General features: G+C 41.1%; 1 protein-coding gene across 1 annotated transcript; it reads left to right on the top strand.

Annotated features, from left to right (window-relative positions):
• The first annotated feature begins 25,272 nt into the window (after positions 1-25,272).
• On the top strand, positions 25,273-69,041 carry LOC137281094 (mucin-16-like). Its single transcript, XM_067812228.1, has 34 exons — positions 25,273-25,391; positions 26,712-26,782; positions 27,819-28,093; positions 28,643-28,755; positions 29,689-29,756; positions 30,060-30,403; positions 31,082-31,194; positions 31,506-31,573; positions 31,874-32,178; positions 32,755-32,867; positions 34,006-34,073; positions 35,398-35,705; positions 37,354-37,466; positions 38,110-38,177; positions 42,531-42,844; positions 43,592-43,704; positions 44,218-44,285; positions 45,323-45,633; positions 47,030-47,145; positions 48,125-48,192; positions 50,024-50,334; positions 50,956-51,068; positions 51,325-51,392; positions 52,420-52,709; positions 53,678-53,790; positions 54,860-54,930; positions 55,803-56,032; positions 60,876-60,988; positions 62,109-62,176; positions 62,678-62,910; positions 63,998-64,113; positions 64,756-64,823; positions 65,388-65,659; positions 66,914-69,041. The coding sequence occupies exons 1-34, from the start codon at positions 25,284-25,286 to the stop codon at positions 67,093-67,095; spliced, it is 5,373 nt and encodes a 1,790-aa protein (XP_067668329.1). The 5' UTR covers positions 25,273-25,283; the 3' UTR covers positions 67,096-69,041.
• The last annotated feature ends 293 nt before the right edge of the window (positions 69,042-69,334 follow it).

Genomic DNA, 69,334 nt, shown 5'->3' with positions numbered 1-69,334 from the left:
TATAAGCAATACAGGCTGTTTATATTCACAGACAGTCGCTATAAGCAACACAGGCTGTTTATATTCACAGACAGTCGACTCAGATGACGTAGGTGGTTTTATTCACAGGCAGTTGGTATAAGTAATGACGACTGCTTATACTAAGAGACAGTCAATACAGATATTAAAAGCTGTTTTATTCACAAACAGTCGGTACAGATGATGTAGAGGGTTCTATATTCACAGATAGTCGGTACAGATGATGTAGAGGGTTTTATATTCACAGATAGTCGGTACAGATGATGTAGAGGGTTTTATATTCACAGATAGTCGGTACAAATGATGTAGAGGGTTTCATATTCACAGATAGTCGGTACAGATGATGTAGAGGGTTTTATATTCACAGATAGTCGGTACAGATGATGTAGAGGGTTTTATATTCACAGATAGTCGGTACAGATGATGTAGAGGGTTTTATATTCACAGATAGTCGGTACAAATGATGTAGAGGGTTTCATATTCACAGATAGTCGGTACAGATGATGTAGAGGGTTTTATATTCACAGATAGTCGACTCAGATGATGTAGATGGTTTTATATTCACAGATAGTCGGTACAGATGATGTAGAGGGTTTTATATTCACAGATAGTCGGTACAGATGCTGTAGAGGGTTTTATATTCACAGATAGTCGGTACAGATGATGTAGAGGGTTATCGGTACAGATGCTGTAGAGGGTTTTATATTCACAGATAGTCGGTACAGATGCTGTAGAGGGTTTTATATTCACAGATAGTCGGTACAGATGATGTAGAGGGTTATCGGTACAGATGATGTAGAGGGTTTTATATTCACAGATAGTCGGTACAGATGATGTAGAGGGTTTTATATTCACAGATAGTCGGTACAGATGATGTAGAGGGTTTCATATTCACAGATAGTCGGTACAGATGATGTAGAGGGTTTTATATTCACAGATAGTCGGTACAGATGATGTAGAGGGTTATCGGTACAGATGCTGTAGAGGGTTTTATATTCACAGATAGTCGGTACAGATGATGTAGAGGGTTTTATATTCACAGATAGTCGGTACAGATGATGTAGAGGGTTATCAGTACAGATGCTGTAGAGGGTTTTATATTCACAGATAGTCGGTACAGATGATGTAGAGGGTTTTATATTCACAGATAGTCGGTACAGATGATGTAGAGGGTTATCGGTACAGATGATGTAGAGGGTTTTATATTCACAGATAGTCGGTACAGATGATGTAGAGGGTTTTGTTCACGGTAGACGTGACCTAGGGAGTTTTACTCACAGACAGTCGCTATAAGTAACGCAGGATGTTCATATTCAGAGACAGTCGGTACGAATAATGTGAGCTGTTTTATAGTCAGAGACTGTTCATGCACGTGGACTGTCTATATTCCCAGACCTCGGTACAAACACTTTGACATGTTTATGTTCACAGTGTGTCGGTACAAACTGTTTGACATGTTTATGTTCACAGTGTGTCGGTACAAACTGTTTGAGATGTTTATGCTCACAGTGAGTCGGTACAAACTGTTTGAGATGTTTATGTTCACAGTGAGTCGGTACAAACTGTTTGAGATGTTTATGTTCACAGTGTGTCGGTACAAACTGTTTGAGATGTTTATGTTCGCAGTGTGTCGGTACAAACTGTTTGAGATGTTTATGTTCACAGTGAGTCGGTACAAACTGTTTGAGATGTTTATGTTCACAGTGTGTCGGTACAAACAGTTTGAGTTGTTTATGTTCACAGTGTGTCGGTACAAACAGTTTGAGTTGTTTATGTTCACAGTGTGTCGGTACAAACTGTTTGAGATGTTTATGTTCACAGTGTGTCGGTACAAACAGTTTGAGTTGTTTATGTTCACAGTGTGTCGGTACAAACTGTTTGAGATGTTTATGTTCACAGTGTGTCGGTACAAACAATGAAAGCTTATCCCATACAGTCGGTAGAGATAACATGGGCCGTTTATATTCACTCTCGGTCGGGACAGACAATTTAAACTGATTCCGTTCACAGTAAAAATACACCAAAAGCTTAGAGTAGAGTTGTGATTTTCTATACCTATCTGAGCTTCAAGAAGCATCCTTGATTTTACGTCACTTTTAACAATAGTCCAGCGATATCACGACTGGGGACACAACAAATGGGCTTCATTTCATCCACGTTGGGAATCGAACCCAGGTCCTCAGTGTGAGGAAAAAACGCTTTAACCACTGGGTTACCTCACCGCACCATAACAAATAAACAAAACGGAGATGCTCTTTTTCACATAAAGTAATTTAAAAATCAACGTTGCCAATAGCATGACTTTACTGAGATCTTGTTTTACACAAAGCCTCTACCCCTAACACGCGGCATCAACACTATGGTTGCCAGGCAACAATTCCTTTCCATCACTTCATCCTGATATGTTTGGGTGCAGCACACATGTGACCCCCAGTATAGTACGACCAGCTTCATTCGGAGTTAATCGGAAACTCGCGTCAGCATGTTGGTTTCGTTATTAGTAATTACTGCTGGCTCTTGGTTAACCTGACTTGAATTCTTATTACAGGAAGCCCCTGTCGAACCGAACCATATATCCTTTCTAGATTGGCTTCTAGGTAAAGCTTCAAAAGAAAATTCTGACGTATGTCAAATGATGCACATTTGGTGCTGGGAATGGATTAAATGTAAACTGACATTAAAAATACCATTGTCTTAACTAAGGACAAAATCAATTAATCGCAAGAAATCCGTGCTGAGTTAGGAAATACTGTGTTGTAAAATCAGAGGTATATAATGAAATATTAGCTTTATTTATTCAAAACAGAAGGAAAATCAGAAATGTATAAAGTGATTATATGCCTTTAAATGACTTTAATTAACCAATCACAGTCCAGTAATCATAGTATCACAAGACCACACTGTAATCATTTGCAAATCGCGAACGAATTAAGTCCTTCAAAAACATGCTAAAGCACAGAAACTGTATTTAACATATAATCTTCAAAGTCAACACTATGAGGTCTTCTTTGTGGTAATTGTTGTGCCAAATATATGTATGTCATGTATCGTAACTAGGCTGACCAATTTAGAAATACATTGTTCTTAATAACAAGTCGATCCTATTCGTTCTATGTTGTTCTTTAGGAATGAAAAAGTAATTTCCTAAACATGATCACGTTACTATTTGTTGAGATTCTGAAAAGACTAAGTCTGTCTTGATAAAAATATGAAACATATTATGTTCATTACTCTTTTAAAACGAACACTTGTATTTAATGACCATGGCTCACATCCACATCAAATCTCCGGTAAACCTTATCAGAAGGATATATTAAGTGTCTAGGAAACTAATAAATCATAAAGAAAATCAATTTATAAGGTTTGCGACATCGCAAGCATATATAATATATCGAAACGCCCAATGTTTGTCGTGGGGCGGTTCAAGCGTTTTCTCGTTACGCCAAAGACACAAGTTCGATTCCCCACATGCGTACATTGTGTGATGTCTCCCATCATGATACTGCTGGAATATTGCTAAAAGCGGCGCAAAACTAAACTCATTCACTCATTCACTCAATCCACATTGGTCGGTATGCAGGGTTTCCGATATTGGGGAATTCGCTGCACGAACAAAAACAAACAGGTTTGTATTTTCTTTTGTACGTCAGTTTATAACAATGTGTGTACCCTTTCACTAACATCTCGAAATGGAGGCCTGATTAATATCCAAAGTTTTCGCCTTGAAACACCCTAGCCCAAGAGTGTATGATGCGTAATTACTGACATATTATGTGGACTGTGAGAATGTGAACTTGGTTTACTCGCTGACGTAGCTGACACAGGTCATCGTATCCCGATGCGTAAATCGGTGCTCATGATATCAATCACTGGTGCACTCGATTATTTACATACTAGAGTCATACAGCTTGAATAAGACTGCAAATCTTACTCTATATTTAGGCGAGAATTTAATACTTCGTACGTCTTGTAGGTTCTTAACGATAAACCACTATAGAGTAGACACTTTCTGTCAGGCAGACCCTCCCCTCTAGGACACACCCCTTGCCTTGGGAGATAATTGATTAATGAGGCGCGAAAGAGTCACATCAGATCGTGTTTGTTCCGGGTCAAGGATGGCTATATTTCTGGTCGTTCATCACGGTCAAATTGTTCCACACGAAGCCTCTAATCCCAGGCATTTAATCCGCAGCCGAGACGTTGTAATTAACTTCATCTATCAGCTCTATCTGAAACATAATTGTATTAACACAGTGACAATGCTAAAGGTGATCTATAGTGTAGTTCCTACCTCCACGGCGTGACTCAGTGTAATGGACTTTTACTGGAAACGGAAGGAAAACTGCACATGCAGCTGTTTGCCTCTAGATAGCCGATGTGGTAATACAGACTCCTTGTGACAACAGTCGTATAAATTGACGTATTGTTATAATATATCATTTATTAGCTTATTAAATATTCATAATAAATATTTTATTATTGCATTATCATATGGTTCCTACTGAGAATTATTAATAAATACTTGGTAGCTTAGTGGGTGAAGCGTTCGCTTGTCGCACCAACAACCCGGGTTCGATTCATCATTCATTAGTACAATATGTGAAGCCCATTTCTGGTTACATTGCTCCGATATTGAGATAATGCCACGTAAAGCCCAATTTAAAGGGATAGTGAGTGAGTTTAGTTTTAGGCCGCTCTCTGGAGTGTTAATCCAGTGATTAACGGCATGAGCATCGATATGCGCAAGTTGGAACCGATGACGTGTGTCAACCAAGTAAGCGAGACTGACCACTCGATCCCGTTAGTCGCCTCTTAGATAAACATATATTACTGAAGATAAATTCTAAACCGGATCATCCGACAAGCATAGTCGGCTTTTATGGCAAGCGTGGGTTGCTGAAGGCATATTCTATCCCGGGCCTAAATGGGTCGCATAAACTATAAACAGATAACAATAATGATATAAAAAAAAATACAATAAATATGAAAAAACTCAAATGGGACTGGGGCTGTGTGTACTAATAGAAACTCCCGGTCAGCACCTTAATATTATGGACATAACTCTCAAAAGCGTTATATGCTGATATTGAAACAAGCTGTCCTTGCCTGTGGGTAGCCTAACGGTTAAAGCGTTCGATCGTCACACTGAAAACCCGGGTTTGATTCTCTACACGGGTAGCATGTGTGATGCCCATTTCTGGTGTCCCACGCCATGATATTGCTGGAATATAAAAGTGACGTAAGATCAAGCTCACTCACTCACCATATACCGTAGCTGCTCGATTAAACATTCATTTTATGTCTCTGTTACGGCTGTGATAAAAAACCTCTATGACTTTTATATAAGGGATTTAGCCTATGATAATGACTGCATTACAATCGAACATCGGAATACGTCATCGCCAAACAGACTAATAACATTTTAACAACGCACCTAAGAACCAAAACACTGACATCACAAAACCCGGTCTCGATAGAGCCCCGGGGAAAATATATTGCCAGATGTTAAATCGCGGAGATTTGTTAGAGTACTTGTAGACACCCATTAGATAAACTAGGTATTATTATGTTGGCATTTCACCGCATAATGATAAATTAATCTACTTGTGTTTGTGGCATACGCATGACAAATTTGACGGCCGGGGGTATTTCTTGTAACGCGAGACACTAAGCATGAGATATGACACGCTAGGACAGGGCTAATGACTCGACTTGTTTAAAGGTCATCGTGATGTGAGATGGTCTGTGTTTTTTCATTACGCTATAACATTTCGAGATTGGAAGACAGAGGAAACGAGAGAGGGGGGTGTGGGGGTGTGGAAGATTTGGAAGAGATGAGAGATGCGGAGAGAGAGGGAAAATAGAAAGAAGGGGGAGAGAGGAGACGAGAGAGGAAGGGAAAGATTGGGAGGGGAGAGATGAGAGAGAGACCGGAGTGAGATAGGAGAGAGAAGAGAGATGCGGAGAGAGAGGGAAGGGAGAAACAGGGAGGGAGAGAGGAGACGAGAGAAGAAGGGAAAGATTGGGAGGGGAGAGATGAGAGAGAGACCGGAGTAAGATAGGAGAGAGAAGAGAGATGCGGAGAGAGAGGGAAGGGAGAAACAGGGAGGGAGAGAGGAGACGAGAGAGGAGGTGAAAGATTGGGAGGGGAGAGATGAGAGAGAGACCGGAGTAAGATAGGAGAGAGAAGAGAGATGCGGAGAGAGAGGGAAGGGAGAAACAGGGAGGGAGAGAGGAGACGAGAGAGGAGGTGAAAGATTGGGAGGGGAGAGTTGAGAGAGAGACCGGAGTGAGATAGGAGAGAGAAGAGAGATGCGGAGAGGGGGGGGAGAGAGAAACAGGGAGGAAGAGAGGAGGTAAAAATGAGAGAGAGGATGTGAAATGTGATAGAAAAATAAGAGAGATCGAGAGAGGAGAAAAGTCTCTCTCACAGGAGGTCGGGGAGCCTCGTGTTTAAAGCGTTTAAGCGTTTTCTCGTCATGCTGAAGATCCAAGTTCGATTCCTCACACGGAGCAATGTATGAAGCCCAAATCTGGCTTCCCTAACGCGATATTTCTGAAATATTGCTAAGAGCAGCGGAAGCGGTCTGTAAGTAATCCAGTCTGGACCACACGATCCAGTGCTTAACTTCATGAGAATCGACGGGTGAGTGGGTCAATCAGTCAGTGTGGTTTTCCGCTGCTTTTAGCAAGATTCCAGCAATATCACTGCGGGGGACAAAAGGAATGCGCTTCACACAATGGGGAATCGAACGCGGGTCATCAGGATGACGGGCGAATTCTTTAAACACTATGCTACCCCACATCTCCCATGGCCCACAAGTTCCTCTGACAGGAAACGTGATCTACTCCGTTGTGCCCTTCTATGTGTCATAAATCAGCTCCATTAAGCATTTTCCAGGAATGCTGAATTTGTACGCATTTTCAGTGACGTCAAAGATGTTGAATACATTAATGACTATTACAACCAAACAATCTTTGTTGCCTTTCAGTGCGCTTCGCTGTCGGGGAAACACTGGAACATCCTCCTGTGTCATGGGTCATTTAACTGATAATTCTTGCCCATACACTGAATGCCAAGCCATATCTTTGTTATCACTCATCCTCGATCTTTTCCTGGCTCAAACAAATATTACAATCTCAATGATGTCTGTAGTCCTATTTTAGGAGTTGCTCATCTTGATAGGTGGTTTTACGATCGTAGGTTCGAATCTCAAGTAACGTTGTGATCCAGGGTTTGTTGGGATAATATTCGTAGCTTTAATAATCACAGCTTGTGTTACTTCAAGCTTTATCTCCCCAAAGAAGGCAGGATTGCAGGCTTTCATTAAACTTCATACGTTCCCAAACCTTTTTTTTCAACTCTGTTTGACAGCTGATTCGTGAAGATCCGGTTTAGAATTTGACTTCAGCCTGGTTCCCTGGGTCTGATGCGCCTGCAACCACTGCCTCATTCATATCAATCTAAGCGCTTTACCTTGTAATTTCACAGGGCCGTCGAAAAATATATCCGCTAAACCTACCCTGACGCGATGGATGACACGGGACGTAATGGGCGAGATGTTCGTCATCAAATGTGTTAAAATGAAGAGGCTAACTATTTCCGATCACTGTGGTCGTTCAGATCTATGTTTTATGTGTACGATTTCGTGGTAATAGCGAGCTGACACGAAATATCAAAGCACATGTCGGTGATGCAAGTAGGAGGTGTGTCATTGTTTACATATCGCCTATGTAACGACGATTTTCGTGTCTCGAAACTGCTTAAATAACGTTTTCCAACACTGAAAGTAACGATGGCCGTTGATCTGGTGGCACACACTTTGCCACTGTATCGATGCTATGAAAAACTTCTAACCACCCGTCCTCGGATTTTTCTATAGTAAATGCATGGCGCGTCTCCCTGCAGTGAACGCCGCTATGCGGCAGTGGTTGCCTGGGTCAGTGTTGGAGCGTTAGTGCAGGCGCATCAGACCCAGGGAACAAGGCTGAATTTGACATCAGCAACACATTCTGGTCGGGAGAGACGACTAACGGGATCAGGTGGTCAGACTGGCTGACTTGGTTTGACACATGTCATCCGATCCCGATTGTGTAGATCGATGCTCATGATACTGACCACTGGATTGTCTGGCCCAGACTCGTTTATTTACAGTCTATATAGCTGGAACATAGCTGACTAAAACGAAACTCACGAACTCACTCATGATATTGACCACATGACTGTCTGGTCAAGTTTCGATTATGTACACACCGCCATCATGTAACTTGTTGGAGATTTTGGTTCCCTACGTTTAATAGTTCAACAGTTCACTTCTAACTACATTTTGTTGTATATTGTTATGCATGGGGTAACGAAGGTCCACCTTAACTTTCAAACACGTACGTTTACGAGAACTTTCTTAGTCTCGTTTTTGTTATCTTGTTTCAGTTCAGGGTCAGTAGAAGTGATATATGAGCTGGCGTTTCTAGGGAAACACGGGGACACACTGTCAAACCGGATACCCGCCATCATCGAGAACCACAGCACCAAGGAACAGAGGGATGACGCCCTGCACGTGCTCATCAAGAATTTCCTGGTAGACATCCGAGTCCACTGGAAACAACCGTACAGTAAGTCGTCACTGACGTCAAAGTGGCCCCCAGTTTCTTTCATATGTCCCTGATATCATATAATTTAAGAGGTGGGGTAGCCTAATTGTTAATGTGTCCGCTCGTCACGCTGAAGACAAGGGTTCAAATCCCCACATGGGTGCAAACTGTGAACATGTGTCCTCCGTCATGAGTTTGCTGGGATATTGCTAAAAGTGGCGTAAAATCATACTCTTTCAGACTTGATTATCCAGGTTTGTATGTGGATAAAGGGTTCAACCTGATTGGGCCCTTAACCATCCTCCGTTAGACCGCTGTCCACATATCTCGCCTTCTCCATGAAGGCTCACTAACGGTTGGCCCAGCAGAGGTCTCCTCTGTGTCGCCTATTAGAGATACGCATCAGACCACTAATATACCCGCAGCTCCTAGAGGTATAACCTCAAACAGCCACGCATCTGAAACTAGACTACTCTACTGGCCAAGCGAAAGTTCCCATCCATGATCGTGGCGAAAACTGAAACATACAAAATTCATTTTGTGTGATGAATTTGATAGAGATTCATGAACACAACCAAGTACCGATCTGTTGGCGTTTAATGTGCCGAACGTCGAAAATTCGCCTGTCTCCAAATAAAAGGGACGGTGGGGTAGCCTAGTGCGTAAGGTGCTTGTTCATCACGCCGCAGACCCAGGTTTGATTTCCCACTGCACTGGGTGCAGTATGTGAAGCCCATTTCTGGTGTACCCCGCCGTGATATTGCTGTCATATCGCGAAAAGAGGCGTAAAACAAAAATCACTCACTCACTCACTCGAAGTAAATGTAGGGTCCCTTCGTATTCCTTACTTTATCACAAGTTTGATTATGTCGAACTTGGGATATGTTGAAATATTTACGAGGTCCCGTCATTGTCGACACGATGGTGTTTCATTGAAGTCAGAATTGAACAAGGGGTTCTACTTCCACCAGATATTTCATACGGGTACTCAATAGTTTTGTTGCGTTTATCTTTCAGACGCCGTCATGGCCGACGTGACGGTGCCGGTGTACAACCTCACCTACAGCAACAGCCTCGCTTACCACAACTCAACCGCCTTCCAATCACATGCTGTCCCCTTCTGTGCCGACGTAAGTCCTTTTGTCTGTTATCTGTTCATTCACAGCGTTCTCTCTCTCTCTCTGTCTCTCTCTCCCCCCCTCTCTCTCTCTCTCTGTGTGTCTCTCTCTCGCTCTCTGTTTCTCGTGTGTGCACCTTTGTTTCTCCCCCTCTTCACACAACACAGTCTGATACACAGGCACACACAAAGAGAGATGGAGACAGAAAACGATAAAAGATTCGCACAGACTCACACGCACGCACAAAGAGAGAAGGTGAGAGAAGGAAAAACATACGCAGACTCATACACAAGTACACAGAGAGAGAGAGGAGGGAGAAGAAGAACTAAAGAGATACACACAAAGAAACAGACATACACCTCCACCCACTTTCATCGCAACGAATATACCCCAACTCAAAAAACGTTATCGCTTTCTCAGATTGTGGAGCTAATGGTTTGTATTTCGATCGTGTGTTTTTTTCTCGAGACGTTTGACGTCTAAATGCGAGACGCTATTTACAGTCATTCCTGTTAAGCCTATTAGGAACACTCTATCCACGCACTGCAGATTTCATAAAGCGGTAACTGACGTGTAGGCGGTTGCTTTCAGTGCTTGTTTAGTGGTACCTTAAAAAAATGTTTAATGATTGATATGTGCCGAGATCAGCATAAAAAGCCATATATATATATATATATATATATATATATATATATAGAGAGAGAGAGAGAGAGAGAGAGAGAGAGAGAGAGAGAGAGGGGGGGGAGAGAGAGAGAGAGACAAGAAATCAAGTCGTCTTCTTTTTGTACATGCCATCAAATCAAACCTCAAACCACATATTATAAACGTCAAAGATATCAAAGTTGTGGATACGTACACAAAAAGCAGTGCAAATCAGTCTGAAAACCACGACTAGGTAGCTTAGTTTTCTCATCCCGATTTTCTCATTACACATGTAATATGTGTTTTTTACATCTCAGATGGTCTAAAAATGTCACAAGAAAACCACACCATGGTGGCAGAAACCTGTAGATACAAAAAAAAACTTTCCGTTTCGCAGTCCAAGTGCTAACCCTTTTCGGGAACATTTCGAAATTTTTACCTTTGGCTTTAAAGTCATGCCATTAGCGTTTGCTTATATTATGGCGTATGAACATGACGCCGGTCTCAAGCATCTTGACAGTCATGGTCTTAATACAGCAAGTAACGACGAATTCATCCCCTCAAGTGCAATATGGAGAGCTCGTTCCTCATGCCATTCAAGATTCGTTTAGAATTGGTCTTCAGGGACCATGCTTGTCGTGAAAGGCAACTAAGAGCTTTGATGGTTAGGCTCGCTGACTATGTTGACACATTTCCTGAATGCCTGAATGCTCACGATGTTGATCACTGGATTGTCTGATGTAGACTCAATTATTTACCAAAGCTGGAAAGTTTGGCGTTAAACGACAAACAAACAACGGTCGCCTGATCACAATGTTTGTCTGGACTGTCCCACAATGCAGCTGTATGGGGATTTATGCTAACTCTGACCCTACTAAACACACGTTTAAACATGTTTGTTTTTTTTTCAGATCGACGAATTTCTTCAAAACAGCTGGATGGGCTCACGATATCTGTCTTGTCAGGTGACAAATTTCGGGTAAGTCAGAATTAATTGGCACTAAAGGGCTGAGGACAACCGAGGGTTCAGAGTGTTCATTAGTCCTGATTGGAAACTTTACATGGATATAAAGCATAATCATGAAGCGCATTGTCTCCCGGGAGATTTATTGGAAAATATGAGGTTTAACCCTTCACGCACTCACTCACTCAAGATAGTGTAGAATCATGGCACATACGCTGCTGCGTCCAACTCTCAGTCGTATTTGAAATGACGCAAGTAACGCAAACATGTATTGTGAGTGAGTATCGTTTTATGCCGCTTTTATCACTAATCATGGCAGGGACACCAGAAATGGGCTGCACATATTACACCCATGTGAGGAATCAACCCCCTTCTTCGGGGTGACGACCCGTGAAGATCCCGTTAGAACTGGTCGAAAGAGGCGACTAACGGGATCGGGTGGCGAGGAACGATGCCTTAGTGGACACCTGTCATCGGTTCCCAGTTGAGCAGATCGATGCTCATACTGTTGATCCCTGGTCCAGACTCGATTAATTACAGACCGCCGTCGTGCAGCTGGAATATTGCTGAGTGCGGCGTAAAACTAAACTCACTCGCGGTGACGAGGAAATGCCTTGACCAACAAACCTACCCCGCCCCTGTCACATATGTTGCCATATGAATATGTCAGCAGATTTCTGTAACAGCATAAAATTATTTAATGTTAGTTCCTCTTGTAAGATTGCTTTACACATATCCAGCGTCGGGGGAGTAGACTGTTGAACAAAGCGTTCGCTTTCGATTCTCCCACATGGTTTGTTTGATTGGCAATATTAGAAGCTGGTGAGTACTACGAGGGTAATTCCCCCTTGGTTCATACCTACATGTTGTTATTGCTTTATCCCTGTTCATGTATAGAAGTCTGTTCTGTGGTGTCCATACCGTCGCATCATATGAAATAAAGACGTTGTTATCCATAAAGAATCTTAACCTCTTATCTCCCACGTGGGTACAGTGTACAACGCCCATTTCTTGTGAGTCACACTCAGATATCCAGCGTCCTCCTGTGTTCGTACAGACACCCATATATCTCACTTTCAACGTTTCATTGTGCAGCGAATCCTGTCAAATCCGGACAAAATCTTTTACAAAAAATCACATGAATTTTTAGTTTGTTGATGTACGAAATTAGTGTTTCACAACAAGTGCATTTAGTTATATTTTAGTACAATGATCGTTCTTAGACTAGATTGTCCGAACCACAAAGGTCCGGTCTAACGACATGCCAGTGCAAACTGGTTCCATCTTGTCATCACTATGTTCGTCTCAGCTCGTAACGCAGTAGACCCGGGTTCCATTCCCTACATGAGCACAATGTTGAAGGCCATATCAGGTGTCCCCAGTCGATATAAATAGGGGGTCTTATATGAGTGCTCATGTCATACTATGTTTTCGACACTTACACATTTCGACACATTACCGAAGTCAAAATGAGGAAAATTACCCCAAATCGACTTTCAAACACAGGTTGGCTGCTCGACGTCGAGGCCTGTAAAGCAACGTCAGAGAAGAAACGTGGCGTCATAGCATTGTCCATGACGTCACGTCAACATGACAAAGTGATATTTTGCCCTTCAGTATCCCATAAAGAATATGAAGCGAGATATTTGTCCTCGTAGGTCATAATGCGAGGATATTATATTCAAAAGCGGCGTAAAACCATTCTCACTCACGATGTTCATCAAACAGTTCCCTACAAACAGACTGTCCTCTCTTACCTGAAAGTAGTCACTTAAAAAACGAACATACGCTTGGAGACGACAGTACTCCAACACATGAACGATATTGTCCTGAGAGAAATTGTGCTTTATATTCGCCTTTGTCCTATTTTCGATCATAGCTATATGGTGTATAGTTACGGCATGTTATTCTATATTTAGAAACAACCCAACATCTGTCTCCGTTGACCTTAAATTCCGCGGTCACGACATCCGGGACATTCAGACTGGACTAATATACGTCATCATGAACTCAGCGCCAAATGTCACCGTCGGGTACCAGACACTGAAGATGATAGGGGACTTGTTGGTGGTTCCCTACAACATGGATCTATCACTGGAGGGCATACAACTGGTGACAACAACGAAAAGGCCCCCCACCACCACCACGATACCGACCACGACTCCGACCACGACCCCGACTAAATGGCCAGGTTGGGGTTTCAGGATTTTCTGTGGTGTTCAGATGATTGATGTCCAGATTAAACATTTATTTAACAGATTTTCAACATATTTAACACAAAACGCAGAGGAAGAAAATTTCAATTTCTTTCAAATGTGACAAATCTAACCTGTGCAACCGCACAACACATGTATACAAAGGATCGCTGCGCAAAACGAAACAGCGTTACACGTTTTAGGATCCGATATTTCCTCAGTGGAACTTAACATTTTAACAACGATGTTTTAGTAGACGTGTAAACACATCAAAAATAAAAAAGTATTATATTGCATGTGGTGTGTAAGATGTGGCGAATCTTTCTGGTACTATGCAGGCTGGCTGCATGGGTAGGAGAGTGATTCTGTCTCGTCTTGGCCTGTTTGTGTGAACTATGAAAGATAAGACATGCGGGTATTTCAAGGTTTTAAGTAAAACTGCCTTCATGAATGTTTTTGTACGTCACCAGGAGACGGCGTCTACGTGAGGAAGACGCTGCGTGTGTTGAACCTGACGTACACGGACGCCCTCAGCGACCCCACATCTCCGGACTTCCGGGACCTGTCACATCCTTTCTGTGCAGATGTAAGCTTACTTTCTACTCTGCGTTTGGGTTTTTTTTTCTAGTGCATTGACCATTACCGGTTCATGAAAATTATAGTGAGGAAGCCTATAAGTAGGAGGAAGGCGATGAATTATTGTTATTTTTAGCCATTAACGATTCCAACTAGAGCCCTGGCCAAAGAGAGTTTAGACTTTTGCAATAGTGCTAGCTTGGTGACTTGTGTTACACAGCAACAGTCTTCTGAACATAGGCTCTGGCTTTGGCACTGTTTGTTTGTTTGTCTGTTTGTTTACAGGCTCGCAGCAGGCCATAAGGTTGCAGACCATGTTATTTAAACAGTATTAAGGACTTGGCCAACCTTTGTAGCAACAATCATGTGTAAGCCCGGGCTTTTCAGTAATGGTAGTTTCGTTCCTGGGCCTAGATTTTCGAAGTTCTCTTAGCCCTAAGATAGTCGTAAGTGTCATTCCTTAACATTAACTTACGACTATCTTAAAGCTAAGAGAGCTTCGAAAATCTAGTACATAATCGAGTCCTAACCAGGCAATCAAGTGATTGATACCATGATGCTCGATCAGAATTAGCGGGACTTACAAGGTGAAAACCAGATCTGAGTCCGGATCTTCAAAGCGTTCGTAACGTCACGACCTGTCGGCTGTCGTACGTGTATGATAAACGTATAAATGTCGTTGCGCTACAAACACTTTGCGGGTCGGGGCCCTGGTACGGAGTACGTGTTGTATTTGGCGTCCATTTGACTTGATCTATCAGGTGTTTGTAGACAGACACACTTCCCTGTTGCACCGAAGAGACACAGTACACACGGGGACAGAAAATCTTGGAAGTTTACAAGACGTCGAAATATTTCACTCCTTCAGAACGTGGAGTAAGCGAGTTTAGTTTTACGCCGCTTGTAGCAACAGTCCAGCAATATGACGGCGGGGGACACCAGAAATACACTTCACACATTGTACCCATGTGGAGAATCGAACCCGGGTTTTCGTTGTGACGAACGAATGCTTTAACTACTCGGCTACCCCACCACCCTCACCCCTTCAGAAATGTCAAAACTAAGGCATAGATATAAGATGAGCCTAATGGTTAAAGCGTTCACTTATTACGACGTCAGCTTGGGTTTGATTCCGCAAACAGGTACCACAAGTGAAGCTCATTTCTGCTTAGAATTTGCCGTCGGTGGCTTAACACAACACTCATTATTTATCAGACCATCCCTCCATGTGGTGTTATTTTGATTGTGTATACCAATCCAATATTAACATGCTAATGTTTAATGAAACTTAGGTATTGTAAAGATATATTCAGCTATTAACGTTTATGCCTGAAACGATGCATCTAACTATCGACGTATTGCAATCATTGAGTCTCCGACAGCAATTAGTCGATAGTAGGACGAAACAGTATCGATGCATCTATAGTAATATTGACTATTGGTGGTTTATTGATTGAATCGGTGCATCTATTGTATATGTGAATATTGATGGTTTAGTATTTGAAGTGATAAATGCGCAAATTCGGTCACATTAATATGGCGCATTGTTCAATATCTGTCAACTTTATCTGGGTTTCAAATTATCAAACGAGTGACTTTTTCAACTTGTTTTTTCTTTCATATAAACTATTCATGCATTTGGGAAATGACTCCAAGGCGACAATTCAAAGAGGAACATACTATTGCAATGGTGTTGCAATAGCTGGTCGCAATAGACTAGTAGTGTAATGACAGTAATCTGCAATAGACTATCGATAGCGCAGTAGTTGTTTTCCGCAGTGGCCATCCCTATTAACGTTATCTCTTCCACTTCAGCTTGGGCGACTGTACGGACTGTCGCCATATGAAGGACGGTATCACAGCTGTAGGGTGTACAACTTCAAGTAAGTAGACGCACCACCAGTGCTCCGAAACAATGCTGAAGATAGTATTATGTTTCGTGAAGATATTGTAAGCCATCGCACATTAAAGGGTGATATTTGCGCTTCTGAATATACACTGATTAGTAACTTCTAAAAGCCATCGTACATTAAAGGGTGATATTTGTGTTTCTGAATATACACTGATTAGTAATTTCTAAAAGCGTCTCTGTGTGTTTCCTGCTGATAAACTGCATCAGATACATCGTGCATGTATGTGTACAAAATTGAACTGGTATGTTTCTGAGTATATACTGATACATTAGGTTATTCGAGATACGAAAGTACTACCATGAAGCACCAGAAGAGTTCGGAATTCGCAGCGGTGTACATTGAAAATAATACATCGCCTGTAAGCGGGGTACATTGAAAATAATAGAATAGTGCTTAGCCTATCGGAAAGCGACATTCATGTGTGAGGTAAGATAATAGGTTTTCTAAAACATCTGACTGTCGCTTTATCTATGTAAAGGGACTATATATTGTACTGTTCATCCATTGTCGTGTTTTGATAGATGATTTACCTTGGAACGGTACAATCTGGATTAACGAGTTTGATCAAAGCAGAATCCGCTTGTTAGTGCCTCCACAAAAACAGGTCACAAACATCCCGGTGTCTAATTTCATTGGTCTTCTTGATTAAGATCCCCGGTGCGACTGTAACAAACATTAGCTGACGACCTGTTGGCTGTCTGTCCTATGGAAACTAATATGTCGTGGTAATACTGAAATACTGTTTACATCTTCCTACACTGTTGTGTATCTTCATTGAAGACGTCAGTGGGGCTATATTGAGTGATACTGTGGTGCGTGGTGCTATTTGCCGTGATGAAACTGTTTAACCGGCAATAAGCACTGACTCACTCGATCCCTCACTCACGCTCTCACTCGATCACTGACTCACTCACGTACTCGCTGATTCACACGCTCACTGGGTCACTCAATCGATCTGTCGGTCGGTCACTCACTCTCACTTCTCACTCACCAATATCCACCCGCTGCCTCACTCTCACTAATTCACTCACTCACTCGCTCACCCACTCACTCACTCGTTCTCTCACTCACTCTCACTCACCCATTCACTGTGTCACGCAATCATTCTGTCGATCTTCCCCTCACTCTCACTTCTCACCTACCCATATCCATCCGCTGGCTCACTCTCACTCACTCACTCACTCACTCATTGGGTCACTCAATCATTCTGTCGGTCTTCCTCTCACTCTCACTTTTCACCCACCCATATCCATCCGTTGCCTCACTCTCACTCACTCACTCACTCTCGCTCGGTCGCTCGCTCACTCACTCACTCACTTCATTTTCGCCAGAGACCGACCCACATCTGTTGTCTTTACGGTGCTGTTCCGAGGAACTGACTGGCGCGGGATGGATAACTCTGTTGTGAGGGTGATTCGGACGCTGGCCCCACGGGTCGACGTCCAGGGTAAGGAGGCGTACCGGGTTGGAGACCTGCTGGTACTGCTCGGTGAGGGGGACCAGACGCTAGGCCCCACCTTCCTCCCGTCCCTCTTCACTACGGTCACGCCAACCGCCTCTGTTGTCATCATCCACGGTACGTAGAATTAGAGAACCCGTAAAGATCCGTTAGAGTTAGCCCTCACCATCCCATGCTTGTAGGAAAGAGCGGCATACGGGATCGGGTATCAGGCTCGCTGACTTGGTTGACACATGTCATCGTATTCTAGTTGTGTAGACCGATACTCATGCTGTTGATCACACAGATGCCTGATGCAGACTCGATAATTCACACATTGCCGCCATTTACCTAGGATATTGTGCGGCGTTAGACAGCAAACAAAGAGAAATCGGGAAGATCCATTTTAATAGTTTTTAAACCATATACGTGCATAAAAAATACATAGAATGTTACCCAAATGCGGATTAGTACATCTTTGTGAGATATGTTTATTATGATATGTATTCCAGGATTCATATTCTTACAGTTTTAAATATGTTTCCTGATTCAGCCAAGTCAGAATTACCGTACATAACGAACCAAAGAAACTGTGTAGAAATTAATTACGACTGTTCCACATTCAGACGCAGTTCGGCTTGATACCTATCTCAAGCTTTACAACTTGACCTACTCTGATGACCTTGGCGACCCGTCGTCCTTGACCTTCAAGAGACACGCTTCGCTATTCTGTGACGATGTGAGTTGCAAGGGACTGACGAATGTCACTTTTTATTGAATTTTGTTTAAGGCTTTGCCTCTCTTTATTACATTTGTGTCCCCTTACGATGCTACAGATGACAAAATAATGAATTTATCACCAGAAAACCGAGACGTTTAGGATTTTGCCCGTGCGACAGTTGCGCGCACGTCATTCTAATGTTACCATAGTAACTGTTTTTTGTTGCAGCTCCAACGGTTTTACAGTTTGAGTGAGTTTTCAGCACGATATGAAGACTGTGACGTCACGGCTATCAGGTAATTTTGTTGTTGATTCTTATTATAAACTTTAAACGACATAACTGGTTTTGTACATGAAAACCGTCAGCGATTCATTCTAGGCAATCTTATTCCTGTGGCCAGCACTAAGGTCGTAGTTCACCATGAAAGACATTACCCATTCATTTACAAATTTAGCCTTTGTGAGATTTATTCCGTTTTTCAAAATGCTTCATCTTAGGTTGACGATGATGTAATGACACATGGCTGTTTTCATGCTTTAAGTACTAGAACTGATCGATAATCGGAAATATCGTAGACAAGAAACATGATTACGCCAAAAAATTGATTCATCTGTAATATCGTACAGGAAGTAATGTGACTGAATGAAGTGCTAATTAACACACAATTCACAATATTACGTTTCTATGGTTTGCTTCTAAATTATATTCAGGATACTGTATTGTAAATAATCTGGCCCCGATTTCTCGAAACAAACTTAAGTCTGAGTTTTGACTTAAGTTCAAGTTTTTGCTCAAATTTGAACATGCATTTTCCAGAATGAAAGGAAATTGGTATCCAGCTCAAACATAGTAGACAATCTGAATTTGGTGGACAGATTCCTCTAGTTATTTGGACTTTTTTAGGATAAAAAAATGCAGTTGAGATAAAAATTCAGCTGTTTCAAATTGTCAAACTCATTTTGAGATTTGAGTTCAACTTAAGTGTGTTTCGAGAAATCGCGTCCTGGACATGAACATGTCATCAACAATGGTGTAAATATACTCTTCAAATAAAGTAACACAAAGCCAGATTTTCGTGGGATGTTTCAAAGACATTTACTACGTTTTTGAAATTCTGTGCAGAAAAAAACTAAGCCACTTACGAAACGGCATGACATACACGTGCGATAGGCACAACAAGCACAATACATTGCAGGGTACTCGATTTTGAGGGAGCTATAAGGTATCATTGTGACATTTATCTCATGCGATCGAATAACTGCTAATATTAGTTCTTTGTGCCTGACTTGATGCTGTAGTCTTCTTTGATTGGCATTCCAGAAGTTTGGTAAAGGAAGGATGAGGACTACTTTTATCAATATGCAACTTTGAAACGTCGCCTATACAGAATACAGAACTTCTATATCCGCAAATTAGCCCTCATCGTTAATGCTTGTCAAAACGACTGATTCTGTTTGATATATCTGTATATTTAACGTGAGCACATATATTTGACCCACGCTCACAAGAATCATCACAAATATATTTAAGAATTCATCTCCTGCTTTGTTGTCTCTTGAGGTATGTTTCACTCATGGTGTCCATCCTTGTGTTTTCTATCGTACCAAACGTCCAGAATGAAAATGATCATTTGTCAACCATTTTAATTTGTCTGAAATATAAATGTCGATATTTTAAAATTTCCTTTAACATTTCCTGTGTGCCAGATAGGGTCCTATAAAACGTTGTTTGTTTCACTAACAATTGAACCTAAATATGAACATGATGTTGAATGTATTTGAGTGAATATAGCAGATTATTCATGAATAGGCAATCATTTGTGATCAATGCTTCTTTCCAGCCCCAGCACTATGTTGTACTTCAACCTGCTCTTCAGGGGATCAGATTATGGGGGCCTACAGGACTCGGTGAACAGCGTTATCAGGAGGCACGCCAGGGTCGTGCAAATAGGTCGGAAACTCTTCTATAGAGTTGGTGATCTGCTAGTGCTGCCTAGTGACATATACGTGACATTGGTGCCAACAAATATCACCATGGCAACCACATCAGCACAGTGGGAAACGACGTCATCATTCGAAATGACGTCATCATTAGGTAGTATTGTTTGTTATTTCCAATGACAGTAAACATCAGCAACTGAATAATACCCGTTACGTCAATTTGCAGTTATGAAAGATGGAATACGGCTTATAACTATTCTTGTATGGAGTAATAAGTATAAATGAGAGCAAGTATATGTAAACGATTGCGGACGGATCATCGGATAAAAATTCGTGGTCATATTATAAACCTTTTTTCACCTAACCCAGACCCGATAACTTAATTATTGTTAGAATATTCCTGCCTGCCCCTATTAATTGATCTTTACATCTTCAATTTCAGTTGAATCTTCATCCGTATATGACGGTCGTAAGTATTAGCAGCATCCTGTGTCGACGTACTCACGTGACCTGATATCCGTATGGAGTAATTAAGTCACTCCAAACTACATGTACTCGTAAATCGGATTTGTGAGAATAAAGAGGAAGATTAACTTACTAATTATCTTCTTTCGAATTGAAAAAGCGCTTGCCTCTGAAGGCTGAGGGTTTTTTTTCGCTTAACGCTCTTGTATAACATGGGATACCGCTGGCTTGCATAAATCTGTATCGTGTTCCCGTTATCTAATTAGAAGGGAATATATTTAGTTCATATACTTGTTTTTAATGCCAGTTTAGGACGTACCACATAGTTAATAGTGCTCACGTTGCATAGTGAGATCTCGTTATCCTCAAAGATGTTTTCATGCTATTGTGGAAGTGGGGGGTGGGGGTGTTGTTGTTTTTTTCTTGTTTTTTTTGTTTGTTTGTTTGTTTCGGTGGGTTTTTTTCTTCCTTGGGTTTTTTTTTTTATTTCGTAATAGAGAACACAAACTGCTGAACACGGCTTTGAGACAACACTAATCCTTGTGTATCGACCATATACTGGAGATAAGATTGTGAAAGACAATTGCAGACATCCCAAAGAAAACTTCACACCTGTATCTTAATTTACGATTAGCCTTAGGTGGTAGGTTTGTGAAAGAAGGGATAATTTTAACATATATCCCTGTATTCTACCCATTATTGATAACTTTGTCCTCGTCAGCGCTGGCCACGGTGCCCCTGACCTACAGGCTACACCGCTTCACCCAAGCACCCAGTCTGAGGGACCCAGGATCAGACCTCTTCCGGAGTTACCAGGCAGCCCTCTGTCGTGAGGTACGTCATGTAGGGGGAGATAACTCTAAATGTAGTCATTTCGTGCCAGTCGATGATAAATTACTGGTCATAAGATATTTGTTTATGTTTGTATGCATATTGACAAACATTGGTGAATGGATCGATCGAAGATTTACGAACAAATACACGAGAGCCTGCCCCGTCTCATCCTCTGTGTTTCCATTGCTAATAATTTTGCCCATCTGCGTTAAGCCAAAAATGAATTCAACGATCAGACTGGTTTGTAACACGCTTATGGAGTGGTCACTTACCTTGAAGGTGTAGCATCGGCTAAATGAAATAAGAGAAATATTTCTCGAGCATCGGCGCGCCAATTTCATTTGTGTGCGTAACAATTTGTTATTGCCATTTTGAAGAACTTCCAAACTGTATTTCTGAGAGAAAAAAAGTACTCCTCCCTCGTCATTTGTTTCAATCAACAATTAAAAATAAACGTCCTAGCGGTCTCTTCACTTTTGAAAAAACAAATGTGCCGGAGAAACATTTCATATTTTTATGCAGCCTAAAGCGCATTGTCTAATGCAAGAGCAGATAATTAATTCAAAATGTCACAAGTCACGGGAATTGATCCATCCGTTAGTGTATGTGTACCGAAATGAGAGCATGGAAGACACAGCGTTTTTCTCCCTTAGCTAAACGTCCGCAATGTTTTTAAAACGTTCAAATCTGACAGAGATGATTCCCTTTCACATACATATACACCAGTATTATGTTATTTTAAGATTATCAATGAGTGAGTCAGTGGGTGAGTTAATACATAACATCACATCAGCAATAGTTTAGCCATACCTTGACGATATGACTGAAATAACTGATTTTTTCAGATTTTACTGTTGAGAAAGTAAGATCACTCAAGCAGGGGAAAATGACGGAAAATGAAAAAAATATAAACAGTGTAGATTTCTAACACTATTATTACATCAACACAGGAATAAATATTAATCTGCGTGACTGATTTGTGTTCTCTGATACCGTTATCTGTACTGTCATATTTGGGTTGTGTGTTTCAGCTGACCCGTGTATACAGCAGAACCCCTGTATTGGAGAGTCTGTACTTCGACTGCAAGATCAATGTCTTCGGGTAAAGATAAGCCTTCATTTCTTCTCAGCATCCGTGTGTGATAGAGGGATTGGGATGTCATGCTCGCCGACTTGGCTGGTGCATGTTAACAAACAAACAAACTAAAACAAATTTGAATTGTATTGTACTTCCAAGTGCGAGGTTATCCAAAATCATTTGACTTCTTGCTGAAAATATGGAGCACTATTTACATGGCTGAGGATATTCCATAACCTGTCATATCAGACTGGCGTTTTGTCCAACCAATTTCATTGTTTCTACGTCCACAATGATTTGCAAACCATCCACCTTAGAAAGATGGGCATTCCGAACGACAGTTACGGTCGGTACGGCTGATTCTGTTTAAAGGGATACACATTTGAAACGGACTTTCCTCTGCACGTCTGAAATACTTCCATACAGAGTGTAAATAGAAGTACAACCTGTGTAATGTTTACACAATCGTTAAAATAGAAAAAATCAAATGTACAAACAAATTCAGTTTGAAGTAAATTTACTTTTACGCCGCACTCAGCAATAATCCCGCTATATGGCGGCAACAAATAAGTCAAGACGAGACAATCCAGTGATCTTCAGCATGAGCAACGATCTTCGTAGCTGAGAGTACTATGACGTGTGTCACCTAGGCACCACACGTCTGCTGGTTTAAGTTCAAAGAAAATCGATGTATTGTGACCGTCTCAGAACTGACCGGTGGCAGCAGTAATTTAGAGGCTAAAAAGCTCTGTGACACTAAGGTATCACTGTATGTGCATTTAAGCGTTTTCCAAGATGTGTCTGTGTATCAGGCGCTCCTCCGTCTTTGGATTACCAGTGTGTGATTTCACATAGCAGGAATAGGAACTGAAAAATCTGAACTGGAAACACTATTGCCAGCAGTTTCATCCAAATTCTCCAGTGATGATTATATTTTTATGTGTTTCACATAGTCACCAAATTCTCCAGTGATGACTATATTTTTATGTGTTTCACATAGTCACCAAATTCTCCAGTGATGATTATATTTTTATGTGTTTCACATAGTCACCAAATTCTCCAGTGATGATTATATTTTTATGTGTTTCACAAATTCTGAACATGGATCGGCCGATCGGGGAGTTATTCTTTTTAAAAAACGACTTAATAGCGACAAAATGATCCAAACAATATTCTTGATTCTCATTTATTGTAATTCTTATTACAATTTTACACGTTCTTTTTTGTTATTGCCGCGACTGATTAAAACATTTTAGATACACGAGGCGGTACTAGAGCTCCACATAAGGCACATTTTGCGGATTTTACTCAATGAAAACCATGTTTACTCAATTACAAATCTGGGATTGCAGAAAACGCGTAAGAATCATTTAAAACTCAATAGGTCAACAATACCTTACGTACATTACTCGATTGGCTTGTGGATGATTCGTCGTGGCGCCCAAACTCTACAACAGCACTAGCCAATGATAGGCGATGCCTATATATAAATATACTATTACAGCTGTAGCCACTGTCCGGAGTTTACTCGAATAGTCACATGACTTCCATGTTAAGTATTTACAAATGGCTGCCAACTGTTTGGCATTGTGACAGTTACTAAAAACGTTTAGTCTATGAAGATGCATTTATAAAAATATTATTTGGACGAGTTAAGTACCCAATAAGGATAAGAAACTCTAATTGTATGTAAAAGTACTCAATTTCTCTAAACCAGTGGGAGTATACCAAATGCTGGTTACTCCTCAAAACATGCAATTACTCATACATAAACATTCATTTGAGTAAATACCCAATTGCTTGAAAAATTATCTGGAGCTATGCCGGTACGTTTAAGGTTCGAGTCGGCGGCGTTGGAATGACAGAAAAAGGTTAGGGAATCGGCAAGACAGTTACGAGGGTTCGGTCGGGCGATGAGAAACACTACAACTAAAAATGTTGGCCTGACTGAAATGAAACCCTCCCCAGTGTCCACACGTTATGCTATTTCAGTTTAACTATACAGACAACTCAAAGAGACAATCAATTCATTATAGCCTTGAAACGAATTCCCTTGAATATACACTTTTTCTGTACTTTTGGATCAGCTTCCCATGCGAATTCCCCATGACGTCGAAATTGCTTCTATTTCTCAGCACGGATCCCTCAAGTATAACATTCAGCGTGATCTTCAAAACGCGCGATTCCCCGACACTGCGAGAAGTGACCAAACGCTCCCTCGAGTCTCAGCTGCCTCGTTATAACGTGACTGGAGCGAGAAACACACTATATGAAGTTATGCCGGCTGGAGGAATGCTTTTCCTGCTTCGAAACATGACCCTTCCGCCGGAAGTGAAAACAGTGACCCTGCTGCCACCTACACAGACTGTCACTCACGTGGTGAAACCGTCGCTTACATCGTCATATATGTCAATTGCTCCAGGTATGAGAATTCCATCTGTCAATATTTGAACAATCATTGAACTAGCACAGTGATTATTCGCATGTTTTCAATTGTACGTGTCTCAAGGTTTATATTTCAGCTGTATTTACATGGAATACTCGATTATTAGTGTTACATTATCCTCCTTATGTCGAACTCACTTGTTTCGAATGTAGCAATACTCAGAGCTGTTCGTTATCCTGTGGTATATTCATTAGTAGAGTGAATCAGTTGGATTGCCTATACTTTGACCAGCATTTCAGTTATTCAAATATGCAGTCAGTACCTGCAAGGGAATATGTTTCCGAAACAAATGGATCCAAACCTGTGCCATGCACTGAGAGTGATATCCCTTTCCTAGGTCACATGACCATTCAAATGACGTACTTCCTGTATGACTTCCTGTACTCGCCGTCGCTTGCTTTTCCTGCATCCGGGGACTTCAGAAATATCCAGGCCAAGTTATGTGAGACGGTAAATATATTTTGGAATTAATATTCAGGCCGTTATTTATAAGCATGGTTTAAGATAATTAAAAACGTATAACAGACTTGTTCGTGATTGATTTTACGTCTGTTAAACAGTCCGGGGAAAGCATAAATCCAAGCTTTCAAACACCATTGACATCTTCTGTGGCTTGAATGAATCCAGTAGATGATATAAGCCATAATGATTTGGGAAGGAATTGGTCTTCAGGAAGCTATGCGTAAGAGGGGAATAACGGGATCAGATGGCCCGACTAACTGACTGGTCATCGCATCCCAAATGCGCAGAACGATGCTCATTATGTTAGACTGTTTGGTCAAGACTCGATTGTTTACAGACCGTCGGCTTATAGCAGGGATATTGCTGAGTGCGGCGTACAAAAACAACCAACCAACCAATCAGTAGATGATATAAAGACCCGACTATCTCCGAGTCGCATTAAGTTAGTCACTCATCCTGTCGCAAACACGTTTTATCATCACTAACTTAATATGAACAGGATAATTATATTGGGAATCCAAGATATTTCTTTTGAAAAAGTATCCGTTAAGATTCGGGTTTGCAACAACCATCCTTGTCGTAACAGGCGACAAAGCGGATTGGGTGGTCAGGCTCGCTGTCTTGGTTGACACACGCCTTCGTACTCAATTACATATATTGATGTTCATGCAGTTGATCACTTGGTTGCCTGCTACAGACTACTTACAGACCGCCGCCATACAGCTGGGCTGTTAAATGTGCCGTTAAACAACAAACAAGCAAAGCACACTTTTGATTATTAAATTGATGCTTTTATTCTCTTTGAAAACTGCGTTAGGCTCACCAACCTTTCAGTTTGAGATTTGAAATTTGAGATTTATCCAATTTTGGCTTGAAGTAAAGTGATGATCGAGTTTAAAATATTCTTTTCAATGAACAGCTGTCGGATCATGTTGTTTAATCCCATCTCTGGGAATTCTCCTGAGACGAGAGTTTTCATCGCGGAATCACATAACACAGTTCTGTCAGTCAAAACCAGTAAATACAATTTGTTTGACGCCATTGGTTATACGCTAGGAAATCATTGTTTGAATCAAACATAATGAAATCCACAATCATTCTGTGTTAAACGCACTCTTGGCGTCTTCCATTGTATTCTGGAGTCACTCTTTCCCTACGCCTCGCACAAGTAATTTCAATCACGTTTAATGAGGCTCGTCTAACACATCGGTACACATGCCATACGTCTTTCATCTGACCGTATTTACTGCGGGTCAAGGTCACCGGAAGAAGGCGCTGTGTAATATGAACTTTGACATCTACTTTCAGCTTCGGATGATATATCGTCGCACTGCGGTCCTTGGTCACGTGTTCGAGTCATGCGCAGTAAACGAATTTGGGTAAAATAAGCAGATGCCATTATTTGTGTTTTAAGCAAATCATTGCATCATTGCATCATTGCATCAATGAATGATTAAGTCATTACCTCTATGTTTACAACGGCAAGATCATTTTAAAATTGATTAGATAATTCTGAGACTAATTACATAATGATTGATTGTCTCTTTCTGCCGTTTAGCCATATATAACCTCATGCTATTCAACGCCTAAGGGGGATGATGTTTAATCGAACATGTATCAAATTTAGTCCTAAATATTATATAACCCGTGAAGGTCCCGGGGTAGAAAAAGCATTCAGCAACCCAACCGACTATGCTTGTCGTAAGTGACGACTAACGGGATCGGGTGGCCAGGCTCGTTGACACATGACATCACTCCCCAATTGCTTAGATCGATGCTCATGTTGTTGATCAATGGATTGTTTGGTCCAGACTCGATTATTTACAGACCGCCGCCATATAGCTGGAAAATTGCTGAGTGCGGCATAAAACTAAACTCACTAACTCACCTTCGTACTCAATTACACAGACTGATGCTGAATCTGTGACCTGAAACAACAAACCTTAAATGTGCGACATTCAAAAGATAACAAAATATGTTTTCTTTCTTTCTATCGGAAAAAAAAAAATTTTCAAAAAGCTCTCTGATAAAACCATCGGCAAATTCATATAATTTTTTTCATCTTCTTTCTTCTTCTTAGTGTTCCTAGAACAATCGTAAAACCTGAAACCTGGAATTTTTTCGACCTACCAGCCTACATTTATTGCGTGACTAGAAACGTTGTGATGAACATCCGGTTTTCAATGTTAAATTTTTATGCCATTCATTATTTTAATGTGCTTTGCATAGATATGTCGACGTCACGAAACTCCACCATCCATCTTTTAGAATTTTACATTTTGATTCCACATGGCTCGCTGAACCGTCTTTTGTTAAGGCTCAGAGCAGTAGTATTCTGCAGCGGCAATATTCGTAATGATAATACCTGGTGATGCATTTGTTATCGTTTCTGAATCATCGTTTTCTGTTCGTTAGGTCAAATCCAGATTCCATAACCTTCCATGTGGACTTCACAAGTCAGTACCCGGATGCGCTTCGGCAAGTTGCCATAGATACACTTCACAAATCTGAGCCCCACGTAATTCTCTCAGATTTCGAGCTTCTTCCCGTGTCTGATCTGTTCTTCATTTTGAAAAACTACGACGTTGTTAGCACGTCTTATGTAATGCCGTCTACGTCATCAATACAGTACAGTACACCGGAACTGATGACGTCATCTGCTGTGTACACCACAACACCGATACCCCCATGTAAGATTCCAGAGATAGACACACAGAGAGGTTGGGGAGAGGGGCTGTGGGTGAGAGTTGGTGATAGGCGAGACAGTATTTTGTTACAGATTCATTCCTGTGCAGACATCATGTTCGTTTGCAGTGTGTGAAATAGTCACCAATGTTAGTTGACTAGTCGGGTTAGCTTTGCCTGAAACTTACCAGCCCACAAAGTAATTCACAAGTGCTAATTGCGAATGTAGATACTAGACAAAAGATTACAGTCGAAATACCATGAAAACAAATGACCAAATGAAAAGACATTACCCGACTTGATTTATATTAGCCACAGGCTGACGAACCAGTGGCTGTTTCACACAATGTTCATATAACTCTTAAAATTCAGATTTACCTTATGTAGAGATACCAAACCGAAATTTCACCAGGGTGAACGCACCTTTGGTAAATACCACCAAGAAACCTATGAATCTGGGACAAAGGGCGTTTTGCATGTAGTCGAATGGTCAGGCTGTCATAAGCGTAAATATACCAGCTAAGATTTATCACTTATTTTTATATTTCTTTCAGCCTTGGTACCCTCTGTACATGTGTACAGTCTCTTCAACTTGACCTTCACACCTGACCTTTTAGATCCGACCTCTGACCTTTACGTCTTTTACCAGACACGATTCTGTGACGAGGTGAGTCACAGTAAATATTTCGAAAGAAACAGTTCTAACAGATATTCGTGATGTTTTGTAAACGATGTGTCATCAAGTTGACAATATTTATTCCAGATAAGTAGGGGATACATGACACGTGATTCGTTATGTTCAGATAAAGTCTCGACTGTTTACACTGAAATACGATACCTTATAAATATTGTGAGTCTTGAAGGCTGTTTGATGTAGAACATGTATTTACTAGTAATCAATCCCCACTGGCAGACTGTAAATAGTTCGTTATACTTGTTGATTTACGGGGCACTTACCGATGTTCCGTCTCTTTAGCAGTGTCTGAAATAGTCGAGTCTGGACTATATAATTCAGTGATCAACAGCATGAGCATTTGGGATATAGGTCAACCAGTTCACCTCTTACGAGAATTGTTTGATAGAAATTGTTTCCCGTCTGTAAATAGACTTGCTTTCACTGGCTGTTCGATGGGTCACCTTTTCACGTCGTCCATAAACAAAAATCTATAGTTTACAAAGCCTGGAAACACATCTCCAATTAAAAGCGACTTTGATACGACTTTGATAACAGCATGTTGTATGCATGTGGGCAGGGTGCCAGGTATCACCAAGGAGGAATGAATGCCTTCATACCTTGGTATATCTGATGGCAGGTGATAGGTATTGTGACTGTCGAGTAGAGCAAATGAGTGTGATCATAAACGTACGTAGCTTTTAGCAACACTCCGGGAAGAACACGCTGCAAACACGAGATTTAGTGTCCATGTTGGGGATCAAACCCATGCCGCCTTGAAGTGTGACCTTTACCCTGTAGGTTGGCATTGCAACCCTTGTTAAGTCTTATTACAATCGCGCGTAAAGCCAAGATGATACTGCTGGAGGTTCTCATAAACAATAATCTTCCTCATGGTTTATATTTTATTTTTTTCTTATTTTGCAGTTAAAAAAACTCTACTCCTACAGCTACATCTCCAGCGCCTACCGACACTGCGTCATCAACAACTTCACGTTGGTGGAGCTTCAGATATAACATGTTTTAATTCAATACATTTGTCAAAAGCAGATTACTTTTAGCTGCTAATCTATACAAATGTAACGAAATCTGACCTCCGAGTCCTGATTCAGTTTTCCATCCACTACCTTATTTGATGTTATCAAGGAATTACATTTAAACGTTCACTGACTTCAATGCGGTAATCTTGATTGTTTCGCTGACGTTTTAGACTTTTAAATGAACCAATATGCTGTGACACCACCATATCTAAAACGCGACGTTAAACCCATTTCGTTAATTGTGTCATTGTGTTCCAGTAACGTTGATTTCACCGACCCTAGCAACAATACCGTGGCCTTCACCTTGTATTTCGATACGCCAGTGTTTCCTCAACTACAAGGGGACATAATCTACGTCATCGAGAACCAGTCTCCACGTCGGAACATTTCAGGTTTCACCGTCACAAGAATCGGCGACCTTGACCTTATTCTTGGCAGGTTTAATGCCGTGCTGGTTAACCCATTTGATAATTCCACGTATTTCTGGGTCCCCTCGTCGACTTACTTCGACATCAGACAGTCGACGATATCAGTCACTTTGACGTCATCACATATTGTGACGTCATCTATAGCACCAACGACGACCCAGGATCCAAGAGAAAGTAAGAATCAGGTTAAAAAAAAAACAAAAAATATGTGAAGAATTTTCAAACTGCAATTTTCATGAAAAGGAATGGGAACTTTGAGAAATCCGATTATAGAAAAATAAAATAACTTATTTTACAGAAACAAAACAGTCATAAAAGATAATAAGTGAAGCACATATAGACATACCAGGTATTATATACTTGCTTTGGCCTTTTTTGATACATTTGTTTCAGGCTCTGTAAGATAGACTACCGTCGTTAGTTTTGAATATGCACGCACATGTGCACATGTGCACACGCGCACATACGCACAGACACACGAGGATCTACCATAGGTATAAGCCATTCCAATAATGTCATACTGCTTTCGTTGCCCTCATGGATTTGAGATTCCTGTCGTAGATCTTGCTGGATGTCGGTTCCACATTTATCAAAGTCCTGTCATGGACTGTCCTTACCATGGCAGGGGCAGTGAGGGGTAGCTTTGTGGTTAAAGCGTTCGCTCGTCACGCTGAAGACTCGGATTCGATTCTCCACATGGGTACAAGCCCATTTCTGGTGTCCCCTGCCGTGATATTGCTGGAATATTGCTGAAAGCAGCATATAACTAACCTCACTCTTAGCAGAGTACAAGTTAACGTTGTATTAACATGTGTTCGAGTGTGAATGTGATGACATGTTTTCTTCCTGCAGATTTCATTCTAACACTGTTCGACTACGGCCTCGTCAATTTCCGTTACTATCCGGAATTAGCATACCCAGAATCAGACTTATTCAGAATGTATCAGAGAAGATTTTGTGAAGACGTAAGTCATTTATTTTACGTTATGTAAACATAGTTCTTGCTTGAACGCAAGAAACATATTTCTTGGAGCTTTCAGTATTTAACAGAAGTTGCATAATTTTAACACAACGAAAACAACGTTTCACACTCTGAATGAATCGACTAGTGCATGTAAGCATGTAAGACTACTAAATATACACTAAGCTTGACAGGTTACGGCCCCTGGCTACCAGTATCCGCTTCACGTGGTTCCTGACACGTTTCCTGAAACACCATTATATATAAGTTTGTTAAATCATATTTTGTTTTGTGAAAACATCGTAATTATTACAGATAGCGAAGTTTTACCGAAACAGCGTCCTGGCAGCAGCTTACAGAGATTGTCGCATTACAGAATTCAGGTAATACTGTTATTACGATGATATATTTATGGAGTTGAGTTATTGAATAATTGCTACTGTTATTAGTAGTAGTGTTGGTGCTCTTGTTAATGTTTACCTTCTCCTGCACAAGCTGTTTTCAACCTTGAACTCTGCATTTCCGTTATCGCGGTTAGACGCTTTGGTCAACAATCAATTCTGAAACAAACATATATGTCCCTTTTACGTCATTCTTTGCGTAAATGTCAATACATACAGAATACAAAACTACGTCTGGAGAAACTTAAAAGACTTAAATGCCCTGTTGTCTGTCTGTTTTAGTCCAGACTCGCAGAACGTTTCTTTCCGGTTTTGGTTCGAGACTCCAATGTTCCCACAACTGCAGAGCTACGTTCTCAACATTCTCGAAAACCAGGCGCCCAAACTCAACATCTCAACCGACACTGTACTTGACGTCGGTGACCTTTACCTTCGCTACAAGAACTTCACCAACAAGGTCGTGACCCCTGACCCACGAGTTACGACCATCGTGTGGGTTCATCCTTCTACCACGGCGGTCACAGTGGAGCCGTCGACGACGGAAACAACAACGTCACCAAAACCAACGACGACACCGCCCCCACCAGGTAACGTCAGGGCCCGTTCCACAAAGCCTTCTTAGCATTAAGTTCATCGTACTCATGTGACATAAGACTAAGATCACTTAGTGGAGCAGGAGCGGTCGGGTAGCCTGGTGGTTAAAGCGCTCGCTCGCCAAAGGCCCGGGTTCGATTCCACACATGGGTACAATGCATGAAGCCCATTTCTAGTGTTCGCGCCGTGATGTTGCTGGGATAGTGCTAAAAGTGGCGGAAAACAATATTCACTCAATCACACATTCACTCACTCACTCACACATCCACTCACTCACTCTAAGTAGAACCTGAGCCAAGTTGCCTGGCCCTTGTAGATGTGGGTGTGAGACATGCGGAGATGGCGAGATATAATGAATGCAAAGAGGATGAATCGGGAGAGGACGTGGGAGAAAAACCCCAAGTAATGCAGGTGTCAGACTTGAAGCCATCAACACGGGTATAGTGCTAACAATGTATTTTACAATGTCTAACCTATTCAGTCTAACATATTATGTGAAATATCGCTATGTCTTTATTGTGGCTACCAGGGTGTGGTATACAACGGTGGTGGATTTCTATGTTTGCTAGACTGGATCAAAGCCGTCTTCAACTACGGACTACTCAACTTCGACTACTACCCCGAGCTGAAAAATCCCGATTCGATGCTGTATCAAATCTACCAGAGAAAGTTCTGTGAAGATGTAAGTTATGCAGATGTTTGAAAGACCATACGACGGCCTTTAAGACCTATGTGTTGATTGAACAGTTTTAGCATCGATGTAGGCAACTGGGATACGATGACGTGTCAACCAAGTCAGCGAGCTTCACCACCCGATCCTGTTAGTCACCTCTTGCGACAAGGTTGTTAAAGCAGAGATGCCAACCTCTACGAGTTTATCGTAGTCGCTACGAATTTTAACTTCAAACTACGCCAATACCATTCCACTAGAAATCCCACGAAATTTGAATAAAATGCATTAAAATTCGGATATCTAGAAAAAAAACATATTTTTTCAACGATGAAATACATGTTCGGACTTCACGTACGTTCCATTACTCATATTTAATGACATATTTGAACTGGAATGACTGCAAGTAACAAACGTAATTTTAGCAAAGCTGATTTCAATACCTTTGCGATTTGACTCGTTTAGTTCCTGCGGAAATAATTTCACCATGTGACCGTAATATCATTCATTTTTTTCTCAGAATCCATCATGATTTTGTTTATTTAGTTGACTGCGAATTTAATGGTCAAAATACTAATATGGAACATTGAAACTACTATTTGCAACTATTGTACAATATGACAATTTAAGTTTGTGTCATCCACTTAAGAGTCTCTCTGAGTCGGGTAGCCTCGTGTTTATATCATCTGCTTGTCGGGCTGAAGACGCGAGTTCGAATCCTCACATGGGTACAATGTTTGAAGCCCAGTTGTGGCGTTCCCTCGAAATATTGCTAAATTCCTTCGAAAGTGGTCTACAAATAATCGAATCTGGAGCAGACAATCCAGTGATCAACAGCATGAGCATCGATCTACGGAATCGGGATACGATGACACGAGTCAAGGAAGTCAGCGAGCCTGACCACCCGATCCTGTTTGTCGTATCTTAAGATAAATATGGGATACTGAACATAAATTCTAACCCGGATCATCGGTGGTCCGTTATTTGAAGCCATACCTATTTTTCATCGTTATGTTAGAACGATGTAAAGCCTAGCATTTCAAAGACAGTTGATTTACATATGCATGTTTTGTATGGCGAGAAAGAATATGCATTTTTGTATGGTGACAGTCAAAGTAAACTTATCTTCAGTACTGTTCGGGTTTTTCAGATCGCGAACTTTTACCGCAACAGCTATCTGGCCGCTGCTTTCCGAGAATGCCAAATAAGGAGATTCAGGTAATATTTGGCCGTCGACGCAGCATGGTCATATATTGATCCTATAGATAACAAGACCTTGGCATTTGTGATGATTCATACCATCAAAGGCCTCTTCAGTGTCTACAGTGATCACAGATTCGAAAAACGTATTAAACTACATATTTGCCCTTTTGATGTAAGCTTCGGGTTATATAACCATAGGCAGTGGGTCTCGCACACACGCGTCAGTTTATATATAGCTTGGCGCTGAGCCGTAAGTTGCGGACACTTGATTTGTCCTATTAAAGTTAATTGGATGGATTGTTGCTTTACGCCGCACTCAGCAATATTCCAGCGGAGGCGGTCTGTAAATAATCATCTTTGGACAAGACGATCCAGTGATCAACAGCATCGATCAACGCAAAAAGATACGATGCCACGTGTCAACCAAGTCATGAGTCTGACCACCCGAACCCGTCAGTCGCCTCTTACGACAGCCATGGGTTACTGAAAAAACAATCCTAACACCAGTCCTGTTAAAGCTGAACTCACCGTTATTCAGACTGCATGACGGTGGTTCGGGCCTTAGGTGCAGTATGATTTGGCAGTGATTGCGAAGGTGGTCCGTGTTTAATTTTCCACATTGGTACTGTATGTAAAATCATTTCTAGTTCACCGAGGATATTTGTTTTCTGGAGTAAGTAACGTAAGTAAATAAGCTGAGGGCAAAAAATAAGGTTAGAAGTGCTGAAACAAAATCAAAAGTTTGTTTTTCCGAATTAACCTTATATCATCAATTCCATACACCGCAACCTAATCTACTGGACGTTACTATGGGCTTATGACGCGAGTGAGTTAGGAAATCAGACTAATCCTAATCATAGATAGTGCGTCACGTCAGAATGAACAGGATTAACAAACATAGTACAACAATATGTATTTCAATTTAATTGAATGTATAGTTTATATATTACATTGTAGTAGATGAAGAATTTCATTCAGTATGTGTAGCGTGAATGTAGACATACTCACACTTTTAAGTGCAGATTGTATGTACATCGACGCCATATAATTGTTATTAATTATTCTGAACAGAAAAGAAACGCAAGTTTCGAAAAAATATATGCCTCATAAAAGTTAGCGTTCATGTTTATATCCTGTATTTTAAAACTTCATAAAAACGCCATAGTTGCGTTTCTTTTGCCTTTCAGTATATATATACATATATACATATATTGACATGAAAACTGCCACCCACCATGAGTCATGAAGCCATTGGACGTGGCCGAAATGTATGATCGAAATGTCGCACCGATGTTCGCCTTGACTCACTCACTCACTCACTCTTATGCGTGTATTCCAGTCCCGACGGCCGCGACATCACTTTCGACTTCGCCTTCGACACACCGATGTTCCCGCAGCTGCAGTCGTACATCCTGGAGATTCTAGAGTCAGGACCACGCCTCAACGTCTCTGGGACGACCGTGATGGACGTTGGCGACATCTACCTCATCCTCCGCAATCACTCCTACGTCCTCATCACACCCGACCCCGACGTCACAACCCTGTCGTGGGTGCCGCCGTCGACCACTGCCTTACCTTCGTCCACCGTCACCCCGACGCCGACGTCGACAGTGCAGCCAACATCGTCAGCAACACCGTTACCCGACAGTATGTACATTCTGATGCAATTTATTGTAGAGTGATGATGCAGTAGAGAAGCCTCATCGAGTCAAATGATCGAATCTGTGCCCGAGTTTTATTACTTTCTGGAATATTTCCAAAGTAAGTAAAATCAGGTTTACCCCGCCAAATCAGGCAATATCACAGCGAGGGACACCAGAAACGGACCTTAAACGTTGTACCCATTAGGGGATTCGAACCCAGACTGTATGACAACTTCTTTAACCACTACCCAACTGGGTCATGTGTAGGGGATGTTGAAGTTTTGAGTCTCAGATTCCCCTCTCCATTTTAAATGGAATAACGCGATATTGCGACTTACAATAACTACACAAACAGCCAATGTGCATCTTGCTAACAGCATCAATGTGTTTCGATCTCGTCGCTATTCTACACCGTACCGACAGTCACATGATTACGAGCCACTTTGTTGAACAATTACGGTCACGAACTGAGAGTAAAATATGTGCAAATGTACCATAAACGTCAGACTAACCGAGATCGCCATTGAAATTACCGCCATCAGCCCCGTTAGCTGTCAAAACGTACCCGGAAGTTTCCAAGAAAACCTAAGTGAATGATGATGTTTGTCGCCAGCAAAGTTGATATTTCTTGGAAAAATGCATATTTGTAATTTAATCTTTATTATCAGTGATACTTCCTTGTGGGCGCAAAGATCCGGGTTACAACTGACCTTCAGAAACCGATGTTTGTCGAGTCGAGTCGAGGTGGTCATGCTCGCAAACTTGGTTGACACATACCATCGTATTCCTGTTACAAATATCGATGCTCATGTTGTTGATCACTGGATTGTCTGGCCCAGACTCGATAATTTACAGACCATCGCCATACAAACGACAAAAACACTTGTTTTTGCGCAGTAGTGAGTATTATACCTGTCGCTATATTTGTCATGGAACATCACGATACCTAGTGATTCGGTTTCAAGTGGAATGACAATAGCTCTGCGATCTTATCGAGGAGGTTAGAACTGAGGCCTGAAACGATGAGATATATCTTCCTCATTATAATACATGAGACGAGTCGCTGTGGTTGCTGACAACGTTATCTGCACTGAAACATCACATGTATTGTAATAGAGAGGCGGTATATCCATTACGTTACTCCCCCTGTTGACTAATTAGTCAACACAAACTGGTAATTTAACAATGGAATCAAACTGACAGTTCTTCCAGTACCTTTATAGTATGCTAGCCACCTTCACCAAAATAAATACTCACCTATATTTTCCAAGAGGTAATGAACACGTAATCAGTCCTTATATGCACAGTTATGTATGAAGATTGTAGTGTTCTTTATTCACAAATGGTCGTGGGGAAGCCAAGTGCTTAAAGCCCCCGCTTGTCATGGTTCGATTCCCCACTTGAGTACAATGTGCGAAGCCCATTTCTAGTGTCCCCCGCCTTGACACCAGGAGGATTGATAAAAGCGGCGTAAAATCAAACTCACTCACTTCACACATCTGTCCAGCGTGGTGGGCGAGTTGTTTAAGGTTTGAAGGTGTCTGGTCGATTATTTACAGAGCGCATTCATATAGCTGAAATATTGCTGTGTGAAAAAACAATAAGGAAACAAACAATAGGGAACACACTAACCGCCCTGTTTCCTCCTATAGACTGGCTGAAAGCAGTGTTCAAGTACGGCCTCCTAAACTTCGACTACTACCCCGAGTTGAAGGACCCCAACTCGATGTTGTTCAAGATCTACAGACGGAAGTTCTGCTATGACGTAAGTTATGACGTAATTTGCGTGAGTGAGTTTTCTGTAGAGAACAGTTGTTTATGCTGTAACTAGCGAATTGGTGTATTTCATCTAAAGCCACATAGTAACACTTTTATGCAGTATATATTTCGCGACTACACATGCAGTATATACTATTCAAATATGAGGGATACTGGATTTGCAGGATTGATAAAGTGCAAATGAGGAAACAGACGATGAAGAGAAATTAAGAGAAAATGTGACATTTTATTCCATTCCTTAGGAAAAGGTTTCATCTGTATGGAAATGTATTGATTTACTTTTCCCCATATGCATTGGCAAAGGCTGGTGGTATGCTCGCAAAAACAATACCCCAGCGGGGACATCTCCTTGCATGTAGCAGTAACGTGACAGTATCGAAATGCTCCACAGACCGTTGTGACCTAATCGTCGTCCTTGAACTTGCTGTTCAAGTTTCTAAGACCTTCTCGCAATTATGGACATCCTTTTCCGTTGGCTCAGCGTGCTAGGGTTTTTGTGACTTTGTAACTTGAACATGCATGAATTTGGGCGTTGCTCCCACGTTCAAGTTCCAAAACAGGGCATAAATAATATATTGTTCACAGAGGCGTGAACCTAAATCACTCACACCCACATCCAATTCTTCCAGGTGGAATCCTTCTACCGAACCAGCTTCCTCGCGGCTGCCTTCCGAGACTGTGAGATACGGAGTTTCAGGTGAATGTATTCCTAATCAAGTCTATCATTGCAAACGATGCTATAAAATGGTGTAGTCATTTGAGACATGGTATTAAATAAGTATGAGGATATATTGATTATTACGCTACTGTTACACAAGTTCTACTGCAGGAGGTATTATGTTTTGGCGTGTCTTGGCGTGACACGTAGGTTGACGTTCTGTCTTCGGAGCCCACGTATGTGATGTTGTAGGGCGGCGTTATTTGGTAGCGGAGAGAGGTGCAGGTGATACTGAAATCTGTTAGAGCTTGTAGTGGGTACCATCCACGCTGACGAATGCGTCAGTTTATAATTTTCCCCACATTGATTCATTGCTACAGTGACAAATATATAAAGCTATTCATAGCTACTGTGAATATTTATGGCCACATTGATTCACATCTACAGTGACAAATATATAAAGCTGTTCATAGATACTGTTAATACTTATATCCACGTTGATTCACATCTACAGTGACGAATATATAAAGCTGTTCATAGATACTGTTAATACTTATATCCACGTTGATTCACATCTACAGTGACAAATATATAAAGCTGTTCATAGATACTGTTAATACTTATATCCACGTTGATTCACATCTACAGTGACAAATATATAAAGCTGTTCATAGATACTGTTAATACTTATATCCACGTTGATTCACAGCTGCAGTGACGAATGCATAAAGTTACTCTTAGCTTTGATGAATAATTATAGCTACCGCGACGAATGAAAACACTAATTCACAGCTACACTGACGAATAAAGTATTCCCAGAAATTATTGAGAATCATGTTGCGTCATGTAACTCATTACGTTTATTAACTTCTGGCGTTTTACTTACATAAACATGTTAAAACATCATCCTTTTACAGTCTCAGTCTTGTTTTAGTACTTTGTTAGACCTCCTCGCTCAGCAATGCATGCCTGAATACGCCTAGGCACACTACCCATCAAAGTTTGGAGGTAATCGTGTGACAGGGTATCCCAATATTGGACCACCTCAGCCTTCATATCTTCAATATTTCTCAGTCCCTTTTGGTTTATTCTGTCCTTCATGACTCCCCACACATTCTCAATTGGGTTTAGGTCTGGGCTGTAACTGGGCCAGTCTAAAACTTGAACATTTTCGCCCGACAACCACTGTTTTGTGTAGCGCGCAGTGTGTTTTGGGTCATTATTATGCTGGAAAATCCAATCATATTCGTACAATGTTTGTGCTGTCGGAAGAAGGTGACCATTTAGAATGTCAACGTATCTTTCTTTTGTCAAGTTTCCCGTGAAAACACACAATGGCGTCACTCCGCGAGCCGATATGCCACCCCACATGTGAAACTTTCATCCGAAAAGAAAACATTATCCCAATCTTGATTTTCATGAGCCCGACACCAGTTTAAACGTTTTCCCTTTAGTACATCTTTCATCAACGGCGAGGGAATTCCACGTTTTCACCCAATTAAGTCTCTGTAATTCCTGCCTAACTGTTTCATTGCACACCTGAGGACTTCCTCTGCTAATCATTTCATTTCTGATGTTCTCAACACTTTTCAATTTGCCCCTACTCACAATCTGCCCAAGTCTTCGGCGATCCACAACACTGAATTTCCTAGGCCGGCCTGCCCCTGCTTTGTGCTCTATCCCGGTTCCTGTTTGAATATTCTTCAAAGTTCTGTATACTGTAGACAGAGGAATACCATGTCTACAAGCTAACACTTTAGCATCAGCCTCACCCCTTTCAAAATCATCTAGAATGAGCTTTCTTTTCTCTCTTGCTGTAAATTCTGCCATGTCAACACAGGAAGCCGTCTGCTCAGACAAGGGAGATAACTCTTGACGTAATGAACTGCCTTCTAAGCCTTCAAGAGTTGTCTCCCTTATTTAGTATGCTTAGTGCATAGTGAAAGCCCTTTTCCCAATCTTAGCATCATTAGAAAAAAAAATTCTGGGAACACTGTACATAGTTGTTCATAGCTACAGTGAATGATGAAACCAACAGTGATTAGCTGCACTGACTAGAGCAATTCACAGATACAATGAAAAATGGAAACAGTATTTCATAACTACCGTGACTAAGAAGAACGATCATTAATTATTTCTAACGTCATTCATAACTTCAGTTACCAATACACACAGTAGTTTATAGCTAGAGTGGGCCCGTGAAGGTCAGACTAGGCCTTCAGCAACCCATGCTTGCCACAAAAGGTGACTATGCTTATCGTTAGAGGCGACTAACGGGGTCAGGTGGTCACGCACGCTGACTCGTTGATCACTGGATTGTCTGGTCCAGACTCGATCATTTACAAACCGCCATATAGCTGCAATATTGCTGGGTGCAGCTTAAAACTAAACTCACTCACAGGTACAGTCACCTACTTCTACAATAACCACCGTTTGCGAGGCATTCTACAAGTACTGAGCAGTAGAAATGACAAGTCTTTGTAGATGATGAACTTCTTTATTCATTCCTACATTGACCGCGACGCACTGCGGTTAATACTTAGTACCTACACCGTGACTAGCACATCGAGTGACAAAACCGAATATCCGAACTAATTGAAGAACAATGGCATGTCTACCTTGGGTTAATACACCTGTTATCCTACTTGCAGCGAGTACTATACTGAACAGCAAAACAAATGCTACTGTTTTTGTTTTGTTTTTATTTAATGAAAGACACAAACACGAACGCTTACTTTTATGATATTTCATTTATTGCGTTTCTTTTGGTGTTCAGTATATGTTGCTGAGCAGCACGGACTGCAATGCCTGCTAAAGGTCAAATGTATTGCACATATGCTGACAGGTGGCACTTAGAATATAGTGCCAGTAAAACTGACCTTTGAGAGTATCTGATTCTTAGCATATGTGTACAAGAACAAAAGTTCTTCCTTAAAGGACAATGTGACTTTTGCTTAATCGTACCCTTTCAACATGTAAAGAATATGAATCTAGGTCAATATAAATTGCAGTCGTGGTCTATATTTTTTGTGGTCTAAATCATATCCCAGTTGCCGTATTAAGGACATAGTGACATCACTGTGGGTATTATATGCTTGCAATATATGGTGTAACCCGTCTTCTGGGGGCGAAGGGGTAGTCTAGTGGTTAAAGAGTTCGCTCGCCAAGACAAAGACCCGGGTTCGATTCCCCATTGGGTACATTGTAAAGTCTATTTCTGGTGCGACACTGCTGAAATGTTGCAAAACGCCGTCTAAGACTACACTCACTCACTCACTGAAACCGACCTTGAAAGAAATACGAAATGATGAAATTATCTCACGTTATTTCTGTAGATAGATTCAAGGACTGTCTAACCGGTCTCCTTTCTGAAGTTGCTAGATATTCTTTCTTGCATTGTAGTCTCTTCAGACGCGTACTAGCCAACGAGCTCTCATATTTCTTGAAGACTTTGTAATAGTGATAGTAATGTTGTATTTAAAGGAGTTTCACGTAGCAGTCATGTTCAGTAGCTATTCGATCAACGTACCCAAAGAGATGGCAAATGTCAAACGTCACCATCATTCTTTACATGTTATCGCAAGTAAATAAGTAATAACTCTAAAACTGCTTCAATGACCATTAGCTATTCTACCTCTTGTCTGTTAATACTGTACAGTACAGTAGTACAGTAGTACAGTAGTGTGGTGCATAGTGACGTCACTCTCACACATCATCCTAAAGAGAAAACTCGTTCGTTCCCTAAGGTACACAGTCAGTGAGGAAAACAGAAATGGGCTTGAAACCTTGTACCCACGTGGGGACGCAAACCCGGCTCTTCGGCACGACTAGCGAACTTTCATGTGTAATGTTTTAGTACTTAAAGTATATATTCTAACGTTTAGGTGTTACTTTTCTATATGAAGTAATCAAATATGCATGCATGCATGCATTGTAATAAAGACGTGCAACACAATAGTCTTATGGCGTGGATTTAGACGTAATGTCTTAATGTCTTGTGCCTTTGGCGGCTTGTAAAGGGAAAGACCAAAAACAATTTATGTGTGAAGATAATGTTTCCTGTATGTAAGACAGTGAAAGTGTGGAAAAAGAGTTCTGTATTACCTTTCTGTGGTAATAATCTATCATTCTTACTATTTATCACACAAGCGCTAGTGTCAGATCTGGGTTAGAATTGTGCCTTCGGTAACTCATTTGTGTCGTAAGTGGCAACATTGTATCCCTATTGCGTAGATCGATAATTATGTTTTGATCACTGGATTTTCTGGTCCATAGACTATTATTTACGGAGCGCCATCGTGTAGCTAGCATCTAGCGAGTGACGAGGGCTTCAACGGCAACTAAAACAACACCATAAGCGATTAATCGGCATGTTTGTTCTTCTTTCCACAGCCCTGACTCGAAGATCGAGTTCGACATCCAGTTCGAGACCCCAGTGTTTCCAAACCTACAGAGCTACATTCTGTCCGTGTTCGAATCCCAGGCACCTCGTCTCAACATGTCTGGTCACAACGTTCTGGATGTCGGTGATCTATACCTTATATGGGGCAATTATTCTTACGTCATCGTGACCCCTGACCCGGAAGTCAGCACCATCACGTGGGTGCCGCCATCTTCCTTCGTTCCGACTTCAACTATACAACCCGAGCCTACATCGACAGTCGTGATGACGTCATCTGTCATTCCAACCACGCCCGCACCTAGAGGTATGATACGTCTAAAATATTGCGGCCGTTTGTTTGTTGTTGGTTTGTTAAAAACAAATAGCAGAAACTCTGCAGTGCCGGTTAGTGTCATCCTTTTGTTTGCACAGAAGTCGATTTTGAGCTATGCTGAATCCACAATATTTACATCCAGAGAGAAGTGATGAATTAATTAAACTTGTTAATTGTATATAATCATTACTTGGATCACTGCCTTTTGATAGTACCACAATTACGTTGTTTGAAATCTCCGATAACCCATGCTTCACAGGTCCTCGTGTCTTTGCGAGGATTAAAGACCTTTTAAAAATATATAAAAAATTGAGGTGTCAGCCCCATTCGAACTGCTTCACAGTACAACACATCATGTATTGAACTTCGAAGCGTGTCAAGTCGAGGGGTCATCTGAAAAAACAATGTTTTTACTCCTTAATCCCCGCAAAGACACGAGGGCCTGTGCTGCGTCATGCTCGGATGTCCACTGTTTCTTTGTGTGACCACATCGTAATTAAGGGGAGACTATGCTGCCCTTTATGGGCAGATCAAACACGTTTGACTGAGGAAATTAGACGAATCATTGAGAAACTGAAATTTGATAATGAAGGGATGCGGTAAGGCTACATGGAGTTTATATGTAGAATTTCCATGAAACATCACCTTCATTTCTCACGATCTCAATCCGTCGCGAGTAATAGTTGGTAAAGCAGGCAATATGTTTCAAGCACCGTGACGTCGTTGTCTCTGTTGTAGACTGGGTGATCGCCATGTTCAACTACTCCATGTTTGACTTCACGTGGATGCCGGAACTTGCCGACCGGAACTCCGTCTTGTACAAACTCTACGAGAACAAGTTCTGTAGTGATGTAAGTTTGATTCTTCTCTTCATCAAGATCTGTGTCAACAGGATTTTATGGAAATGCCTTTTGGGACCAATATTTAATGAATGAATTTCAGGTATATTCATATTGTAACGTCAAAGACATGCAAATGTGAATGTCCCCACTAAAAACAGATGTTCTCAGTGAAGGTTATCTTCAAGGAATATCCCGCATGGCCCAGACTTTCAGTATTAGTAGTAGTAGTAGTAGTTGCTGTTGTTGTTGTTGGGGCGGCGGTGGTGGTAGCAGTAGCAGTAGTAGTAGTAGCAGCAGCAGTAGTAGGAGTGGTAGTAGTGGTAGTACTACTTGTAGAAGTAGTGGTGGTGGTAGTAGTATTCAATTTTTTTGTATGTAATCTTTGCACATGTAAATCATCACTAGGCTATGTAAATATGGTTTGATGCTGTTAAAGGTAGCATACCCCTTTCACAGGGTTCATCGTAACATCTCGTATATATCCTGATATATCTTATCATCTATATCCTTTTCTTCATCCAGATAGAGAGATTCTACCGCCCCACCTATCTCAACAGAGCCTTCAGAGACTGTGAGATCACGTCATTCGGGTGAGTTCTTCCAGGTCATCCTTATTGTCTTTCGCAATCCTTGCTTGTTAACGCCTGCTGTAAACTGATCTGGTGTTCTGCCTCGCTGGTTGACGCATGTCGCAATCGTGTAAATCGATACTCATTATGTCAATGGGCAAGTGTCTGGTCAGGTGCTCTTGTACTGAGCGACCTTAGCGGTAAGGTGATCGCAACTCCTCAACCTTTACATAGATTTCACAGCCAGGCAGCGTGATCTTTTAGCTCCACATCGATAGCTGAACTTAATAAAGCTCCACGATACCAATTTAGTTCTTCCTTTATCACCACTAAGCCATGGGAGGAAGGGGTTCGAACTCCCTTAGATCCGTCTGCGACAAAGCTGTCTACTGTGATTAACAGGAAATACCGTATAAAAAACTGACAGGCACAATAAAGTATATTCTTTAAAAAGGATCAGATCAGAAATCACAAACGTTATCAAAACCCTAATGGCTGGAAATAGGTGCCGACACGCTGCAAACCTAAAGTTCAAGCCACACCTGAGTGACTCACTGAGTTTGCTTTTCCGATGCTTTTAGCAACATTCCGGCAGCATCATGGTGAGGGACACCAGCAATTTCCTGCACACATTGTGCCCATTTGGAGATTCGAACCCGGGTCTTCGGCGTTACGAGCCAACGCCTTAACCACTAGGCTACCAACAGCGCCACTGCGGTACCCATACATCACCGTCGGTACCCGTGAAGATTCGGGTTAGAATTCTTCTTTAGGAACCAGTGCCTGTAAAAGGCGACTAACGGGACAGGGTGGTCAGACTCGCTTACTTGGTTGCCGCAAGTTATAGTTTCCCAGTTGGGTAGATCGATGCTGATGCTGTTGATCACTGGATTGTCTGGTCCAGTTCGATTAATTACAGACTTCCGCAGTGTTGCTGGGGTTCACTAGTTGCGGCGTTATCCAACAAGCAAACAATGTCTCCATCGAGCAACTATTCATTTTCAGACATGAAAAACATGTTACAGTTTAGTTGATGTCATGGTTTGTTATTTTCACAGGAAGGACTCTGAAACAATCGAGTTCCGTGTGTCATTTGACACACCAGTGTTCCCTAGTCTTCAGGGAGACATTTTGTACTTCCTGGAAGACTCAGCTCCGAGATTTAACATCTCCACCTACACCGTCATGGACGTGGGCGACATCTACCTCATCTGGAAGAACTTCTCCTACGCAATCATCACCCCGGAGCCGATGATCACCACCATCATGTGGACACCGTCTTCATCAATAGCACCCACGAGTACAAAACAGGTGACCACGCCGTCCATCACCCCGACCACGCCTACCACGACGACAGAGGATCCGTCACGTAAGGAGTAATCGTTGTAGTAATTAGGAGTGTTCAGTGCAGTAATTAGGAGCATTAAGTTCTGAGCTTTCACAAGATTATGTAAAGCAAACCCCGTTGGGGTTCAGGAGAGGACTTGTTTTGGTTTGTTTTGTTTTTTGGGTTGATTTATTTGTGTGTTATTTTTGTGTTGTTGACTTGTGTGGTTTATTTATTGTCTTCTTGTTTTGTTTTTTCTTTAGTGTATTGTTGGTTGCTCCTTTGGGTTTGTTTTGCTTGTTTGTGGTTTGTTTTGCTTGTTTGTGGTTTGTTTTGCTTGTTTGTGGTTTGTTTTGCTTGTTTGTGGGGTTTTTGACCTTTGTTGTAGTTTTGGTTTTCTTAGAAAGGGTGACTCCGCTATCAAGGAGATTGGGGTGGGTTTGGTTTTGGGGTTATTATTGTTATTCCTTTTTTGTTTTGTTTGTTTAGGTGGGCATTGTGTTTTAGTTATTTCTCGCCTCTATTCGGCCCGACCTGTAGATAATCAAACTTTAAAGATATATGATGACCATCCAGTGACTGGTATCTTCGATGACATGCATCAAAAATGTCTGACCTGAAAACTCGATCACTTCAGACACCTCCTATGACAAACATGATCTGTTGAAAGGCCAAATCATTTCGGGAACTAACGGTCCAAGAATATTGGCTCTCAGCATCACGTGAAAGGCTACTTCAACTGTGTCGTTTGGATCATCACGTGAAGGTGTTGTCGGTAAACATGACATCACTGGATTGTGATGTCTTCATTCCTGGAATATCGCAGCCACCTAACGTGATTTGATCCAAATTTATCAACTTCAAATCCATATTAACTGTTTGTAGTAGTAGTAGTAGTAGTAGTAGTAGTAGTAGTAGTAGTAGTAGTAGTTGTTGTTGTTGTTGTTGTTGTTGTAGTAGCCCCATTTTCCTTATTCCTGTCCATTTGGCCACTATTGTTTTCTTTAAAACAATATGGAATCGCTTTCTCTCAAATCTGGCTGTAATTTTTTTATGTTACATTTGTAACGCATGATCATTTCTATTTAATTATAACATAAGTATTTTCAAAACCTTTCTTTAATAGCTTAACGTATCATTTTATAAAGAGCGTGCCTACAATCGTGTGTATTCAAAACTGTAGTTAATTATTTTTCTCCATATCTTCAGGACACTTGATGGGTGTTAGCCTGAGGCGGCCGACTCAATGGTGCTTATGTTCATAGAGCTTACTTCTACAAAATCAATTCTCCATACGTTAACCTTGGCACATATGTTGAGTCTCCGTGAACCCTACATCCGCCAGGAGTGTTATATATCCTTGACTTTCTTACTGTGTGTTTTCGGGGGCTCACTGGCCGAGAAAGACAGACATTTAACCTGCTTCTTTCCCTTTCAGTGAACTGGCTCCACGCCAGATTTGACTTCCGCTTGTTGGACTTTAGCTATCTCCCTGACCTCGCTAACCCAGACTCCCAACTCTTCCAGATATACGAGCGCAAGTTCTGCGATGACGTAAGTAACGAGAATGTTCAGAGACATTCCACGGTTGGGTTGTGGTCAGACATAATTGAGTACTTTACGTTGCAGCTAAACGGAATTGATTTTCTCTACCTCCGTTTGACCTTTAAGCGTTAGATATAATATCCCAGTGAAATGGCTGCGTTGAACATGATCAACTGGTATGGTATGAAATTTGTGATGAACGTTATTCTTCGGAAATATCATGTATTGCATTGCATGGTTGGGGAAGGGGTGGGGAGTCACGTAACAATGATGTTATCAGAGACAAAACACGCCGAATGATAGAGTCAGTAAACGACACTTGAAGAGTATTGCGTGTCTGTCATGATCAATGACGATTTAGTTTTTATTTCGGTGTTGTTCAACGCCGCACTCAGCAATACTCCATCTATATGGCGGCCAGTAAATAACTCAACCCGGACCAAACAATCCAGTGACCAACCAACTGTATGAGCATCGATCTAGAATATGGTGATCTGCGCTACTACAAATAGCCACACATACACACGCGTGCACGTCGTCTTACGGGCCACACTTTTTTATGCACGACGTTAAACACCACCTCACATCTCAATTCACCAGCAAATAGTTATCAGGCGCTTTGCCAGTTAAGAACATTTTCTTGAGTGCCTGCGTTACCACATGGTTTTATGATTTCTCGAAACAAACTTAAGTCTGTTTTCAGTTTCAAATTTGAGAAAACTTAGCAAAATGATTTGTCAAAGAAAACTGAGTTCGTCTTTCAACTTGAGTCTGCTAGGTAGGTAACTTTTATTTGAGATGAAAATGGCGTATTCATTTGAGTTTGAGTTCAGATTATTTAGGGAAACGTTTTGTTTTAAAACTCAATTATGTACATATTCAAACTCAGTTTGAAATTTGAGTGAAAACGTTAGTGTGTTTCGAGAAATCTTGTCCTGGAAACCCGTCAAGCACTGTTATAATTACACATGTTTTATCCTACACGTAGATGCGGCGATTCTACGACCAGAGTTACCTGTCCATGGTATACAGAGACTGCAAGATACGAGAATTCCAGTAAGTTAAACCAAAGCACTGTTAGGCTATTAAATGGAGGAAAGCAAATAGTTTTTCTACTTAATCTAAAATCACGTCCTTTATGGCCATTTAATCAATCGTATCAAGAAACACCGGGAGCTCCTGTTTGGCACTGCAGTGTGTGTGACAACCGCGTTAGTATACTAGACTTCCTACAGAGGACAAGCAGATGAAAATGGCGTATTCAGTTGAGTGTATTGAGTGAATTGACTGTATTTATGTGAATATCAGTCAAACTTGGATTTTATAAAAATATGACTCACAAAATGCAAACAATTTGTACTTGTCTCGAAGAGCGTAGAGTGTCTTCGAAAGATATTTAAAGTTTTTTAAAGCAATCTGTCAAACTGTCAAATCCATGTTTCCAATCAGTTCGGATGTTTTTCACAAACATAAATTTGAGGGGTTTTCTCCAATTACTGCCAGGAAGTAACAATAATCATAATTCATGCTTGCACTTTTATACCCTTTACGATCGTTAGTTCAGTTATTGACAGACGCGTTTAGGAATGAAATAGATGTGTCCTTGTTGTTTTAGTTTTATTCCACTTTGTGAAATGTAACATGGTTGGAACAAGCTCAGTTCCATAAATTGATCTTATGCGTAAGGTGAATAATCGTGCGTGATAAGTGATCGATCGTACGTATACGGTGATCTATCCTACGTATATAGCGTGGTCTGTCGTACTTACAAGGTGATTGATCGACCGTAATAAGTGATCGTTCGTACATATACGTTGATCTATCGTACGTATAACGTGATCTGTCGTACGTATGACGTGATCGGTCGTACGTATGACGTGATCGGTCGTACGTATGACGTGATCGGTCGTACGTATGACGTGATCGGTCGTCGTACCTATATGGTGATCTGTCGTACGTATACGGTGATCTGCCGTACGTACATCGTGATCTGTCGTACGTATAACGTGATCTGTCGTACGTATGACGTGATCGGTCGTACGTATGACGTGATCGGTCGTACGTATGACGTGATCGGTCGTCGTACCTATATGGTGATCTGTCGTACGTATACGGTGATCTGCCGTACGTACATCGTGATCTGTCGTACGTATGACGTGATCTTTCGTACGTATAAGGTGATCGTAGCTCCCATACTTTAACGTAAACTGTACTGAGATGTTTCGTGACGTAAGGTACTTTGTGCGAAGAACTCTGATAGCCTAGCGGTTGAGGCGTTGTTTCGTCACGCCAAAGATCCGGGTTCGATTGCCCCACCGTGATATTGCTAGACTATTGCTAAAACCAGCGGAAAACTAAACTCACTCACTCATGTTCTGGTGCCAGCCGCCGTTATTGCTGGAATATCTCTGAATGTAGCGTAGAACCAAACTCACTCCCATCTACGGAGCGATTTCAAAGCTTTTTAATGACACGGATGCCAGTATTGAGCTTCAAGTATTCACTCACTCACTCACCTTTTCCAGACAAGACACCACGTGACCTTGATACTGGACATACGCCTTCCGATACTGTGGCAGTTTACCCTTCACTTTATAATCACAATTCTGAGAGGCGATGGGGTATCCTAGTGGGTAAAGCGTTGGCTCGTCACGACGAAGACCCGGGTTCGATTCCCCACATTTGTACAATGTGTGAAGCCCATTTCTCGTGTCCCCTGCCGTGCTATTGCTGGAATATTGCTAAAAGCGGAAACAAAACATACTCTCTCTCTCTCTCAAAATACTGACGTGTCAGTTCGTACCACCTATGATCTTGAACCATCACATAATGTCACCACAATGTCATCTTTACTTTACTTCACCTTGACATTTCCCCTGTTCTCTAGCCCTGACGGCCGTATCCGGTACCATTTGGCCCTGGAAACGCCGGTGTTCCCCAACCTGATGTCGGACATAATTGCCACGTTGTACAAGGGGGCACCCAAGATGGACATCCGGGAGCATGAAGTACTGGACGTTGGGGGCTTGCTGTTAGTGTGGAGCAACTACACCCTCCATATCGTCCCCCCTCAGCCCTACAGCACCACCCTGTTCTGGACCCCGCCCACCTCCACGCCTCCCGTTACGAGTACCATCGAGACCAGCTTTACGTCCGTGGAAATGACGTCATCGATTTATACTACGACTGAAGCCCCGGGTGAGTGATGACGTCAGCGAGACTCGCCCGTCTCAGCTGCCAGATGTCTTATTGACTCTGAAGTTACGGAAAACTATTCTTGAAGCTGTCTTAAAGTTATTAGTAGTGGAAAAGATGTTTTAGACACGGTCATTACATTTTCGAGAACCGTGCTGGGATTCCAACCACGGACCATTTTACATTTATCACTATATTTCATTGAGTTTTATTGAGATGCAAAATGAGAGGGATGTATGCTAGTTAACGTTCAAAGCCCAGGGGTCGATTGTCTACATGGGCGTAATATGTGAAGCCCATTTCTGGTGTTCCCTGTCGTGGGCGTTGCTGAAATATTGCATAAAGCGGCATAAAACCACACTCACTGACACTTACCCGACCGGTTGCCATGGCAGTACACATATCAGACCGGCCAAGGAATCAGAAGATCACGTCCAGGGCCCGTTTCACAAAGCGAACGTAGCCATAAGGTGATCGTAACTCTCTACATACTTTAAGATACGCTTATGTCGGTCACAGCGTTACGATCGCTTTGTAACTCGGACCCCAGGCTGTTTCACGTTCCTCAGTATAAGAATTTGCTATATGATGCTCGATGTTAGAATGTCGTTTTACGTCATTCAGAATACGTGTTGGCGATATTCCGGTTCGGTCTGTTGGACTTCCCCTATCACCCCGACCTGGCAAACAAAGACTCCATGCTCTTCAAACTCGTGCAGAAAAAGTTCTGTGATGACGTGAGTTCCCTTGAACGTTTCCTGAATTAAAGAGTCTCAATTCTTGAACATTTTCTTTCCAAATAGTAAATATGTCATGTCAGTGCGAATTGTAATTATTGTATTATGTAAATACGAATGGAGCAGTGCTTGCGCCGTGACGAGTGCAATCCAGGTTACATGCAACTACACTTATATTATATATATTATATGGACGCTTCTGTGTATAATAACCCGGTTTTCCTGTCGAACTGAAGCTCATTTGATTTCGTTTCAGATCCGAAAACTGTACCAACGAACTTACTTGTCTGTGGTGTTCCGAGAATGTCATATATCAGAGTTTGGGTAAGTGCTACTCAGAGAATGTCTTGTATCGAGGTTTTAAACAGTTGTGTTCTAAGACAGTCCTATCAAAATTGCGTAAGTGATGTTCCGAAAATGTGCTTATCAATTTATGAGCAAGAAATGTCAATGTGGTAGACACAGTTTCGGTAAGGCTATTTTGATAAACTGAATGATTTTCATTGACATTATTTGATAAAAGAACCACATGAGAGAGACCGTTTGATGCAGTGAGATGAGACATAAAATGCGTTTAACGTAAAGTGCCTGTCAAGGCCCTGTTCCTCAATACGACAGCCGTACGTCTGTGTTAAAGTACTGGGGTTACGATCAGCTTAGCTCTGCGATCGCGTTGAGGACCAGGGTCCAGGACTGCTGTAATGCCGTTTTTCGTTTGGTTGGGTTTTTTTCTTTTTTTTTTTTTTTGTCTTTTTTCTTTTTTCTTTTTTTTTTTTTTTTTTTTTTTGGGGTGGGGTGGGGTGTTTGGTTGATTGGTTGGTTGGGTTTTTGTCTGTTTGTTTGTTTGGTTTTTTTGTCCAAATCGTTTTAACGAATAAATACTTCCCGACCGCCTGCAATTCGCAGAGTAAACAAGTGAGCGCATCAGCTTTGATCTCCGTCATATAAAACCACATTGCAAGCGCATCAAGTTACTCAATGAATACTCGAATCTGAGCCCGAAAGAACCCACAACATCAGTCACAAAGAGAATAAAAACAATCTGAACATGGCTTTTGTCTGCTCAAACGAGATGCACTGGATGTTAAAGATTTAAGAACCCTTACAGGGAAAATAGATCGATAATTTCATGAAATAATCAACATCAACATAACTGAGCGACTGAATACAAAGTATGTAGCTATCATTGTTATGAAAACAATTTAGGCAAGACAGCTGCCACATTTCGCTAGAATGATCCACGTATATAACTTTAATCGACAATTTTGGCTCTTTCGCATAACGAAATCGGTTACGGTTTTCGACTGATGACTCTCCAGCGTGATGTTTATTGATAGTTGTCTTGTTCCAGCACCGATCCGGACACCTTCAAGTTCTACATTGCTTTCGAGACGCCGGTGTTCAGTCGGCTCCAGGCTGACATTCTGGACGTCCTGGAAACGGAAGCTCCCCGACTGAACCTGTATGGCTACACAGTGCTGGACATTGGAGAGTTGTTCCTCATGTGGGCCAACTTCTCCTATATCCTTGTGGACACGAGGAGTTCCAGTACCATACAGTGGGCACACTCCATTGCACCGACGTCCACGTACACCACACAGTCCACTATCACCACAACGACGATGCCGACCACGACTGAAGGTGGGTTGAAGAGGTTATGCCGTTACAATGTCATAAAACTTTTGTTGTTGCTGTTGATTCTGAATTCGGCGGTAACACTGAATATGCACCGTTAAGGTTCTTCACGCAAAAACCTTCAAACTCGAAAATGTTGATTTCGAGGCCTATTGATTCTACTTGCAGAATCAGCAGTTTTGAGTGGCATCTGTATTAATAGCCACACTATCCAAACAAGATAACCATATTATTATAAAAATACAATACGCTTCATAATGATTCACCCCGATGAAGATCCCTACAGAACGTGCAGTTGTATTAAGCAACCCATGCTTGTTGGAAGAACCCATGAAGATCAGGGTTAGAAATGATCTTCACCAAAACATGTTTGTCGTGAAAAGGGCGACCAACGGGATCAGATGGTCAGAGTCACTGAGTTGGTTGACACGTGGTGATCGTATCCCAATTGTGCGCTCATGATGTTGAATACTAGATTGTGTGGTCCAGACTCCACTATTTACAAACAACCGCCATATACCTAGATTATTGCTGATTTACATAAACCTACATCATTTGTTACCACTAACACAACAAAAATAAACTTTACAAACCATTCACAAACCAACATAAAAAGGGAGATAACTCCTTTATATTCAAACACGTCCTCCATAAACACTGTACACTGAGCAAGACTGAAGTCACATGACTGGTCACATGATTACACGTGCGGCGTTTACCCGCAATGCTGAGTGCAATATTTAACAAACTAACGCAATGATACCGTATCGAGTTGAGAAATGTGCCCCAGAGAAACCTTTATTGTACACAGTACTCTTGCACCCACACAATATTGAGGCCTTGTGCTACAAAAAAGGGAAGTCACCCTAAGTATCGCACTGTTGCTATAGCAAAAAACAGTATGTTAGTAAATACTTTCGTTATCGTCCATAGGGCGTTTTCAAGATAATGATATTGTTAAACATCTGTTACAGCTTCCTACCAGCTGAAGCTGTCATTTGAGGTTCTCAACTTGACGATGTCAGAATCACTGCGCAACGTGAACTCCGCCGAGTTCAAATTGAGGGAAAAGTTGTTCTGTAATGACGTGAGTTATCTTCCTTGGTGCGCAAGGAGTTTTCTCCCTTGGCACCTTACTCCCAATGCCTGTGCACACAATACAAATGACAGGGATATAGTTCATGAAATAACCCCACAGATCACTACACATATATGAGCCAACGGTAGGTACACTTCTACACCCCGTATAAGAAAATAACATGTATGTTTATGTACGATTACCACATGGGATAGGGTTTAAAAAATAAATACTCTTTGAAATTTGGGTTTATTAAAAAAATTAAAATTCTAAAAATAAGAGTAATGATACTTTAGTATTTAATCGAATAAAGATAAGGATATTGAATATGATGACCCGGGGGAAAGTGCACATTGTCACGGAACAGTCAAAGGGATTCAGCGTATTGCCTTTATACCAAACTGGTCTCCAGACGAACTGGCACCAATGATCTGCATTAGAAAGCCCTGGATGCCTCGCATAGCTCGCAGAGTGATGACCTACTGATGACCTGGCTCACTTGGCTACTTGCACGAGAGCGAACAGATTACGCACTGTGACGTCATATATTACCATTCCAACATCATTGAGGCATCACATGCCTCTGCCACTGAAGCCGTCCACTGTTTGTTACTATTAACAATTTTAAGAAATAGGAGAAAACTCCTCTTCATATCAAACATTCAAACGTATAGCGATCAACTCGTTGTCATGTATTCTATGTCAAAAGACACTATGTGAGATTCTCTGGGACAGATCAGATGCTTGACATCCGTGTAAACCTGCGTCAAAATGCACATAAATGTGTAGCACAGAAGTAAACCATTCCATCACACAATTAGTTTACCTTGACCCGACCCATATGTAATATGGCGCATCATAGATTAAGAATTTGTGTATCCCTTGAAATGAGCCAACATAAAGCTTCGCGTTTTAGCTCAAAGATAAACATGTAACTATGTTTGGGATACGTTTTATGAAATTGTGCGCAAATTCTTCGCAACGGAATTCCCTTAAACATTTATGGTTCCTAGTCTCTTTGGCCAGTATGTATGCTCCTCAAGACTGCTATATATTGGTGTTATTTTATGTTTTTCAGATATCGCAGTTGCTGTTGAATCATCCGTTCAAGTTTCCTGACTACAAGTCGTGTAGATTCGACATATTCACGTGTGTACCGTAAACTTCATAATATTTCCCTGGATTACATCTGCTCTCAGTGGTATCCTGTGAGATAGAGCAGAAATATTGCAAGAATTTCACATTATCGGTAATCTAAGATAAATGAATATTCCAGTGTTTGTCGTCGTGGTTCAGAGTCAAAGAGAATTCGACCATACTAATGGTCGATTCCAAGGGGCCTTAGCTGTGAAGATATGATTTTGACTTGGTCTTATAGCAAACCTTGCTAACTGGAGACGCGATTAACGGGATCGGGTTGTCAGACTGTCCAACTTGCTTGACAAATTTCATCGTACGACAGTTGCGGAGATGTATGCTCATGCTCACTGGATTGTCTGGTCCGGGATTATTTACAGACTGCCGCCACATAGCTGTATTACTGCGGAGTGTGGTATGCAATTATACACACTCATGAGAGGCTAATGACAGGATTAGGCACAATGATTTTGGGGCTGTGGTATAGTCGAGTGGTTAAAGGGCTAGTTTGTCACGTCGAAGATTCCCCATATAGGTGCAATGTGTGAAGCCCAAATCTGGTGTCACACACATTGATGTTGCTGGAATACTGCTAGAAGCGGCGTAAAACCTTACTCACTCACTCAGTGATTTGGTAGATACATGCCATTGTTTCCTAATATTATGTTAGCAGATGCCCATAATGTTGGTCATTGGGTTTTGTTGTCCAGACTTAATATTTTACTGACAGATGTCATGGAGAGGAAATATTGCGAGTCGTTAAACAAACAAACGGATGATGACCGGGTAGTTACCAATTGCGAAGGCCATTGTTCATGGCATCGACCACTGGTTCGACTGCCCCAGCGCCGTTTGTGATGTGTTCTCTGTTTATTATTTAACAGGAGCGATCCGTTGCGAATAAACTACAGCCTCGTCTTCATCGGACAGCAACCGGAAGAGATGAGTGAGAGGGTTGTTGGTATTCTGATAGAGGGCGCTCCGAGAGAGAACTACTTGGATCTGATTGGTTTACGTGTGGGTAACATGCTGATAGCCATCGACAACTTCACCGTCCACATCCACAACTACTCCACACTACCTCCACTCTTTACGACACCGCCAGTGAAATACGGTAAGCACAAATGTTGAACATCAGGCCACGCTTTTGTTAACTTAACATTAACGCCACCGCCGACTCCAGTGAGAAAAGCGAAAATTAGTTATCAAAAATAATATTTTACAAAAATATCATTTACTGTCTCTATCGAGGTAAAAAAATTAGCTTTTTAGGAAGAAAAACACCTAACACCTTTCAACACATATTTCATGTTATATGTTTTAGGTACTGTGGGTTTATATAAAATTGATATATTGTGACGCTTATGTTACCATCAGTCACAAGTATATCTGGTCGATTTATCACTGATTTGTGACCATGGCGAACAGTGATCAATTCCATGAACATGTGAAGAGCCGGGTTAGAATGGATCTTCAGCAACCCATGCTTGTCATAAGAGGGGACTAACGGGATAGGGCGGTCAGGGCCGCTGACTTGGTTGATGCATGGGGCATCCAAATGATATCAATCATAGGATTGTCTGGTCCTTCGATTGTTCAGAGACAGCCGTCATAGAGCTGGATTATTGAATATTGCGGCGTTAAAAGAAAACCAAACATAGCATATATCTACACTACACCCCTCGGAGCAGAGCGCTCTGGGCCTAGATTTTCGAAGCTCTCTTAGCGCTAAGATAGTATCAAGTGCCATACATTAACATCAACTTACGACTATCTTAGCGCTAAGAGAGCTTCGAAAATCTAGGCCCTGATTCTTGAAGTCACTGTCTGACAAATAGATGTCAAACTAATGGGGTCTGCGATGTATTCACTTATAGTTGATGTCAAAACCACCATCTTTCCACGTTTCCGCTATTTTAGTTGTTTCTTCCTTCGTTGATTAACCCCCTGGATGACACAGGGACATATATGTCCTTCCTCTTCAACCCTCCCTTTGAAGACCAATACATTTCTAAATATATCACGCACACAAATATAATTCACTGTTTTGAATTCCTCGTGAATTTCCTTGTTTCTGGATACCATCCACAATTATCTTAGACAAAATTAAAGTGCTTGAAATAGCCTCTCAAAATTGGCTCCATCGTAAATGGCCACATTTTTCACACAATACAAAATCGCGATTCACAGCATTATTTGCTGTATGTTTTTAAACGTGAAAATCGGATATATACTGGGAGTATTAAATTTCCAAAAATAGCATATTCATGATCACTGCTGATATCAAGTTTTCATGTAACCAGTAATGCTAAGTCTGAAACGTCGCCGATGAACCCAGAATCGGTTGGGATGTTTACGAAAATACACTTTCAAATACGAACGCCGAAGTGCGCTTTCCGGCATATTGGATATATATAGTGTTGACAAAATCACGTTTCCAGAAGGCCGGTATTGAGACGCCTATTAATCACGTATATTTCATAGTCAGCTGCTACAAACGCATCACTGAATTGCCAACACATCTTAGAATCAAATTACAAATGGTCTTTGTCACCAATACAAACTGTCTAGATAAAACGAAACGAAAGATAATGGGTGTGAAAACGTACGCTTGCTCGAAACACTGTGCTTGTGTGAAATGTAAAGTTTTAACAAAGAAACATTCCGATTTTACACTGCGTAGCATTTTCGGAAATTTTCCGACATCCAGCCGTCTAATCATTGCTTACACTGGCTGAATACGCTTAGTATATTCAGGGGAAGAGTATCGTAGCAAGAAAAAGCAAATTAAAAGTAGATGCAGCGCAACCATTCGATAATGCATAAGAAACTGTCAAACTTTTAGTGCAGCGTGACGCCATGACGCATAATCACGCAGAACGACAACGTTACTTATCACTATTTCTGGCTTCTTCTGTCATTTACAGTGTAAGCGATAAAAACATATAACAATACCAGATAGTCAGAATAATTCTGATTACTCAAAGCTCACACTTATGTACAAAAGAGCCCTGCATCAACGAAAGAGTCTTCGCAAAATCCTATGTACCCTTGTCGAAGCCGCCATTTTGAACGAAATCGGTCATAGGTAGTGATGTCACATGTCAACATTGTTGCACATATTAGGCAATTTCTTTGAGGTGAAGGTGAGTTGAACGAGTGTAAACACAATGGCCACATCATTCCGATTGCACTTTCAGTATTGTCATGGATAATTTGCGTATCGTTCAAATATTTTTCATGAAACAAAGTGCAGTATCTACATATATTCTTGTTCAACATTATATCATATGTGGATGTAGGGTATGCGTTTTTAATCTTTGAAAGCTTTTGGTTGTTTGAATAATATTTACATGGGAAATTGTGACTCAGTAAGTGTTTATGCCTCTACACAAGTATTAGAAGATCTACACAAGTGATAGTAGCCATTACAATTAATTACTGCAACATGTGCTTTAGTTCCTGTGATGTACAATATTCAGTGCATTGGGACTAATATTGCAGTTTCATATGAACAGGTTAATAAACAGCGAGTTAATTCAAACTTATAAAACTGATGATATTGATAAAAGCGATTTTATTTAGAGTATAGGCACACATATTTAAAGGAATTGTCTTGTTCATTGAATCTGTTTGTGTCGTTTTTATAACCAAAACAATTATGAAAATTGATTGACCAGGTGCGAGTTTGTCAAAAACGTTTTATGATTCATTATCATTGTTTTCGATGATACAATCAGTTCAAATTCGATTAAAACATATTCTGATGGCGGGATATCTAACGATATGGATAGCCCAATCCGATAAAATACGTTGGTTCTTCGATGCTTTTATTCTCCTGTTCTTGCAGATTTGTTTTGACTAATTTTGCATCCTTTCTAACGGAGTAATAGCCATTGAAATTACCGAAAATAGTACATTTTGGCTGACGTCATTCGACATGCTTTGTGCATTTTTGCGACGTCGGAAAAAGACGACACTGATTTGCTGATTAAAAAACAGCTTCCGCATCAGTCTCCGCAACTAACTTACTGAAGATCACTTCTGTTCTGGATCTTCACGGGTCACGTTTGCGTGACGGAGGAAAAAATTGATGTGCCATTTCAAATAGTTAACTTTGACCTCCATGGATCGCTATTTGTACATTTGAGACTCAGATCTGTGGCGAGTCCCTAATTTCTGGCGGGTTTCCTAATCCGTAGCAAGAATGATTGCTCAGTATTATTGTTACATGACGTCATCATGATGTCATTACTCGATGACGTCATAAACACAAACCGTTCCCCATGTTATCGGACTAGGCGTTCTTGGCGATAGTAATCTCGGGGAAATCTTTCAAACTAAGCTACGAAAATGGAAACCATTGAAAAAGATTCCCGAACCCATATCAAAAGATCCCAATGCAGAAACATTTTGGAACGACATTGTAAAAACACGTGAGATACAAAACTGAAAATGTTGAATCTGAAATGGGTAATTGTAAAGAGTTTCAAGATCCTCTCGTTTGCAGCCAGCGACAGATTGGTAAGGAAAATCATTAAGAATTATTTCGGACTATCAAAAGCGATTTTAAATAAAGTGTCTATGAAGACACTCCGCAACGGCGATGTTACATCAAAGAAAAAATGGTAAAAATCATTGATAAAAACAACGCACTGGACCACAGGAAATCCCTGCCTCCACAACCACTGGCGATGTGCGCGTCAGCGTGGTAGCCTCCGAGACTTCCCGCCGGAGCACTTTGCAGAAAAGCTCGTGACGGACGATTTGTCCTACCGGGGGAATGGACAAGCGGTCTGTTTCAGATCAAACCCCACGATGAGCAAGGGAACTGTCACAGCATGTAAGAATTCTAGCTGTGACCGAGTGTACAAGGTGACGGACACTCAAACCTCCCGCAGGTTCCAGTTGAACAGACATCAGACACGTGTTGGGCAGATTTAGATGTATAACAAATAAAACGTTTTTACTCTTTATTCACTCCTTTGTCTTTCGTCATGTATTATTGAATATTTCAATGGAAAGTAAACGTATTCGATAATTAGGTTGGCCTAAATTTTCGAAGCTCCCTTAGTTCTATGACAGTCGTATTAGCAATATCGAAAGGCGAGCTTAGTGCTAACACAGCTTCGAAAATCTAGGCCCTAGGATATCAGTATGTTAGAAACACACAACTGCCATTATCACCTCTCCGACCGCGCTGAAATGTTCTAATGACGGGGAGTAGGAAATCCGCCACAGATGATGGTAGATACGGCAACTCGCCATGGATTTGAAAATCTTCCGTGGATTTGGAAATCCGCGACGGATTTGAGGCCTGCCATGAATCTGAGTCCTACATATTTAATACATAACAACGGGCAGTACTGATCTATCATAGTGATTTGTACGTACTAGTATATCAGACTAGGTGCAAACCAATATCTATTAATCCTATATCAGATTTCTCTTTCTAATCCGTCATTCTCTTAATCCGACATGTCTAATTCGACATTCTGTTTAATCCGATATCTGTCGAATCCGACTAAACGTGTTGTTCTGGACACTGCCCCTTTTAAACACAGTGTTCACGAATATTGTCTGACACTGACAAATCCGGCAGATTTGCCAACGGTCAGACAAAAGTTCCCAACCTGATGGCCCCAGTGTCTGAATATATCAGAATAACTTTGTCTGAAGTTGTTATTTGTGGCATGTGACACTTGTTCTCTGTTTATAGGTTTAATGTTTGTCATAATATAATGTTAATAAATTCAATGTCAATTGTGTAAATGTTAAATCTGAAATGTGTGTTTAATGTTATTCTGTAGGTCAGACAGACATCTGAAACTTACAGGACCCAATGTCCTGTTACTTTGAAACACTATTTATGAACACTGTAAATATATTGCCATATACATGTGTGTTATATGTTGTACTCACGACGTCTTCAACGTCATTGACTCCTCCTTTCTCAGATGCTCTGCTGTACAAGATCAACTTCAACATGTACCCAGGCAATTACTCTACAGCCATGCAAGACACGTCATCAAGCTACTACCGGCAAATCACTGAGAGATTCTGTGCTGAGGTTAGTTCAACTTTTGTTAAAGATTGATTATCCCAACTGGTGCAGTGGAGTAGCCTAGCGGTTAAAGCGTTCACTCGTCACGCCGAAGAAACGTGTTCAATTCCCCTGCAATATGTGGAGCCAATTTTTGGTGTCACCCGCAGTGATAATTCTGGAATATTGCTAAAAGCCGGTTGTAATCCATTAACACACACCGCCTAAAATCTCCTCGTACACTTAAAAGAAAAGAGCAGTTTTAAACAGTAGAGATTCTTTTTCACATTCGATCATTCAGTATCCTGCCACTTTAAAACTCGTTTGATTCGTTCAATTGTAGCAATGCTAATTAGAAGCTGGATCCATTTTAGCTACACTCTATAAAAAAAGTCAGTTATCTGGACCGTCGTGACAGAAAACACGTCCAATTCAGCACTCACTTCGTTTCTTTTATGACGTGATTAGGAAATCACCTTGCTCATAAAATAATTATTGGATTATTTGGTTTTGTTTCGGATTTTTAGTGTTGATGGTATGTTATGTTATTTTGTATGATATTGAGCGTATTCAATATTAAAGGTTTATGTTATAATGTCGAAAAAAGAAAAAAATTATACCGTTACTCTGTATCCCTAATATTTTTACAATTGCAAATAGCACATGTCGAAATAACCCACATCGGCCTAACTGTAATTGTATATCCAGAAAAACATGTTTACTTGTAAAACCCCGCAAAAATATTTAAAAATTGCCAACAGCTGCTGAAAACAACAGATCACACTGTAGATGCCCTCTCACATATTAACTACATAAATGTGAAGAAAAAAGGGTTTTTTTCAGTCTTTTTTTTTATTTCATACAGTACCTTTAAGCACCAATTACACGTGTAAAATGGGCAGCAATAAAGTTGAACCAAAACATGTTGTCTGTACTCAGCTTGATTTGCTAACTTGTTTTTATTAACATCGACATAGTGTATGTTGTATCACATGCATGAAATTCTGTTCATGCACTCAAGGGAGGGTATGGCTGTGAGGTTGGCTAAAGCGGTGTGACACCACCCACACTTTCTCCCTCCCAAAACAACTACACAGAAAGAAGCATTACGAAGATTTATGTTATAAAATGAATTCTTGTTTTTCAGATTCGGCAATTTTTTGGAAACAGTTATGTTCGTGACCGATATTATACCTGCAAAGTTGAGGGTATTCAGTAAGTATCTGCCGAATATTGCCTCGCGATTGTTTTCTCATACACAGTCAGCCAGATGTGTTGGTGAAAAACCTGTGTTTGTTTAAATATAATCAGCGGTTTGGTATGACTGAATTCGGCTTTCATCATGATTAGTAAAGGAATATTCTGATTCAAATAATGTCATTTTCATTTCCATGAAACACCTCTCTCTGTCGGAAAACGTGCGTGTTTCTTATGTGTTGAAACGGTTTGTGACGGTTTTCAGCCTAGTTTTGACAAACGTAAAATTGTTGCTCCAAGTTTCACGTGTGTTATATATCTGTTTTTCTTTTCTTTTGTCCGTCAGTTTGTGGTTCATTTCAACAACAAGACTTAAAGGCTGTTAATTCAGGGACACGAACATCGCCATGTAGAGAACAAAAACATGTAAATATTTGTAACGCCACCATGTTTCATAGATGTCTTCAAGTGATAGAGAATATGATCTAAGACTTCGAAAAATGCTTTTGTTTTAATCAGAGGCGGAGGTACTCCAACCCTCGTTGCCAACGTTTTCGTCTCGGGAACATACGACTTCGGTGCCCCCCTTATCTACGACATCATAAACTCTTCAGCCACTGTGTTTAATTTCGGCGGGAGACGCTGGCTGCGGATTGGTGATTTCCTGTTATACGCGGACTCCCCAGGGGAGTCAATCCTGATACAGTGGAGCTACATTTCCACCACCCCGGCCCCCACCACCCCTCTTCCTTGTAAGTAACCCTGCAGATACGATGATGATTATGATGATTTGCAGATTTTACGCGCGCTTTCCGCCTGTGAGCGAGAGCGTTTAGTTTTACGCCGCACTCAGCAATATTCCCGCTATATTACTGCTGTCTGTACATTACCGAGTTTGGACTTGACAATCCAGTGATCAGCAGCACGAGCATCAATCCACGCAATTGGGAAATTATGACATGTGTCAATCAAGTCAACGAGGCAGACCACCCGTTCCTGTTAGTTGCCTCTCCCGACATGCATGGGTTACTGAAGATCGGTGCTAACCCTGTTTTTCACGGGACACCGACCTAATGGGAATTTTGCGCACGCAAATACCGAGGTCATGTCTACCTCAACATGTACGTGTTTGCACACATACCGCTGTCCGTTTGCTTTAGGTTGCGATTGGACAACTTAAACATGAAATTCATTGGTCCCCGGTATACGGCTAAAGTTGATGCCGGTTTACGTATGTGCCATTCGCCGCCACTCGTCTGTTTCCGTAACCTCGCCCCACACCCACGTCAATATATATACATATATATATATATATATATATATATATATATATATATATATATATATATATATATATATATATATATATATATATATATATATATATCTTACAAAGAAACCGTCGTGAATGCACGAGTGTAGAGCAGTTTGTACACTGTCAATAAACAAACCGTTACGCATGGCAATGGCCATTTTTTCAGCGAGTCATTAATTTTTAGTCGTCCTATATTAGGTTCTGTTATAATCAATAGCCATATTGGGGCATGTTTGTAACTCGCCTTCTGATTGGTCCGGTAGACTGACGAGCGAATTAAATCAAATCAGTTAAGGAACATCACGGGCGGGTAGTTTAAGACAGAGAAAGCCAAGAGACTGGATCCCGTTACCTTTGCAGGTGTGCGCACGTTTTGTCCCGGGATGCATAGAGGACAGTGTCTCCAATGTATATCATTGATAGGGCTCCAGATACCTGTTCACAAAGGACCGTTTTATTACGAATTCCACCCAGCCAGTGTAGTAAAGCGCTAACCATTTAACTTTATGTCTTTACTTACACAGCTACGTTCACCATTTTGGATCTGAGAGCTAACATCCTCAACATGACATACAACCCTGCCTTTGCTGACACTTCCTCGGCAGCCTTCAGATCGTACGCCATACCTTTTTGTCAGTTCGTAAGTACCACGTATTGATTCATGTTCGTAAGAGCAACTTTCACTATTTCCTGCTCGTAAGTACGCCATACCCTTCTGTCGTTTTGTATGTATCACATACTGATTCATGTTCGAAAGTACGAATTTCACTGTAAGAGTTCGTAAATACTCTTTTGTCGGTTTGTTAACATGGCTTACAAACTCATGGCCATAAGTGCGAATTTCACTATTTCTGCACCACTTACACTTACGCATACACTCTTCTTCGTATATATTACGCTAATGTCTGAATGTAAGTGAGACATCGCGCTTAAACAAGTTCGTAAATATGACACACATGATATCCGTTAATGGCACTCTTACGTAAGACATGCGCAAACACAAGTTCGTAAGTACTAAATATTCTAGTTCAATAACTAAGGCAGACAATTCGTATTTCAGAATATGCTTACATCAGATTGATGACTTACTCATCCATATGGTGGTTGTCAGTATCACAAAGTTCTTGTGTTTATCATGAAAGCCAACCTTTTGCCAGCTTTGTACCCAGTACGGTTGATGGTCACTTGCTGAGATGGCAGCAGTGTTTGTACTAAAATGTCACTGATAGGTCATCTAATGGCACTGAGTGCTACTTGAGCTTCTGATTTCCTATGTTTACAGCTTGGTAAGAAATTCATGGAGAGAAACCGGTTTCCTGACTACTTTGGCTGTCGTGTTGTGTCTATCAGGTGAGTCATATTTGTTTGTTTGTTGATGTTTTTTTTGTTTTGGTTTTTGTTGGGGTATTTTGTTTCTTTGTTGTTGTTTTTTGTTTGTTTTTTGTTTTTTGTTTGGTTTTTTGTTTGTTTTGTTTTTTATTCTTCCATTCTGCATTCGCCTCCAAGTAATTGAGTTTTACCATATAATGGACAATGTTATGAACGTTGTGTGTTCAATTGAGCATTCGTTCCCAAAGACTGCAGGTGTTCGTTCAATTAATAGACGGTATTACCGATGCTTTTTTTTCAATTACGTATTCTGTTCCAAATAATTCAGTTTGGGCTGTTATTAGTGTTGTATACTCAATTAGATATTCTGTTCCAAATAATTTAGCTTATCATATTGGACAGTGTTGTCAGTGAATACGCTTCCAAATATTTCAGTTTATCACTTAATTGACAGAAAGAGACGAAACTTGAATTGAAATTGTCCTGTGGGCTGTATAAGGGGAGACAAAACTGTGGTCGGATCGCTATCGGCGGTCTAATGTAATCATCAGTGTGAGTAACAAGTGGGATTTTCTCGTTTTCTAGTAACAACCCCTTCAGTGTGAGGTTCAGTCTGAGGTTCCGGGGCATGCAGGAGGAGTATTTACAGGCGTTAGTTCCCGACATCATCATTGAGTGGACTCGAACCCCAGAGGCAGAGGACCGGCTAGTGGTGGGGCCCCTGACCCTCGACGAGCGGTCAATCAGGGTCAAGCAGAGATACATATCCAATGGAAACGTTGTCACCCGTGGGCCTCTCAGAACCACGCCCCCTGTGTTCATACCAACCGTACCAACTCCTCCCACGACTACTGCAGGTAAGGGGTTAACAGTTAAAATTGACTCGGAGAGTGCGTGAGTGTGATTCTATGCCACCTTTAGCAATATTCCAGCATTGTCAGTGGTGGGGACACCAGAAATGCGCTCCACACATTGTATCGATGTGGGGATTCGAGCCGAGTCTTCGCCACCATCAAAAGTATACATCCATTTCTTCTCTGGGCTGTGCTCTCTCATTTCCATCCCCATGTTGAGCAATTATTCACGTGAAATATTTTTTATTCAACAATTTAAGCGCATCTCGTGGTATGTCAGGCCGTTCTTCGCCTCTATTCCCCCTTCCAGCTTCCGGTTCAGCGGTGTGAAGGAACAGGAGAGTATTATTCCATATGGAATATTTACAGTTACCTCCCCTACTTCATTCACCCATTACGCCAGAAGTGTTTTGTGTAGAATAAATGTTACGAAAATCCAACAATAGCGACAGATAAGACAAATAAACTCCAACAGGTTCATGATGAAATTAGGCAATATAGTATTTCTTTTTCATTTCTGTTTATTCTTGTTCCGTCACTCCGTTCAACCGATCTGAATACCATGAATGGCGCTTAAGATATTGAATAAAATATGTTTCACGTGAGTAATTTTTAAACATGTGGTAGGAAATCTGAGATCACAACCAAGTGAGAAAATGGGAGTGTACCTTTGATGGTGGCGATATTTTATTTTGACATGAAAATCCGGAAGAATGTTGCCAACCTTTGCTCGCTTCGCTCCCATATGAGAAGACTTGTCATTTTCTCTATGCTGCGCAACCCCATTTGCGCTACAGATTGCCTGTGCGTGAACCCTAATTTAGGTGTATGATTCCTTACTGTCATATGAGGGTCCTGTGACAGAGAACTGTATAACTTCATTAGAGCCTCAGTATATATTTCATTAGAGCCTCAAAATAATCTTTTATCATGTGGGCTGATGCAGGTAACTACCCCGGAGAAAAGAACCAAACACTTAGCAATGTCACAGGTATGTTGTGGGTACAATGAATAATATAGTGCGTCCCACGGCGAATTGTTTTCAGCCATCATTCTCTACATCTGAGCGTACTAAGCACACATTTGCGCATTTCCGTTCAACCCAGATATCGTACAAAAGGAAAAACTGCTCGCCACAACCCATAAACTTGTGGCTGTGTTTCGAACGAGTGAGCGAGTTGGTATTTTGTACCGTCTTACAGGGGACACCAACCATGGACATTCATATTTCAAAAGTTCCATATTTATTTTTCTCAGGTTCGAACCCCTGTCCACCTGGAGCCTTCAACACTATCGAACCGCATCAGAGTCAGTGCAACAAGTTCTATCTTTGTAATGGTGGCGTTGCTATGGAGATGACCTGTGCCCCGGGTCAGATACTAGATGCTGTGTACAGAATGTGTGTGTTGAAACCGCCTGGCCACGTCTGCAAGTTGTAATCGGTGAAGACTCGAATAACTTTCTAGATACGCCCTTTTATCCCGAAGGGTCGTTTACTTCACCCATTGAGCCTCTGTGACACACCCATCCCTTGGAAACATGAACTGGATATTTAAAAGAATATTTATTTTTATAACTTTTTAGTAGCCATCAGCTGTTTTAAAAGACTCTCGCTACATTTTGTCACTGTTTGGTAGCAATACAAAATGGAAGAGACCAAAAACACCATCTAAATATTTTGAAGAATGTTTGTATATCATTTCAAATATTAGAATTACGCAGTAGACAGCGTTTTGCGTGCATAATGTCTACTAGACTGTCAATATCATACGAAGACAGTTGTGGTGTGAATGACCTGAAACGCGGTCACTGTACATGGAGAGAAGATTTGGAATTCCTGCAGTTTACTGCTTATACAATATCGTTATTTGATGTGGCGACATGTTTTGATGGCGATCTTTGGTCCTTGGACTTCTGAACGCGCGTGACATGGTGATTAAGTGAAATTATTGGTGTATTTTTAATATTGGACGACTTGACAGGTCATTACAGAAATAGATAGTTACAGGTTTCGTTGGAAGTGTAGCACTCTATCAATCACTCATTCTCATCTATAGTAAGTCGATCAGCCAAATATTGATGACACATGTTATTTTTTGCCACAGTTATATAAGTGTCCTGAACTATATCGATATCTGATTATGTACATAGCGATGTCTCGGGGCTGTTTGTATTGTACCTGTCTGTACCCTCTCTCCTGCAGCTTAACGCAATATCTGATGTATGATAACTCGCTTCAAATTAACCTACAGGCTCCTCATTTTAACTAATATTTAACGCTTAAGATCAGGATCTTGATGAAAACCATCGACGTACATGATGTATCTGTTTATTGCATTTTAACGGGGGGTCTTAATATACCACGTTGTGGGCGAGTAGGTAGCGCCACTTTGAAGACCGGTTCGATTGTACAACGAGTGTTGTTTGGAAGAAAAAAAAACCATTTGTACACGAAACGAAACAACCAATCACTGAATGGAAGTTTAGTTTATTAATGTTGGGAAAAGTGAAGGGGGTGACAGTAAAGAATTTTGTCCAGAAAATCATAAAGTAGCTGTTCCATGGCAATAACACTCCAACGTTGAACGTATTGAACTGTGAGAGGCTTTTTTCTTCGCGGATTGAAAATTTGATGAGTGTTTCTACTTTCAGCTAACTATTTAACTTGAGACAAAAATCCAGTCTACAGGTAGTGATTAAAGCGGCACCGGCTTGACCTTCGAGTTCGACTACGGGGACAGTTTAAATGTTCTGATTTTATTTATGTTTTTATGAAATGAAGGTTGTACCCACCAAGTACTCATTACAATAGCATACAACGTCCGTTTTGTACGAGAAATATATTTCAACCTTATATAGAAATAAACGTTTGTTTCCATTACATATCGGCTAGGTATTTCAGCCAAGTGTACATTCCGCTGATGAAATGTGGTGCAGTCATTACTTTTATCATTGATATTATTTTGAAATATACATTATTTTCATGTGTCAGCTGCTGTACGTACTATGTTTGCAATCAAGGGAGATTGTGTCACCGCTAGGATGCCATAAAGCTGTATCTCCGGCTAATGTTTTGTGACGGGACAGTGTTAGCGTAACAACCACGATGAAGTGCTCATGGCTTCAGGCAATAATGAATGCTGGAGGACACACAGACAATTTCCCACGAATGTCATTCTCAGTATAGGTCCCATTATAACAAATTTCATTTTTTATAATATACAGCATATTCATATTTATTACAGGGTGTACATTGTTGTATTTCAGATGAGTGTATATTTGTACGACTCGCTCCATGCACAGGCAAAAGTATATGCCGCGTGTATTCTACTCATTCATTTTTGTCAGCGGTGTTTTGATTGTAAATAAAGATATATTATTGTTTTTGTTGTCGTTGTTGTAGTTGTGGTCTCTGTTGAGTGAGTGAGTGAGTGGGTGATAGTGGTTTTACGCCGCTATCAGACACACACGCACCAAAACACACACACACACACACACACACACACACACACACACACACAAAGAAGAAGAAACAAAAGAAAACAAACAACAAACAAACAATACATTTCAGTATTCAAGGTCATGGCCCATATTACATAAGGATTTCCACACATGTACTCAAGCTTGTTTTGTTAAAGGTATCTTGCCACTGGACGAAAAAGGAGCTCTCGTCATTAA

This window comes from Haliotis asinina, chromosome 4 (assembly GCF_037392515.1).
Source record: "Haliotis asinina isolate JCU_RB_2024 chromosome 4, JCU_Hal_asi_v2, whole genome shotgun sequence".
NCBI classification, from domain to species: Eukaryota; Metazoa; Mollusca; class Gastropoda; order Lepetellida; family Haliotidae; genus Haliotis; species Haliotis asinina.
This window is presented reverse-complemented; position numbering and strand designations above follow the sequence as displayed.

Coding starts and splice junctions, on each gene's coding strand:
- LOC137281094 (XM_067812228.1), top strand. CDS start 25,284: ATGACCATTCAAATGACGTACTTCCTGTATGACTTCCTGTACTCGCCG. Junction 50,335..50,955: donor TACTACGACTGAAGCCCCGG/GTGAGTGATGAC, acceptor TACGTCATTCAG/AATACGTGTTGGCGATATTC. Junction 62,177..62,677: donor TGCAAAGTTGAGGGTATTCA/GTAAGTATCTGC, acceptor TGTTTTAATCAG/AGGCGGAGGTACTCCAACCC.